The following is a 72089-nucleotide window of genomic DNA, read 5'->3' on the forward strand; positions in this document are numbered from 1 at the left end:
TAAACCTACTTTGTACTATAAAGAAATATTCATTGTGCACCTGAACCAACCAACAATGTTTCATATTCCAGTGTAGCCATTCCAGGGTCGTAGGAGTGGTGTGACACATTCCAGTGTCATAGGTGTGACGTGACACATTCCAGTGCCGTAGTAATAGTGTGATGCATTTCACACAGTTTTACTGTTCTTCCATTTTATTAGAATACCCAGTGCCTTCCCAAGACACCACTTGTGCCATCCATCAGTAATTTAATATTTTACCCTGTATTAAATATTTTAATACAGTTTTAACTTGTACACTGATACACATTCAAGGATATGAACACGGTGTATAAATAATATGTATTTATACCAAAACTAACTTACATTATGTAGGTGAATCTTGTCTAATGTAGGTAAGGTTGGCCAAAATTTTACTGTATTACTTAGTATCATTTAAATAAGTCAGTCTTGTGACACTTATGTAGTTCATAGTGAAATTAAGTTTGCACATACCTACCTCTGCATGTGTGCTAGCATGCATGAGTTTTCTATCATAATTTTGTAGCAAGGTGCCAACATTATTCGTTGCTGATTGCTACAGAGGTGAAGTAGACATCATGTCTTATCAAATATTATTTGTTATTAACATATTTACAATTTGGAGTTTAGCCTCCATTATTATTCTCAGCATCATATGTTTGTGCTGTATACAATATTACTGTGGTTTAGAATGGGTCTGTCTCGCAAGTTTGTGACAACCCTTTTCATGTGATGTAAGTGGTTTAGAAAAACCGACACGTTGAAGAATGAGACGCTTGTGCAACATATGGGAATCTTCATTGAGGAAACATTTCACCAGCCAGTGGTTTCTTCAGTCCAGTGCAGAAAAGAATGATGAAGATGAGAATTATGAGGTAATCAGTCCCTCAGCCTGGACTCGATGTGTTCAGTTCATCATCTCAAGATTGATAGACTCTAGACTGAGAAACTGATTACTTCAAGCTCTTTCTCATCTTTCACCATTCTACATTCTTCTGTGTACTGGACTCAAGAGGCCACTGGCTGGTGAAATGTTCCCTCAATGAAGATTGCCAAATGTTGCACAAGTGTCTCATTCCTCAACCCTCGTGATGCTCATCTGTGATTTTATAAATAATATTACATTTTATTTGTTGCTGCTTAATACATGAGAGCTATACTGTATAAAATATTGAACTGGTGTAACTTAGGGTCATTAGCTCAATGTTTGATGATGTTAATAGCATTGCCAATTGTAGTTTATTCAATATATGTTTTGTTATCTTGTAGTCTCTCAAAAGTCTCCATACATCCCAGTATTTACTTTATTACACAGTCATCCTCACAGAAAAAATGAGATTCAAACCCATAGCAAGCCAGTGTTAAAACTATTAGGTTAGTTCTCTATCCACTGTACAATGCTAGACTAATAAGATTCAACCAACTAGGTATATTGTATATTCTAGGAAGGTTAAAATTGGCCCCAGTGTGACCATGGGGTGTATACTAACCTTCCTTTTGTAAAGAAATATACTGAGCTAGAAAGTTAGCACACTGGCCTGGTAGATTTGGAACTAGCTCACCATGAGTTTGAATGCCATAGGTTCTGAGAGTTCTCTACAAATGCATTATTACCATTTTGTGAGTCCTCAGTCCACTTCCCTCCCTTCGATGATATATACACTGTCATATGACTAAGTGTTTATGCTCTTCTAATTTCATCATTATGTTTTTATTTGTATCCAGGAGTCGGCTAGATTCTTCATGCAGTTGCTTTCGTGCATGTTAAACGCTTGTAGTATTGTGCAGTGGCCTGCACATTTGTAGTCCTGTCTCATTACCTTACCTTCTTATGATGACTATTAGACATCTTTTTCAGCTGTCCTGTTTATCTTCCCTATCTGTAGTTTCTCCAGACTAGTTTATGCCATTTTGTTTTTAACTACAGTATTCCTTAATCTGTTTCAAATTTTAATCTTAATACAGTATTCTAACTATAAACCATACTTTCTTCTTCTTTCAACAAACTGGCTGTATCCCACCAAGTCAGGGTGGCCCAAAAAGAAACACCAAAGTTTCTCTTTTTAAACTTAGTAATAAATACAGGAGAAGGGGTTACTAGCCCCTTGCTCTCGGCATTTTAGTCACCTCTTACGACACGCATGGCTTACAGAGGAAGCATTCTGTTCCACTTCCCCATGGAGATAAGCGAAATAAACAAGAACAAGAACTAGGAAGAAAATAGAAGAAAACCTAGAGGGGTGTGTATATATATGCTTGTACATGCATGTGTAGTGTGACCTAAGTGTAAGTAGAAGTAGCAAGATGTACCTGAAATCTTGTGTGATGAATGGTTTAGAAAACCGACAAGTTGAAGAATTGAGACACTATTGCAACACATGGGAAGCTTTATTGAAGAAACGTTTCGCCACACAGTGGCTTCATCAGTCCAGTACAAAGTAGAAATGGGTAAGGAGAGGAGAAGTTTGAGGTAATCAGTCCCTCAACCTGGAATCGATGTGTTCACTCTTACAAGAGTGATGGACTGAACACATAGATTCCAGGTTGAGGGACTGATTACCTCAAACTTCTCTCCTTACCCATTTCTACTTTGTATTGGACTGATGAAGCCACTGTGTGGCAAAATGTTTCTTCAATTAAGATTCCTATGTGTTGCAATAGTGTCTCAATTCTTCCACCTGAAATCTTCCATGTTTATGAGGCAGAAAAAAGACACCAGCAATCCTACCATCATGTAAAACAAATACAGGCTTCCATTTTACGCTCACTTGACAGGACGGTAGTACCTCCCTGGGGAGTTGCTGTCTACCAACCTAAGACCTAGGAAACTATACTTTTTTTTTTTTTTTTTCAACAAGTCGGCCGTCTCCCACCGAGGCAGGGTGACCCAAAAAAGAAAGAAAATCCCCAAAAAGAAAATACTTTCATCATCATTCAACACTTTCACCACACTCGCACATTATCACTGTTTTTGCAGAGGTGCTCAGAATACAACAGTTTAGAAGCATACTCATATAAAGATACACAACATATCCCTCCAAACTGCCATTATCCCAAACCCCTCCTTTAAAGTGCAGGCATTGTACTTTGTCCCCATTAATTACTGTTTATGTATAACACAATGTCCATCTCCATATCTTCATGGATGTTTTTGCTGTTCTGTTATTGTAATGCCATGTTTCACTTCCATACACCTGAGTACCAGAGCAGTGCTGTCCTTAAAGAGCTGCATTAGGAGCTTTTACGATTCCATAACATATGTTTGTCACTCTGGCCGTATTTATTCTGTTAATTTCCTTAGTTGTTATTACAGTACATTACCTGTATTTTGCTTTATTAAAAATGCTCATACACAATTTTTATCTTGTATGGACAAATCTAGTTATGTCCACTCTTTTTGGAACAGTATAATATACAGTATCATAGTTTAAATTTAGACAATTTTTATTCTAAACCAACAACATAGATTACTTTATAGGCTCTTTCCAAGTTGAAAACAAGTTGCATTCCTGAAATTAGCTTGTAATTCAGTTCTTCATAACTTGGAATCTGTTTTCTCATAGAAAATCCTATAAAGGATGGTTATATTCCATCAAGACACAAGTGTATATACCCAATAATTTGCTTTGGATAGCCATTTTAATGGTAAATGATATCAAGAACGAGCTATTATCCAACAGCTTCATACTCGTAAATAGACTAGTTTTGCTCAGACCCCAGCAGTCATACAGGGATAAGTACATTCATAAATATTTTTAGAAAAAAAAATACAATTAAACTGATAAAACATTCACAAAAAATACGATAGAAAGTAAAACAACATAGGTGACTCAGCGCTACATCTCGAATACTTCGTCCAGCTCCCCAGCGGTGGGCCGCGTGCCCAGAATGCTGCAGGCATTTCCTCTCTGAATTGCAACACTGAGTCTCTGAAAGAGGAAGCTGGTCGCCCTGTGGTCCTTGGTTTCTATGATGAGCTTTTCACCCAGCTCTATTAGGAACTTTAGAGCACACTTGCCCCATGCTCCAAGGGTCTCCGACCCTATTGGGATGAAGTTATAGCAAGGGGGAAGGTCTTCATATTTGCGGATCTTCTGGGTCTCCCTGTGGCTGGCAGCTCCACCCCCTTCCACTACGGAGTGTATTTTGTACATATATAAGGTGAAATTTAGCAGCTTGAATAGCAAGCTTTTACATTTTCTCAGTTTAGACACAGGAATCAGACACTAGAATAGTGTTCCTCAAACAGTGGGCCACAGCCCCCATGGTGGCTTTGAGGAGTGTAATCCTAAAATGACTGGTAGGTTCTCTGGTAAACTGGCTGAGAAACACTACAATAGAACCATGAATTATTCACTCTCAGTATTCTACTTCTATATTATTTAAATATGTAGTTATCTTTCACCTCAGTAGGGTCACCCAAAAAAAAAAAAAAAATTATCAGAATTCATTCAGTAGCTGTCTTGCTGTAAGTGCCCAGATATCATAATTCAAATGACCCTTCAAACTGCAACACCCCTATTATTATTATTATAATCAAAACTAAGCACTAAGCCCACAAGGGTCATACAGTACTGCAGCAACATCCCAGCTCTCCTTCAGGATGCAGGTACTTTGCTACTTATCTCCAGGATTCTAGGCCTGCTAAGCAGTTTCCTGATTCTTTTTTTTTTAACAGCCACTTCCCACCGAGGCAGGGTGACCCAATAAAGAAAAAACTTCAAGTATCATTCAACACTTTTACCATCACTCATACATAATCATTGTCTTTGCAGAGGCGCTCAGATACGACAGCTTAGATGTCCCTCCAAATTGCCAGTATCCCAAACTCCTCCTTTAAAGTGCAGACATTGTACTTCCCATTTCCAGGACTCGAGTCTGGCTAACCGGTTTCCCTGAATCCCTTCAGAAAATATTACCCTGCTCACACTCCAACAGCTTATCAGGCCCCAAAAAACATTTGTCTCCATTCACTCCTATCTAACACGCTCACACACGCTTGATAGAAGTCCAAGCCCCTCACCCACGAAACCACCTTCACCCGCTCCCTCCAACCTTTTTGGGGCCAACCCCTTCCCCGCCTTCCTTCCCCTACAGATTTATATGCTCTCCAAGTCATTCTGCTTTGCTCCATCCTCTCTAAATGACCAAACCACCTCAACATCCCCTCTTCAGCCCTCTGACTAATACTTTTAGTAACTCCACACTTCCTAATTTCCACACTACGAATTCTCTGCATAATATTTACACCACACATTGCCCTTAGACAGAACACCTCCACTGTCTCCAGCTGCCTCCTCGCTGCAGCATTTACAGCCCATGCTTCACACCCATATAAGTGTTGGTACCACTATACTCTCATACATTCCCTTCTTTGCCTCCATGGATGACTTTTTTTGTCTGCACAGATACCTCAACACACCACTCGCCTTTTTTTCCTTCATCAGTTCTGTGGTTAACTTCATCTTTCATAAACCCATCCACTGTCAACATACGCTTCTTCTATACTCCCTCCCTCTAATGTGATATCCAATTTTTCTTTATCTAAATTGTTTGATACCCTCATTACCTTACTCTTCTCAGTGTTCACCTTCAACTTTCTACTTTTATGTGCATATATCCCTTATAATTTTCCTTTTACAATATTTTTATATTTTTAGACATCTTGCTGTCTTTTTAAATACTGTATAATTATTCATTATGTTACTTGTATCAGCATGTTTATTTTTTGAAAGATAATAGCCCTCCTTATATACGTAAATATAGCAATTGTACAGTAGAACCCCCTTGTCCACTGATTCAGCATCCTTGGTTTCAGTTATCTACAATTTACTGTACCCCAAAAATACCTCTTGATTTTGCATAATAATGGCCCCAAAGCACTAAAGTAGAGAAGCCGTGAAGTGCTTCCCATCAGTGAAAGTGATGATTCTCCACTTATTGTGCATAATTTATAAATTAAACATTATAATAGGCATGTATAGGACTTATATATAGGGTTTGCTATTATCCATGGTTTCGGTATCCACGGCAGGTTCTCGGAACACATCCCCTGTAGATACGGGGGTCCTACTGTATGTTGGCACTCTTAAACATCAGGGTAATGGGTCATTGTGGAAAATTACACAAAACATTTTTAGGTATTTGAGATTTATAGATATGTAGCTACCATCAGTGATAGAAGTTACAAAGCTGCCAGCTTTTACAGCAGCTCTGTGGGTCAAAAACTGCGAATCCAAATTCTGCCCAGTGGTCTGAATGTGTAAATGATGAAATTCAACCAAGCATGTATAGATTAACATGCATGAATGGATTAAAGAATTTCCCAGTCCTTATCTACTATCTAGTAAACCCACAGACTGCAGGCTAGTCACAGCCCTCTTAAACCTACTTAAGATGGCAAGTACACAAGTTATTTGCTTATTCATGCTTTTGTGTATTGTTTTAATGATATTCATGAAGTTGGTTTGTTTTGTAATATCTATGTAAACTTCTTAGAATTGGGAACTTCATTCCATATCCACATATTTATGTAACCATTATGGGTATATTCCATTGCCATTCTTGATTGGTGTTACTTTTCCTGTGCACAAGTAATCAGCATTCACAAGTATGAAATGTAAGTGCTGTACAAGTTTAATTTTATGAGTACAGTGGACCCCCGGTTAACGAACTTTTTTCATTCCAGTAGTATGTTCAGGTGCCAGTACTGACCGAATTTTTTCCCATAAGGAATATTGTGAAGTAGATTAGTCCATTTCAGACCCCCAAACATACACGTACAAACGCACTTACATAAATACACTTACATAATTGGTCGCATTTGGAGGTGATCGTTAAGCGGGGGTCCACTGTATTTTGAAAAAACGATAAAATATAACTGGAGTTTACAGTATCTCATATCACATCTATGTCTGATTTAAAGCTAGTGTCAGCTTACCAAGAAAATGGGTGCTCATGAAACAAAATGTTTGAAAATATGTAGTTGAATACCATGTGCATGAGTAATTTCCAGGTTGCTTTTGACCATAATACTTCCACTTAAGAGTGGAAGTATTATTACATAGTGAGCTATTTTGATCATTGTCAAAATATCTCACTATGTAATAATAATTTTTATTGAATTTGCACTATGAATCAGGAATCTTTTTAGTTGCATGTAATGTACATTGATAGGATATAAGATGTTAAATCCTGATTGCTGAAGGAGGTAAGTAACCAGTGTGCCTTCATATTGGAATTAGTATGACAAAATAATTTTCACCAGTTTTATGTACAATACTCTCTATGGCTCCCGTATCCCCGAACGTGATACAGTCAGGTTTCTAGGCCTTCTCTTTGACCGTCGGTTATCCTGGAAACCTCACATTACCTCTCTGAAGGCAACTTGTCACAGCCAGCTAAACCTTCTTAAAACCCTTGCTCATCTTTCCTGGGGAGCTGATCGTCGAACTCTGCTTCGCCTACATTCAGCCCTCGTTTTATCAAAACTCGATTATGGTGACCAGATTTATTCCGCGGCCTCTCCTGCTACTCTCTCTAGCCTTAACTCTATCCATCACCAAGGATTACGTTTGTGCCTTGGTGCTTTTCGCTCTTCCCCTGTTGAGAGCCTCTATACAGAAGCGAATGTTCCATCCTTATCTGATCGCCGTGATGCCCATTGCCTTCGCTACTATGTATGCTCTCACGATCTACACAGTCCTTCCATTTATAGAATGGTCACCGATATTAGTAGACATTCTTTATTCGTTCGCCGCCCCTGTTTGCTCCGTCCCTTTTCTCTTCGCCTACATTCACTCTTGTCTTCCCTTCAGTTACCACCTTTATATGTTCATGTAGCATCTCACTTTTCCCTACCCCCCTGGGAAGTTCCAGCTGTTCGGGTCTGTTCTTTCTCACTCCCTTGCTCGAAAGCTCAACTGCCTACGGTGGCTTCCTGCTCTCTTTTTCTTGATCACTTCCACTCCCATTCTCATGCCACAGCTGTGTACACAGATGGCTCTAAGTCTTCAGACGGCGTCGGATTCGCAGCAGTGTTTCCGGACAGCGTCGTGCGGGGGCATTTACAATCTTCAGCTAGCATTTTTACTGCTGAACTGTATGCCATTCTTGCAGCACTTATTCGTATCGCATCTATGCCTGTGTCATCATTTGTAGTAGTCTCAGACTCCCTTAGTGCTCTACAGGCTATACGAAAATTTGATACATCTCATCCCCTCGTTCTCCGTATCCAACTTTGGCTACGCCGTATCTCTACCAAACAAAGATATTGTTTTTTGTTGGGTCCCTGGTCATGTTGACGTACAGGGCAATGAACAGGCAGACACTGCTGCGCGGTCAGCAGTACTTGACCTACCAATTTCCTATCGAGGTGTTCCATTTCTGGACTATTTTGCTGCAATAGCTACCCACCTTCGCACCCGTTGGCAACAACGTTGGTCAACTCTGCTCGGTAACAAACTTCATTCTATTAAACTGAGCATAGGTTACTGGCCGTCTTCTTGTCATCAGTGCCGAGGTTGGGAGACCACTCTCTCCCGCCTTCGCATTGGCCACACTCGTCTTACTCATGGGTATCTCATGGAGAGGCACCCTGTTCCTCTCTGTGAGCAGTGTCAAGTTCCAGTATCGATTAGCCACATTCTGTTAGACTGCCCTCTCTATCAACGAGCACGCATTTACCTCCAACGTCGTCTTAGTTCTACTACTCTCTCTTTACCTTCCCTTCTTGCTGATGGACCCTCCTTTAATCCTGACTCTCTCATTGACTTCTTGACAACGACTGATTTACTCCACAAACTCTGATGATACTTTTCGCACTCCCCTCAGCCCTTTCTAGTTCAGTCTCTTGCTGCCCTTTACCCTTTCACCATCCACTACCCCGCTGTTATCCGTAACCTATTACTCATCCATCTCCCTTTTGCCACCTGATGCCCTCGCTTCCTTCCTGCCCTGCAGCGCTGTATAGTCCTTGTGGCTTAGCGCTTCTTTTTAATTATAATAATAATATGTACAATACTGAGAAGGTTCAGTTGAGTAGATCTTAAGAAGTTTGGTGTTCCTTACCAGTTAAACTGGCTCTTTTTCACCAATGCTTTTGCTCTGATTTGTTCTGTGCAGTTCACTGTTACATGATCTAACTTTATTAAGAAATATCATTCATATTTGTGCATTGAATTGTGCTCAGTATAACTATAACTGAATAGCTAATAAAATTATCTTAGGGGATGTGAGATAGCAATTCTATAATGTTAAAAATTTGGATATTATTATATAAACCTGTGAGGGTAGAATATTGTTAATAAATTCTTTATCCAATGAAAATGACAATTAACCTTTATAGTTTTTGTTACTTGGTTTAGTGCTTCATTTGATTATTATTTTTATTTTATTGTTGACTACTTATTAATCTGATAAAGTATTATTATTATAATTATTATTATCAAAAAGAAGCGCTGAACCACAAGGGCTATACCACGCTGTCTGGTAAAGTAGATACATGTATAATCAACTTACAGTATTCATTGAAAATTATCTGGAACACCAGTACAGATATTCCTATAATGAAAACTTTTGAACCCGAAAGTATTTCAGTACTAATTTGCAAGGCACTTTTACAGGAAAATCCTTGATTCACCAATGAATAAAATGGGGATACCTGGAGGGCATTTCAGGGATCAATGCCCCCACAACATTGTCCAGGTTCAACATAAAACTCAACCCAATGCCTAGATCCAGGCCCTGTCTTCTCTATTTTATCACCTGACTTTCATCTATCTCCACTGACTTCACCACCTGAACTGAGATTGGTATGTATGTAATGTGAACAAGAAGGTATAAGACGTACAGTATGAAAGATGACTTCGAGTCAATCTATCCTTTGATGTCTGTATGACCTTTCTTCTAGGTTGTAGGTTGGTAGGCAGCAACCGCCCAGGGAGGTACTACCGTCCTGCCAAGCGAGTGTAAAACGAAAGCCTGTAATTGTTTTAAATGATGGTAGGATTGCTGGTGTCCTTTTTTCTGTCTCATAAACATGCAAGATTGCAGGTACATCTTGCTACTTCTACTTACACTTAGGTCACACTACACATACATGTACAAGCATATATATACACACCCCTCTGGGTTTTCTTCTATTCTCTTTCTAGTTGTTGTTCTTATTTCCTCTTATCTCCATGGGGAAGTGGAACAGAATTCTTCCTCCATAAGCCATGCGTGTTGTAAGAGGCGACTAAAATGCCGGGAGCAAGGGGCTAGTAACCCCTTCTCCTGTATAAATTACTAAATTTAAAAAGAGAAACTTTCGTTTTTCTTTTTGGGCCACCCTGCCTTGGTGGGATACGGCCAGTTTGTTGAAAAAAAAAAATGACCTTTCTAGGTTTAGTGCTTCTTTTTGATTATAATAATAATCCTTTGATGTGGAAATGATAAGGTTCATACAGCACATTAGATATTGAGGTAATCCAAGGAAAGGTACTAGGGAAGGCATGCTCCTCTGATAAGGTGTGACATTAAGAAGTGTCCGGTATGGTCGGCAAGGTTCAATTCAAATCTGGATTAAAATCTTAAGGTTTTAGTGGGAATCTGATATAAAAATGAAATGTCTAAACCAAAGTAAGTAATTTATTAATACCTTAAAAACCTCTATAAATGTCTGCATTTTTTAGTGAATCACAGAGCAGCTGATAATTAGTAACAACATAAAAATATAACACCATTATTTTGCACCATGTATTCAAGACTGTCAACAGTTGCCAACAGTCTAAATACAGTCAACAACCCTGTAAACTAGTGTACTCAGAAGTCCATTTTCTAACTACTTTAACAGCATATTAAAAGTGGATTGAGTGGTTGTATTAGTGTCTGATGTAACATCTTGGTGTATATTTCTAGTATGATGCCATACTCGAATCAATATTGGTTCATGGACACAATATACCCATGCACTGTAATATTTAAAACTGTACAATATTTAGTTTATAGGTGGTTTATCAAAAATTGGTAAAGTTGACTTATTGATGCCAGGCTGAGTAAACCAGTAAAAATCACATCAGTACTATCTACACTTAAGGCCACAATGTTCTTCCAACTAGCCCCTGAAGGCGTGAAATTGTTGCTGCCATGTTATAAAATTCATTCACAAGCCAATACTGTATGTCTAAAATACTGAAAAATTAAAAACATGTTCCTTTATGTAACATTTTTTTATATTAGTAAAAATGCCTTTCTATTAGAAGACAGCTATAACCACCTAAGTACAAACATTACATAAGACTTGTAAATGCAAGGCTGATAAATTCTTCATAACTGATGGTAATGACTCCTTTCATTTCACGGTCACGGCTCTTGAAAGCTTCAGTCAAATTGCGAAGTTGAATATTACTGACAATAAAATTATCCAGTGTAACTTTTCTCGATCTTGGTGAAAATTTGGACACCAGGAAGCTTACAAACTGTGGAGAGAGGCGGTACCCCATCTGCTGCAGTGCTGATCGTGAAAGAGGGTTTATATTAATTTAAGTGCTTTAACTACATTACCCTTTACCTTCCCCATCCCTCCCTCCATGACTGCACTAATTCCTCCCTTCATCTCACATGGCTACACTACCCTCCAACCTACAGACAACCATATTTTTATGGTGAGGTGTTGTATGGCCCATATGGATTTAGTATGTAATTTGATATTATGGTAAGGTAGAAAACATGTTCCAGCAATGCTATGGGTTTTACTAGTTAAGGTTTTCATTGTCATGGAGGTCCTACCTAAAACTTGTTTTTAATATATATAGGCTTTTCTTTTTGGGCCACCCTGCATTGGTGGGATACGGCCGGTTTGTTGAAAGAAGCTGAGAAAACAGCAATTCGTCACATCTTTTGATTAGGATCTTTTTTCAAAGATCCCAATCAATCTGGTACTGGTAAACTTCAGTAGTTCAACTCCTTAGCACACCCATGTAGCATCCCTCCCTCTTTATGAATATAATTTTTACCTATTCCTTCAGTTCTCTTTCCACGAAACTTTGATCATCCTTCCCTCGTGGTCCCACTAGCCTCCCCCCCCCCCATCTCCCTATCATTACATACTATACACAGTATCATTTCTCACTACTCATTCCTACTCTTACTCTATTCTGCTCAGTTTATCTCATCTCTCTTGATTTTCCTGTAAATTATATCTATAGGAGCAGTTATGCTCATGGTGGTATCAATTTGTTATATAATTTTACAAAATTTCCAATGGTTGTACATCATTTAGTGTATTAAAATTTCCAATAGTTGTTGATCTTACTGCATTCTTTTTCATTACACTCATCTACCACTCTGTGAAGAAAAATTTTCTAGCATATCTTCAGTTCCACACTTTACAGCTGTGGCCTATAGTTATCCTTGTTGCAGGTACTTTACAATCCTCTCTCAAATTTTTCATATCCATTTATGACCTTGTCAGCATGGGCATCTTTAGTGTTTTCAGCCTTTCATCACAACTTTTTTTTTAAACCCATAGCTATTTTGTAAACTATTCTCTAGATCTTTAACCCTTTGACTGTCGCGGCCATATATATACGTCTTACGAGGTACCGTGTTTGACATATATATACTCATAAATTCTAGCGGCTTCAAATCAAGCAGGAGAAAGCTGGTAGGCCTACATGTGAGAGAATGGGTCTGTGTGGTCAGTGTGCACCATATAAAAAAAATCCTGGAGCACGCAGTGCATAATGAGAAAAAAAAACTCCGACCGTTTTTTTTTAATTAAAATGCCGACTTTGTGGTCTATTTTCGTATAGTATTTATGGTTGTATTCTCGTTTTCTTGGTCTCATTTGATAGAATGGAAGACATATTATAGAAATAGAGATGATTTTGATTGATTTTACTATAAAAAGAACCTAGAAATGGAGCTCAAAGTAGGGGAAATGTTTGATTTTTGCCAATGTTCAAAAGTAAGCAAATGATGCCATTTTCCAGTAAATGTCCAACTAGCCATTCTAATATGCAGTCATGAATGGGTTGATGTTATTTATACAATTATTACAGTATTGCAGTAGTCTGCATAATAGTAAGTTTTCAATTTTTTGTTTGAATAAAAATTCAAAATAGAAAGCAAGAGTAATATCAGAGGGGCCTGGAAACACGACTGATGAGCAAAGAAAATGTTATTTTAGAGCCAGGAATGTCTGCATTGTTCATTCTGGACCTTATTTTGAAATTGTCATATTTTTTAGTTTTCGTGAAATTGGCCAAATTGCAAATTTCTGACCACATTATTAGGTAGTTGAAATCGGTAAATGGGCAGTTTCTTGTACTCAATCGATAGAAAAAATGGAGTTCTAAAGAAATAGCTATGAGTTTGGGCGACTGGAACAATGGAATTAGCCAAAAATAGGGCTCAAAGCGGGCGAAATCGCCGATTTGTAAACGGCGCCGAGGTCGCTAACTTCGCGAGAGCATAATTCCGTCAGTTTTCCATCAAATTTCGTTTTTTTTGGTGTCATTACAATCGGGAAAAGATTCTCTATCATTTCATAAGAAAAAATATATTTTTTTTTTTTTAAATTTTGCGACACCAGGACGTAAGACGTATACATACGGCCGCAACAGTCAAAGGGTTAATAATTTATCTACAATATTTTTAGGAGAGGGCATCACTGCAGATTCCAATAATGGCCTATGTTGTAAGCAGCTTTTTTTTTTTTTTTTTTAGCATGCCTCCATCCATATATTTCACCAAAGTAGTATACAAATTTCTCACAATTTCATTTACATGATCTTCCAGTGAGATTTAAAAAATAAGTCCTTGACACTTTCAATATTTTATTAGTCTATATACTTCATGTGGTATGATTTCACACACTCCCATTTCCTGTAAATAAAAAGCCACAATACACAAATAACCCCATACACAGAAGACAAACTTATGATTATGTTTCAGTCCAACTTGAACCATTATCTAGTCATGAGTTTCAGTCTCCTATGTGCAAGTTATTTGTGCACCATTTCCTGTACATTGCTACTCTTCCTACCTCATTTATCATGTCTCTCCTCCCTGCTCTTCCCATTCCCCAAGCATACCTCCCTTCCCTCTAACACTCCTTCTGTTGTACATAACCTTGCTAGACTTACCTGCACTCATTTCATTCTCATCAATATGTCCAGAGTTATCTCTGTCATAGCGACGATAGACCTCCGTCCACTGGTTGACAAACAGAAATAACTGTCCAAATTCTTGCATGTTGATGGTTCCACTATGGTCAGTGTCAAACATGGCTATAAAAATAAAATTATGCACTTATAAGTTATTTAAATTTATTGTAATTTAAATATTAAACACACATTTTGCTCTTGGTTATAAAATAACTACAGTACAATAGTCCCCCTGTATCCACAGGGGAAGCGTTCCAAGACCTACCATGGATACCCAAAACCGCAGATATTAGCAAACCCTACACATGTCGTTTTTCATTTACATACGAACCTATGATAAAATTTAACTGATAAATTACACACAATAATTCAAGAATTATCATTTGTTCACTGATGGGAAGTACTTCACAGCTTCTCTTAGGCTTTGAAGAACTACCACCATCACTACTTTTGTGCTCTGTGGCGATTAAGCAAAATTAAGGCTTACTTTCGGGCTATGCTAAACCATGGCTAACTGGAACCACGGAAACCGAATCTGCGGATACTGCAATTCTACCATACATTGCAAAAACTGAACATTCATTTATTCACTGCAGCACCACTTGGGATTCCGACAAAACATATTTTAATGAACTATTTTTTCAGTTAATATTTTCTTTCTTTGCCTCCTAACTTGCATGCATTTTATTTTCCCACTTACTCTTTGTCAGTCTGTGAATTCCTGCAAAAAAACAGAGAAAGCAGATGAAAGAAGCAACAAGCCAGAAGGCAGAGAGCAAACGGATGTAAAAAGGGCTGTTGATGATTGAAAGTGCCTTCATCACTAACTGTGGTGATAACTCTAAAGATCACAATTATTATTATTATTATAATAAAAAAGAAGTGCTAACCCACAAGGGCTGTACAGCACTGCAGGGCAGGGAAGGAAGCAGGGGTATAAGATGGCAAAAGGGGAGAAGGATGATTAGTAGGTTACGGAGAACAGCGAGGCAGTGGATAGTGCAGGGGTAGAGGGTAGCAAGAGATTGAGATAGAAAGGGCTGAGGGGAGTGCTAAAGGTATCAGAGTTTGTGGAGTAAATCAGTTGTCAAAAAGTCAATGAGAAAGTCCAGATTAAAGGATGGTCCATCAGCAAGAAGGGAAGGTAAAGAAAGAGCAGCAGAGCAGAGGCAAAGTTTGAGGTAAATTCTGCGTGCTCATTGATAGAGTGGGCAGTCTAACAGAATGTGGCTAACTGATACTGGAACCTGACATGTCTCACAGAGAGGAACAGGGTGCCTCTCCATGAAATACCCATGAGTAAGACGAGTGTGGCCAATGCGAAGACGGGAGGGAGTAGTCTCCCAGCCTCGACACTGATGACAAGAAGATGGCCAGTAACCTATACTCGGTTTAACAGAATGAAGTTTGTTATTGAGCAGATCAGACCAACGTTGTTGCCAACAGGTGTGAAGGTGAGTAGCTATTACAGCAAAATAGTCCATGAATGGAACACCTCCATATGAAACTGGAAGGTCATGTACTGCTGACTGCGCAGCAGTGTCTGCCTGTTCATCGCCCTGTACGTCAACATGACCAAGGACCCAACAAAAAAACAATATTTTTATGCTTGGTAGAGATACGGTGTAACCAAAGTTGGATACGGAGAACTAGGGGGTGAGGTGTATCAAATTTTTGTATAGCCTGTAAAGCACTAAGGGAGTCTGAAACAACCACAAATGGTGACACAGGCATAGATGCAATACGGATAAGTGCTGCAAGAATGGCATACAATTCAGCAGTAAAAATGCTAGCCGAGGATAGTAAACGCCCACACACGACACTGTCCAGAAACACTGCTGCGAATCCGACGCTGTCAGAAGACTTAGAGCCATCTGCGTACACTGCAATGGCACGAGAGAGAGAGAGCGGAAGTGGTCAAAAAAAAAAAGAGCGGGAAGCTACTGTAGGCAGTTGGGCTTTCGTGCAAGGGAGTGAGAAAGAACAGACTCAAACAGCTGGAACTTCCCAGAGGGGGGTAGGGAAAAGTGAGCTGCTACATGAACATAGAAAGGTGGTAACTGAAGGGAAGATGAGCGAATGTAGGTGAAGAGAAAAGGGACTGAGCAAACAGGAGCGACGAACAAATAAAGAATGTCTACTAACATCAGTGACTATTCTATATATGGAAGGATTGCGGAGATCATGAGAGTGAACATAGTAGCAAAGGCAATGGGCATCACGGAGATCGGACAAGAATGGAATATTCGTTTCTGCATACTCTCAACATGTGAAGAGCGAAAAGCACCAAGGCATAAACGTAATCCCTGGTGATGGGTGGGATTAAGGCTAGAAAGAGTAGCAGGAGAGGCCGCCAAATAGATCTGGTCACCATAATCGAGTTGATAAAATGAGGGCTGAATGTAGGTGAAGGAGAGTTCGACGATCAGCTCCCCATGAAAGATGAGCAAGGGTTTTAAGAAGGTTCAGCCGGTTTAAAGATCACAAAAGTGAACAAGATTACTGAGACTGAGTATCTTGGCAATCTTGCAATGAAGGAATATTAGATTGTATGTAGGCTTCTTACTGAAGCAAAGGGTTACCAAACACAACCTTACCATACCACGGGTGGGGGTTTGAACCTGCAGTCAGTCTCAAAACCCCAGACCGTTGGGTTAGCCACTTGGCCAGCTAGCTTCAATAAGATTCATCCAACTAGGTATATTTCTACACCACAGGAAGGTTAGCATAGGGCCCACTGTGTCCACAAATGCAAGTTTTTACAGACGAATCTCCCGCTAGCATGGCCGTGACGAACTCTAGCTTTGTTTGCAATCATGTCATTACGATTTCGTGAGACAAACAACCTTTGATGATGGGCAATATCAATTTAAGAAAAAGTATGTAGATGCCAAAGCAATTACTCAGATATGGTAAACACAAGGAATTAAATCTTCATCAGAGTACAAAACAAACTCTGGCCACAAAATAGAGCGAAACACCGTCAAAGACCTGGGAGTGATCATGTCGGAGGATCTCGCCTTCAAGGACCATAACATTGTATCAATAGCATCTGCCAGAAAAATGACAGGATGGATAATGAGAACCTTCAAAACTAGGGAGGCCAAGCCCATGATGACACTCTTCAGGTCACTTGTTCTATCTAGGCTGGAATATTGCTGCACACTAACAGCACCTTTCAAGGCAGGTGAAATTGCTGACCTAGAAAATGTAGAGAACCTTCACGGCGCGCATAACGGAGATAAAACACCTCAATTACTGGGAGCGCTTGAGGTTCCTAAACCTATATTCCCTGGAACGCAGGCGGGAGAGATACATGATTATATACACCTGGAAAATCCTAGAGGGACTAGTACCGAACTTGCACACGAAAATCACTCACTACGAAAGCAAAAGACTTGGCAGATGATGCAACATCCCCCCAATGAAAAGCAGGGGTGTCACTAGCACGTTAAGAGACCATACAATAAGTGTCAGGGGCCCGAGACTATTCAACTGTCTCCCAGCATACATAAGGGGGATTACCAACAGACCCCTGGCAGTCTTCAAGCTGGCACTGGACAAGCACCTAAAGTCGGTTCCTGACCAGCCGGGCTGTGGCGCGTACGTTGGTTTGCGTGCAGACAGCAGTAACAGCCTGGTTGATCAGGCTCTGATCCACCAGGCCTGGTCACAGACCGGGCCGCGGGGGCGTTGACCCCCCGAACTCTCTCCAGGTAAAACTCCAGGAGCACATACAGGTACCTGGTTGCCATAATTTAGTAAATTCAATGTGTTAACTTATACAACTCTCATAACAATCTATGAAAGCTGTATATACAGGATTTTTTCATGTTTGTGAGGATAAATTGATCCAATTTTCCATTCTGAGAGAAAAAGTTTTTTGGCCCCAAAAAATCACTGAACTAGTTTAGCATTTCTCACTATTTTTGGCTGGATTTTCAAAATTCATTAAAATCACACCAGGCATACTATTTTCTATGCTGATTCAGAATATACACTTGAAAAATGTAAAATGAGATAATTTTAGCAACATACGAGACTTTAATTTCCAGGTAATTGCTGATGGAGGAAGCTAATACAGTCTCTCCTCACTTAGCGACATACTCATTTACCGACGACTTGGACTTATGACCAGTATGCATACCTAAATAATATATATTAGAGCTGATTTCCTCTATTCTGTTTATTATAATATACAGTGCACTAGTGCATAAACATTTAAAAAAAAAATATACTAAAAATATTATAAATGGTGGAAAGGTGACATTAACCCTTTGACTGTTTCAGGGCCCTCTCTGAAACTGTCATTCTATGTCGCCAAATATTCGAAAAAAAAAAAATTATTTTTTCTTATGAAAATGTTAGGAATATTTTTACTAGTGTTTTAAGCCTAAAAAAAAATTTTTTGCCATCAGTACTTACCGAGATATAGAGCCGCAAAGTTTGCAGAAATCGACGTGCGTATGGCAACAGCGGCGACTGCCGCCCACCCGGTATTCTTTTATTTACTCTAATTCAAAGGTTTCTTGCATTTTTCAATATTTTTCTTTTCCAGGTAACTTATGTGGCCTGTGAGACCAATGTAAGGTGCATTGTTCAAATATACACTCATTATTTACAACACAATAACAGAACAAACTTTATCACTATTAGTTTGTGTATACACTTTGTTTACACAAACAAACAATACAAAACAATGTTTATTACTATTGTTCCATAATATATATACATATGTACAGTCACTAAGCACGTTCCTAGAACTGCTGCAGCTTGTGGAACTCTTTGAAACATGGGTATATGCAGAGGGGCACTTCACACTCCTCACACATAAAACGAGTGTCTCTGCGTGTTTGTGGGCGTTTTGTGGTATGCATACATACATAACACCTCTTCTGAGCATTTTTCTTGGCAGTAGTAGGAGGCAGTTGTATGGGGTAGTGATCACCAGGCCTCAAACGAGATGACGTCTGTGGGCGCTGGTCTATTGCAGGAGTTGATCCTTTGTACTTTGCAATTATTTGTCTAATTACTGACAGGCAAAATTCACCATATTTTGGTGTTTTGTTGGTCTTCAACTTGTATATGTTATAAGCATTTAGCATAGAGATATCAACAAGATGGAAAAAAAGTTTGATATACCACTTATAACTCTTGCGTACACAGTCTGCAAACCCAATCTGCATGTCACATTTGTCCACTAAGCGCATATTGAGGTTGTAGTCCATGACAGCTGCAGGCTTTAGAATGGGTTCATTGGTCTCTCTGTTGTCCCTGCCACTGGGTACCATTTCGTTTGTGTGAACTGATGTCAACAATGTGACATCACGTTTGTCATGCCACCGAAATGCCATGATGTCATTGGCAGCAAAGGCTTGCACCTCACCTCTGCGAGTGCCAGCGTCGAACCTTGGCATATGTTTGCGATTACCACGCACTGTGCCACACACGTCTGTCAAGTTCACTCGCAAGAAATCACTGAGTAAGGGGCTTGTGTACCAGTTATCAGTAAATAACATATGCCCCTTACCAAGATATGGTTCCATCATTGTTCGAACCACATCACCAGAGATACCCAATAACTTCATGGTATCTCTCAAAGTATTACTGCCAGTGTACACAATAATATCTAAAACAAGACCACTTCTGCAATCACACAGTACAAATAGCTTTATACCAAAGCGTTTCCTCTTGCTTGGTATATATTGCTTGAATGAGAGTCTTCCTTTGAATAAAATCAAGGACTCATCAATAACAAGCTTCCTGAAGGGATAAAAATACATGCAGCACTTTTGTTTCAGGTACATAAACACATTTCTTATCTTATATAACCTGTCGCTTCTGTCAGGCCTGGTTTTGTCTGAAAAGTGTAACATACGCAACAGTATCAGGAAACGATTGACACCTATAATGTCACTAAAACCTGGAGTTGAAATCAGGCGATCTGTTGTCCAGTATGTGGTGACAGTGTGCTTATACACATGTGGCATAAGCATTATTGTGGCAAAAAACAGGTACATCTCTGCCACAGTTGTCTCCTTCCACTTGTGTAGCCGTGATTTTGGTGAGAGAATTGTATTTGCCATGGTGTATTCACAGTATGTGTTGGTTTCCCTGACAATGATGTCCATCAGGGGTTCATCGAAGAATAACTCAAAGCAGTCCAGTTCACTGGCTTTGTTCCCAAGTGGACAAGATGGCTTTATTCCACTTTGTGTTTCATCAAAGTCATGGGGACTGGGAACAAACTCGTCACCGTCCTGCCAATCCCAGATGCGGTCTGCTGGTGGGGTCTGGATATTGTACCGTGGTTGTGGCTGTGCAGGTTGTGGTGGTGCAGGTTGTGGCAGTGTGGGGTAGGGTGAGGCTGGTTGTTCTGCTGAGTCAGCCGCGTGGCTAGTAGCGTGGCCCGGTGATGGTGCCACATGGGCCGTGCCACCCTCACTATCACCACCACTGCCTCCTCCCTCACTGTCACCATTCATACCCATCGTTACAATATCGTCATCTTCACTATCAGGTCGTGGTGTTGGGCCACGGGATGTGCTCCCAGAGTTTCTCCTTCCCCTTGGAACAACATATGAAACACTACCAGACCGCATGCTACGTCGTACATACTGGCGCTTCACTGGGGAATATTCACTCTCACTGTCACTAGAACTGCTTTCAATGACCTTGAAATCACTATCACTATCACTGCTATCATCAGGGTGTTGTACACGACCAAATAGTTTCCTCTTTCGTCCTGGTACAGGCGAAGGTGAATGTGAACAAGCCGGCACAGCACCAGAGGTCGAAGGTTGTGGGTCATCTGGGTTTTCGTCACTATTTACGTTATCCTGGGCACTTTTTTCGGTAACACTCACTTGAAAACCCTTGAATTCACTGTCACTGACATTTTCATCGCTGTTAGAGCTATCACTTGGGAACAAAAGACCTACAATCCGCCGAGGAGTGAGGAACTTCTTACCGAGAGGCATGGTGAAAATGGACTGACAACATGGCGTTCCCACAATGCACCGCTAGGTCCCAGATTTTTTTCACAGGGTGCACACCGACCACTGAGACCCATTCTCTCCCGTGTAGGCCTACCAGGCCTTTGGCGCGCGATTTGAAACCGCTAGAATTTGTGCGTATAAATACGTCAGAAACATTGGCTCGTAAGACGTATTTATACGTCGGAAACAGTCAAAGGGTTAAAGCAGTATCAAAGATGGCTGACAAACTCACTACCATCATAGCATGCTCCTAGTTCAACAATGAATTCATTTACCAACATGGCATTATTAACGAAACTGTTGTTAAGTGAGGAGACGCTGTATTTTTGTTGAGACTATTCGTTATGGAAAATAACTAGAAATCATGACAAATACCTAAAAATACGAAAAATAACAGAAAAGAGACCGTTTTAGGATGTTTTTTTTTCTCGTCTGTTTGTTCCCTATCCGAGGCACCTTTTACGGCATATTTAACGTATACAACTCTCATGACAATCTGTGAAGGTTGTATATAAAGAATTTTTCATGTTTGTGGGGATAAATTGATCCAACAGTGTCAGCATGACCATTTTCCATTCTGAGAGAAAGTTGTTTTTTTTTTTTTTTTTTTGGCCCCGAAAAATCCTGAACTATAGTTCAGCATTTTTCACCATTTTCAGCTAGATTTTCAAAATTCATTAAAATCACACCAGGCATACTATTTTCTATGCTGATTCAGAATATACAATTGAAAATGTAAAATGAGATAATTTTAGTATCATACGAGGCCTTAATTTCCAGGTAATTCCTAATAGAGGCAGCTAATATTTTCATTCAGACTGTTCATTATGGAAAATAACTAGAAATCATGAATATACCTAAAAATACAAAAAATAACTGAAAAAAAGAAAGTTTTAGCATGATACAAGGCTGTTTTTTCTCATCTGTTTGTTCCCTTTCTGAGGTGCCTTTTACAGCACATTTAAAGATGCGAAGCTTTCAGAGATGAAAAGAGGGGGAAGAGACAAATTCTCCTAAGTGGATAAAAGTTGCTGCAGAAATGTGGCCTTGACTATTGCCAAACTACAGGACAATACATTTAGTATGAACTCATCGATTATAAAAAATACTATGGAGCTATAGTACCCAATGCATTATATCAGATATGATGCACTGTACACTATATTTCCACTGTGTTCAGATAATCATCTGGAGTTTACACTGTTTTTTCTGCTCTGCTCTGGAGTTTGACAACAATATTTGTTTCTAGCCAACAATCACCTACTATCCTTAGTCAAGTTTAATATCTTTTTTTATTCAAACTTTTAGGTGTACACTCATAAATTTGGTTCAATAATGTATCCCAGCCATCACTCCACAACAGCTAGTATGCTGCAGACTATGACCATGCTAAACTTCACACTCTCTATGGAAAATGCATTTTGATTCTGGTGAAGAGCTTTTTTTTTTTTTTTTTTTTTACCCTGCCCCTCAAGGAAGGTTCCTTGATGTTGGTGAGGGGCTCTTGATTTAGGAAATTGGATCTGTGCTCCAGTTCCCCGAATTAAGCCTGAATGCCTTCCACATCCCCCCCCCAGGCGCTGTATAATCCTCCGGGTTTAGCGCTTCCCCTTGATTATAATAATTTTTTTACCCTGAAGGCATTTACCAGATGAGTCAACAATTTCATAGCAGAGTAGTTGTATGCAATTCTCACTGCTATCATACACACTGCGACCATGTCTGTTGCAACTTATCCAGAAATTTAACCATTGACCTTCATATACAATTTTGGCTATATCGCATTTTTAGTAAATACAAAGATGTCACTTTCTGCTGGGTCCCTGGACATGCTGATGTTCAGGACAATGAACGAGCAGACTCAGCCACTAGGTCAACTGTTTATGACCTCAATTTCCTATGCAGGTATTACTTTCCCCGGACTAATTTTCAGTGATTTCCCAACAACTCTGCAGGCTCTGGTAACAATGCTGGTCCAAGTTGGACCACAACAAATTATTTTCTACCAAACCATGTTCAGGATTCTGACAATTTTCTTCCCACCACTGTCGAGTTTGCAAGACTGCACTCTCGTGCATCAAGCATGCCCCTCACTCACAGATACCACATGTAGAAATAAATGACCAGCACAACCCTATCCCTCACTTGCTCCTAACCTCTGCACATTCCTACTTCTGTATGTTCTTCCTGCAGTGCTGTGTGACCCTTATGGGTTTAACACCTACCTTTATAATAATAATCTAGCTACCCTCCTCATCCTTAGATAAAAACCCCTCTTACATCCCATTCCCCAGGCGATGTATGACCCCCCCCCCATCCTTCAAGTGGGGGAGCTGTACCTTCATGATGGTGAGGGGCTTTCAATCAAAGGAATTGCAACTATTCTCTTCTTCCACTGACAGGAAATTTCCCATTCCTCAGCATTATTATTCCCCTATGGGTTTAGTGCTGCAACCTAAGTATTATAATAACATTGTATAATCCCTACAGGTTTAAACTTTCCCCATGAATATAATGCACATACTGAAACCTGGCCAAAAATATCCTTAGTAACAACAGGAATATACCAAGTGTTCCATTATCATAATAGAATCACTAAAGCAGCGATGACATCAGTAATTAACTAGCATCAATAAACACTAAACTTTTCATTCATGATTCATTGCAGACCAGACTAAAATGTACATGAATGTATAAAACAATTGTGGCTATACAGTCATGCACAAATGTATGCCCAAAACAAGAGGTGATTCCATAATCTACACAAAAGATATTTAAACCTTAAAAAACACTTGATATGCATTTGTTAAATGGCTACATAGAGCATTTTACAACAAATAACTAAACCTAATTCCAGTCAGAACAATATACATAAATTCTATCAACCAATAGACTTTAGAACCTCAGAAACCTAATCTAAGCAAAAATTATCTAATGGCTAAAAATGCTAATACACAAAAATAGTATTTAACCCTTTCAGGGTTTCCGACGTACTAGTACGGCTTATGCACCAGGGTTATTGACGTACTAGTAGGCGCAAATTCTAGCGCCTTCAAATCTAGCAAGAGGAAGCTGGTAGGCCTACATATGAAAGAATGGGTCTATGTAGTCAGTGTGCACAGTATAAAAAAAAATCTTGCAGCACACAGTGCATAATGAAAAAAAAAAAACTGACCCTGTTTTTGGTTTAAAACAGCAACTTTGCATTGTATTTTCCTATGGTATTTATGGTTGTATTCTAGTTTTCCTGGTCTCATTTTACAGAATGGAAGACATATTACAGAAATTGAGATGATTTTGATTGGTTTCACAAGGAAAAGTACCTTGAAATTGAGCTCTAAGTAACAGAAATGTTCGATTTTTGCCAAAGTTCAAAAGCAAACAAATCATGCCACACGTCCAATACACGTCAACTGGTGAGTCTTATATTCTTTCACAAGTGCGCTGATATTATTTATACCATTTCTACACTAATGCATAACAGTAAATCTTCCATTTTTTGTGAGAATAAAAATTCAAAGTGGAAAGCAAAAGAAATGTAAGAGGGGCATGGGGACGTGACTAATGAACAGAGGAAATGTTATTTTAGTGCCAGGAATGTCTGTCTTGTTTATTCTGGACCCTATTTGGAAATTGGCATCTTTTGAAATTTGTGTGAAATTGGCAAAATTGCTAATTTCTGACCCCTTTATTGGATAGATGAAATCGGTAAATGGGTGGTTTCTTGTGCTCATTCTATACAAAAAATGAAGTTCTAGCAAAATAGTTATGATTTTTGTCGACTAGTACACTGGAATTGGCCGAAAATAGGGCTCAAAGTGGGCAAAATCACCGATGCGTAAACATCGTCGAGACTGCTAACTTTGCAAGAGCATAATTTCTTAAGTTTTCCATCAAATTTCATACTGTTGGTGTCATTATGATCGGGAAAAGATTCTCTTATCTTTTCATAAGAAAAAATAATTTTTTTTTTTCAGAAAAATTTTTGACCCTGAGAATAAGTTTAGGAGAGGGCCTCTCAACCCTGAAAGGGTTAAGTAGATGACTTTTAATTTGCAACAAGTACTTTTGCTTTTCAATAACGTCAGTTATCTAACTTACTAGAACTGCTGACACATATGCTCACTTCTTAAACTAAACATTGACTATTACATAAAAATAATCAAACATGACTCACGAAATTGTAATGACACGATTGCAAACAAACCATACCACGGACAGGGATAGAACCCGCGATCAGAGAGTCTTAAAACTCCAGACCGTCGCGTTAGCCACTGGACCAGCTAGCCAAAATAAGATTCGTCCAACTAGGTATATTTCTACACCACGCTAGCTGGAGATTCGTCTATAAAAACTTGCATTTGTGGTCACAGTGGTGCCTATGCTAACCTTCCTATGGTGTAGAAATATACCTAGTTGGACGAATCTTATTGTGGCTAGCTGGTCCAGTGGCTAACGCGACGGTCTGGAGTTTTGAGACTCTCTGATTGCGGGTTCTATCCCCGTCCGTGGTATGGTTTGTTTGCAATCGTGTCATTACGATTTCGTGAGTCATGTTGACGGCTTTGAGGGAACTGGAGCTAGAGTTCATCATGGCCACGCTAGCTGGAGATTCATCTGTAAAAACTTGCATTTGTGGTCACAGTGGTGCCTATGCTAACCTTCCTATGGTGTAGAAATATACCTAGTTGGACGAATCTTATTGTGGCTAGCTGGTCCAGTGGGTAACACGACGGTCTGGAATTTTGAGACTCTCTGATCGTGGGTTCTATCCCCGTCCGTGGTATGGTTTAATCAAACATTATAAACATTAACAAATGGCCACTTAAAACTTAAAATATCATTCAGACTCCACAATGAAACAACAATAAAAAAAAAGTTTATCTGCAGCACTGAGACCAACCATTCTTCTGAACATTAACCAGTAAAAACATCTGCCTAAATAAAACTTAGATTCTGTAATGCATAGTAATTTAAATACCCAGTAATTAAAACAAAAAGATTCAACAATCAATGACTGAATGATTATTCGTATCCATTGATAAAACATTATACAAAGTGCCGGCAATGCCTAATCTCCAAAGAAACGTGATGATATTCCTCAACACTTATTAACCTAGTTAAGAAATCTAAACAACTATACTACTCGGTTATATTTAATGAAAGAAAAGTGGATTAAGAACTGAAAAATACTCAAAATCCAGAAACCAAACAAAAAACTATAGGAGAACCTCCTGTCTCAGTTACAGAAACTAAATAAATGCAACAATAAGTTCTCAACACTGGTTAAACCTAGACAAAATAAACCCTAACATCAAACCCATGTTCAAAAATTCTCATATTAATGTTAATCCTCCATAGAGAGGTGGAGAAGAATCCTCTATAAGCCATGAGTGTTGTAAGAGGCAACTAAAATACCAGGAGCAAGGGGCTAGTAACCCATTCTCCTGTATAAATTACTCTATGTAAAAAGAAGAAAAACTTCATGAAAGTGTTTCTTCTCTTTTGGGTCACCTGCCTTGGTAGAGATGGGTGCTGCTAAAAAAAATGCCCATTTTCATTGGGGAAAACTTATAATTTTTTTGTTTTTAACAAGTCGGCCGTCTTCCACCGAAGCAGGGTGACCCAAAAAGAAAGAAAATCCCCAAAAAGAAAATACTTTCATCATCATTCAACACTTTCACCTCACTCACACATAATCACTGTTTTTGCAGAGGTGCTCAGAAACACAACAGTTTAGAAACATATACGTATAAAGATACACAACATATTCCTCCAAACTGCTAATATCACGAACCCCTCCTTTAGAGTGCAGGCATTGTACTTCCCGTTTCCAGGACTCAAGTCCGGCTATATAAAAATAACCGGTTTCCCTGAATCCCTTCACTAAATATTACCCTGCTCACACTCCAACAGATCGTCAGGTCCCAAATACCATTCGTCTCCATTCACTCCTATCGAACACGCTCATGCATGCCTGCTGGAAGTCCAAGCCCCTCGCCCACAAAACCTCCCTTACCCCTTCCTTCCAACCTTTTTGAGGATGACCCCTACCCCACCTTCCTTCTCCTACAGATTTAAATGCTCTCCATGTCATTCTACTTTGATCCATTCTCTCTAAATGACCAAACCACCTCAACAACCCCTCTTCAGCCCTCTGACTAATACTTTTATTAACTCCACACCTTCTCCTAGTTTCCTTTACAAATTAGTTCCATAACTCAAATGCAGTTTACTTATGATATTTTTTTTTATTACCACACAGGCTGTTTCCCACCAAGGCAGGGTGGCCCGAAAAAGAAAAACACTCATCATTCATTCATTCCATCACTGTCTTGCCAGAGGCGTGCTTATACTACAGTTATAAAACATTAACATCCCTCTTTCAGAGTGCAGACACTGTACTTCCCATCTCCAGGACTCAAGTCTGGCCTGCTGGTTTCCCTGAATCCCTTCATAAGTGTTACCTTGCTCACATTCCAACAGCACGTCAAGCCCTAAAAGCCATTTGTCTCCATTCATTATCTAACATGCTCACGCATGCTTGCTGGAAGTCCATGCCCCTCACACACAAAACCTCCTTTACTCCCTTCCTACATGACCCTACTCTACATGACCAAAATGCTATAGCTATATACTTGTCCAAACTTCCCATCACTACAGATATCAGTACTAAAACTCAACACAACTCAGGATATAAATAACCATAATTTAAACCTAGAAGATGATTGATCACATTGACCCTGATCTAAACCTCCATAATCTGACACACAATCAAAACCTATTGGAAAGTAACTGCCTTTACTACACAGCATCACAAGCCAGCACTATCCTAAACAATGATAAAAGTCTATCAGTACTTAACTACAACATCAGGTCCTTAAGCAAACACTATGATGACCTCCTGGCACTCCTTGAATCACTAAAGACACCCTTCTCCTGCATTATTCTTACTGAGACCTGGCTTAAGCAGGACACAATAAATATCTACCCTCTACCAGGATACACAGCAATCCACAACTGCAGACCATACCAAGTTGGGGGTGGTATTGCAATCTATTACTCTAACCAATTATCTTGTATTAGCACCACTTGCTTTAGTGATGAATATGGAGAATACATTTTTGCTAATTTTACTGTAAAAAACCTTAAGACGCCTATAACAATCGGTGCCATTTACCGGATACCCCACACAAACATCCCAAATTTCAGTGAGAAATTAAAGGCATTAATAACAAACAGACAAATGAATAAGCACCACCTTCTCTTAGCTGGAGACTTCAACATCAACCTTGGCCTACTAGATGATCAGCCTGTAACTGATTTCAACAACAATATGAACAACACACTTCTCATACCAACAATAACTAAACCAACCAGGCTCACTGAAACAAGTGCAACCATAATAGACCACATATGGACCAATATACTAGCCCCCCTTAAATCAGGGATAATCACAGATAGCACTACAAACCACTACCCTACCTTCCTCTTGACAAACATTAGTAAACCACCACTTGAATACAACAAAGTTTCATTTAGACTCCATGATGAGGCCTCAATAAGGAAGTTCACAGCTGACCTAGAGACTGTTGACTGGCCTACAGAATTCTCCAAGGCCAATGGTATTGATGACTGGACAGACATTTTTCTTAACAAATTACTTAGACTATACAACAAACATTGTCCTATAAAAACGAAACAGATCACAAACAAACGGCTTGGTTGCCCATGGCTAACCAGCACCATTCTGAAATCCATTGATAAGAAACACCAATATGAAAAGCAATATAGACAGGGCTTAATACACAAAGATATTCTTAAACACTATTCATCAGTCCTCACCAAAGTAATAAAGAAAGCCAAACAACTATACTACTCCAGTAGATTCACTGACACAAGAGGAGATAATAAAGAGACCTGGAAAACACTCTCTCAGATTCTAGGGACCCACAAACTGAAAAAAACCAAGAATATTGTCCTAACTAAACATAATGAAACACCACTGCATCCCACTAACACAGCTAACAAGATAAACGACTTCTTCTCAACCATAGGCTCTAATCTCGCCAATAAAATCCCACGTACCAATGCCCATGCCGGGGACTACCTAGATGGGAATTTCCCAAATTCCTTCTATCTTGCTCCAACTGAGCCCACGGAAGTCACCGAGATTATAAAGTCACTTAAAAATAACTCAGGGAATCTGTCTCATGTCCCACCATTATTGTACAAGAGAGCGGCCCATGTCCTCTCGCATGCTATCTCATTACTTTTTAACAAGTCACTAGAAACTAGCACCTTCCCGAAACTACTCAAGACGGCAAGGGTTACACCAATACATAAAGGTGGTGACCCTACAGATTTAAACAACTATAGGCCAATATCAAACTTACCATTGCTATCCAAAATCTTTGAGAAACTCATGCACAGGAGACTATATTCATTTATAACGGCACAAAACATACTCAACCCCTGCCAATTTGGATTCAGGAAAAATAAAAGCACTAACGATGCAATCATAAAAATGCTAGATCTGCTTTACACAGCATTGGAAAATAAGGAATATCCACTAGGAATTTTTATTGACCTAAGAAAAGCTTTTGACACAGTAGACCACGGCATCCTACTCCACAAACTTGACCATTATGGTATAAGAGGCCATGCGCTTACATATTTCAAATCTTCCTTACTAATAGGTATCAGTATGTCACAATTAAAGACACAGCATCAACAACACAGCCACTTGATACTGGAGTTCCGCAGGGAAGTGTCCTTGGTCCCCTGCTCTTCCTCATATACATCAATGATCTTCCAAACGTATCTCAACACCTGAACCCCATTCTCTTTGCTGACGACACGACTTATGTCATCTCTCACCCAAATCTTGCCACCCTCAACACCATTGTTAATGAGGAGCTGATCAAAATATCGACTTGGATGACAGCCAATAAACTTACGCTTAACACTGACAAAACCTACTACATTATGTTTGGTAGCAGAGCAGGAGATGCGCAAATTAACATTAAGATAGACAACACTCTAATTGCCAGGCATAATGAGGGCAAATTCCTAGCCCTATACCTCGACAACAACCTGAACTTCAGCACCCATATCCAACACATAACCAAAAAAGTATCCAAAACGGTTGGGATCCTCTCCAAGATACGATACTACGTGCCGCAAAATGCCCTTCTCACACTATACCATTCACTTATATATCCATACCTCACCTATGCTATCTGTGCTTGGGGTTCAACTGCAGCAACACACCTAAAGCCAATAATGACCCAACAAAAAGCCGCAGTAAGAATAATCACTAAATCCCATCCCTGGCAACACACACCCCCACTCTTCATAGATCTAAACTTACTCCCTGTTCAGTACATCCACACTTATTACTGTGCAGTCTACATCTACAGGACCTTAAATTCCAATATTAACCTTGACCTAAAATGCTTTCTTGATAGTTGTGACAGAACCCACAGGCATAACACCAGACACAAACATCTCTATGACATTCCCCATGTCTAACTAAACCTTTACAAAAATTCAATGTATGTCAAAGGCCCTAAAATCTGGAACACCCTACCTGAAAATTCTAAAACTGCAGACACATTCATCACCTTCAAAACTACCATTAGAAAACATCTTATCTCCCTGATACACCCTGTCAACTAATTACGCGAATACCACCTGGTGGTTAACACTTACACTCACTCACCCATTTGACCATAAACAGAAATATCAATCTCAATCTTAAAATAATGAATCTTAACTAGTCATAAGTTGGCCTGTGATACTCCAATACTAAAACTATGTATAGTGCCAAAACAAAAGTATTCACATTGCTAAACTCACTAACTAGTATTTAGTCACTTAGCCATAATACCAACTTACCTCATAATTTTGTAATATTTTAAACTTAAGATTTAATCTAAGTCTGCCCGAAATGCCTAGCCATGCTAGGTGTTCTAGTGGTACACTCTGTAATTATTATTTTACTACATGTAAACCACACAATAACCAAATTCTGTAAACTCAGCATTGTAATCCTTATAGAGAATAAACTTGGAATTTGAATTTGAATTTGAATTTGAATTCCTCCAACCTTTCCTAGGCCGTCCCCTACCCTGCCTTCCATCCACTACAGATTTTCACGCTCTCAAAGTCATTCTATTTTGTTCCATCCTCTCTACATATTCGAACCACCTCAACAACCCCTCCTCAGCCCTCTGGATAATAGTTTTGGTAATCCCACACCTCCTAATCTCCAAACTATGGATTCTCTACATTATATTCACACCACACATTACCCTCAGACATGACATCTCCACTGCCTCCAGCCTTCTCCTTGTTGCAACGTTCACCATCCATGTTTCACACCCATATAAGAGTGTTGGTATAACTATACTCTCATACATTCCTCTCTTTTCTTCCACAGACTCCTCAGTGCACAACTCGCTTTTTTTCCCTTGTCAATTCTACGATTCCCCTCATCTTTCATAGACCCACCTGCTGACACGTCCACTCCCAAATATCTGAATGCATTCATCTCCTCCATACTCTCTCCAATCTGATATCCAATCTTTCATTACATAATTTTTTTATCCTCATCACCTTACCCTTTCCTATACGTATTCACTTTTAATTTCCTTCTTTTACATACTTACATATCATAAGTTTACAAGCCTCTTCAGAAAACGGTGACCAACTGCCATTCTGCAGAGCTTGTTGCAATTCTCGGGAGTTGATGTGACCCGAGTTATCTTGATCCACAGAACGGAACCACAATACAATGTTGGGGTCTATGCCCGCAGAAGCACCAGGGTAACCTAAGAAAGGAAAAGCATACCCTTCTTTAGAATACTAAATACATTAACCCCTTCAGGGTCCAAGGCCCAAATCTGAAGTGCTGCCCCATTGTCCAAGAATTTAAAAAAAAAAAATTTGTTATTTTTTCTTATGAAATGGTAGAGAATCTTTTTGTGAAGGTAATAAAACAAAGTACGAAATTTGATGGAAAATTGACAAAATTGTGCTCTCGTGAATTTTGATGGGTCAGCGATATTTACGAATCGGCGATTTTGCCGACTTTGACTCCCATTTTAGGCCAATTACATTATTCCAGTCAATCAAATTCTTAGCTATTTCACTAGTATTACTTCTATTCTATTGATTGAGCACAAGAAATCGCCAAGTCAACTGTTTCAACTACAAATTAAAGTGATCGGAAATTGTTAATTTGGCCAATTTAACACAAAGTTCAAAATATTCCAATTTCAAAATAGGGTCCAGAATAAACAATGTAGGTATTCCTGGAACTAAACTAACATTTCCTCTGTTCATTAGTTATGTTTTGAGGCTTTACAAATAAATTCCATTTTGATTTTTTATTCACATAATGAATTTTTATTCACACCAAAAAATAGAAGATTTACTGTTATGAAATACTGTAATAATTGTATAAATATCATCACCATATTTGTGAATGCATATTAGACCCACCAGCTGGCGTGTATCAGACGTGTGAGGTCGTTTGTTTACTCTTGAATATCGGCAAAAATTTAACATTTCTGCTACTTTGAGCTCAGTTTCAAGCCATTTCCAGTGCGAAAACCAATCAAAATCATCTCTATTTCTGTAATATGTCTTCCATTCTATCAAATGAGACCAAGAAATCGCAAATAGAACTATAAAAACATACAAAAAAACACTGCAAAGTCGCTGTTTTAATCGAAAAATCATGATCTCAGTTTTTTTCTCTCATTATACACAGTGTGCTGCAGGATTTGTTTTATGTGGTGCACACATACCACATAGATGTATTCTCTCATATTTAGGCCCAAATGTACCACTCACAGTTTATCAGAGTGAGCTGAGCTCATGACGTAGATCTACGGTTTGGACCCTGAACGTAAAGCCGTAGATCTACGGAACGGACCCTCAAAGGGTTAATGGGTATTTTTCTTAATTGAGTACCATATAGAATAAAAGACCTTGAGCTGTGAAAAAGCATGAAGTTATGGGTTAAACTCACTAAAAGTACATCTCTATTTATAATCAGGTGAAACATTTCACAATTCTATATCTTTCTTTCTTTCAACACACCGGCCGTATCCCACCGAGGCGGGGTGGCCCAAAAGGAAAAATGAAAGTTTCTCCTTTTACATTTATTAATATATACAGGAGAAGAGGTTACTAGCCCCTTGCTCCCGGCATTTTAGTCGCCTCTTACAACACGCATGGCTTGCAGAGGAAGAATTCTGTTCCACTTCCCCATGGAGGTAAGAGGAAATAAACAAGAACAAGAACTAGTAAGAAAAATAGAAGAAAACCCAGAGGGGTGTGTATATACATATATGCTTGTACATGTATGTGTAGTGTGACCTAAGTGTAAGTAGAAGTAGCAAGACATACCTGAAACCTTGCATGTTTATGAGACAGAAAAATGGACACCAGCAATCCTACCATCAGGTAAAACAATTACAGGTTTCCGTTTTACACTCACTTGACAGGACAGGACGGTAGAACCTCCCTGGGTGGTTGCTGTCTACCAACCTACTACCTAGGACAATTCTATATACTGTAGTAAATTACAAATTACAGAAAGTATGTAAAATGAACCATGAGCATAGAACATCCCCAGAATGGGTAGAAACACTGGGCATGTTTCCTTAAAACACCTGCTGTCCCTGTTCCCCTGTTCACCTAACAGCAAGTAGGTTCCTGAGTGTTAGCTGATTGGTGTGGGTCACATTCCGGGGACAAAATTAACCTAAGTTGCCTGAAATGCTCTGCATAACCAAGGGCTTTCTATATAGTACGTCACTGACATCAGCTATGGTCTGCATAAGTAGTATCATGTACATGTATAAAGATTATTATTAATGTCCATACCTGCCTGAGTCTGCTGTCCTGCATATCCTTGTTGAGGTTGTTGTCCAGGGTAACCACCTTGAGGCTGCTGTCCCTGGTATCCAGCTTGAGATTGCTGGTATGCAGCATACTGTTGCTGCTGCTGCTGTTGCTGCTGCTGCTGCTGCTGCTGCTGGCTGGGATATCCTGATGGAGGTGCCTGCTAAAAATGGAAAAAATGAAGATAAAAACATGCACTTTAAAATTCATGACTACATATTTTTTATATAACATTTATACTGTATAGAGCATGGTTGCCAAATAAACTACGGTAATTCCAAAACTGGCAATAATGTTTTTATTTGACATATATAAACAAAAATCTAGGTAGTAGGTTGGTAGACAGCAACTGCCCAGGGAGGTACTACCGTCCTGCCGAGTGTGAAACGAAAGCCTGTAATTGTTTTATATGATGGTAGGATTGCTGGTGTCCATTTTTCTGTCTCGTAAACATTCAAAATTTCAGGTATGTCTTGCTACTTCTTCTTACACTTAGGTCACACTACACATACATGTACAAGCATATACTATATATGTACACACCCTTCTGGGTTTTCTTCTATTTTCTTACTAGTTCTTGCTCTTGTTTATTTCCTCTTACCTCCATGGGGAAGTGGAACAGAATTTTTCCTCTGTAAGCCATGCGTGTTGTAAGAGGCGACTAAAATTCCGGAAGCAAGGGGCTAGTAGCCCCCTTCTCCTGTATATATTACTAAATGTAAAAGGAGAAGCTTTCGTTTTTCCTTTTGGGCCACCCCGCCTCGGTGGGATACGGCCGGTGTGTTGAAAGAAGAATATAAACAAAAATCTAGGTAGTAGGTTGGTAGACAGCAACCGCCCAGGGAGGTACTACCGTCCTGCCAAGCGAGTGTAAAAAGAAAGCCTGTAATTGTTTTACATGATGGTAGGATTGCTGGTGTCCTTTTTTCTGTCTCATAAACATGCAAGATTTCAGGTACGTCTTGCTACTTCTACTTACACTTAGGTCACACTACACATACATGTACATACAAGCACATATATACACACCCCTCTGGGTTTTCTTCTATTTTCTTTCTAGTTCTTGTTCTTGTTTATTTCCTCTTACCTCCATGGGGAGGTGGAACAGAATTCTTCCTCCGTAAGCTATGCGTGTTGTAAGAGGCAACTAAAATGCCAGGAGCAAGAGACTAGTAACCCCTTCTCCCGTATAAATTACTAAATTTAAAAAGAGAAACTTCGTTTTTCTCTTTGGGCCACCCTGCCTTGGTGGGATACAGCCGGTTTGTTGAAAAAAAAAATATAAAAACAATGTCCATTACTGAATTTAAAATTATACTGAGGACCAGAATCACAAAAAAGTTATCATTTTACAGTAGCCATTAAAGAACTTATAATGAAAACTATATGTAAAGGAGTACTTTGAGTCAAAAATATTAAAAGTAATTAAGCAGTTTACACACACAGCTATTAAATGTTAAAAGACATGCATTCATTATAAACTTTGTCTCCCACATAAAAAAAACTTAGCTAAAAGTTCACTTGTTTACAGGAAAGGGAAGGAGTGTGCAGGATCCCCCAGTAAGAAGGTAGTGTTGGGAAAGGAGAGTATGCCTAGTCCTCAATCATTAAAGTATTATTTCATTGGCTATTTCCATGGAGAGATCCAGCCCCCAATGTTGTGATAAAGACTATACAGCTTGTTGCTCATCTGCATGACCCCATTACAGTTGTTACCTCCTCTGATATACTGGACAATTAGCCCTCCATTTCTGTGGGTAGGTAAGGCACCTTGAAGCCCCATAAATCTAAATTTCATGAGCAAGACAAAAATATGGAATAATTTTTGTTTTAGAGAGTACATCTCTTTAACCCCCAACCCTTTTCAATGTACAGACCCCCAAAAATTAATATTGCTCCCAGTGTCCACAAAAACATTCTTATGAAATTGCAGAGAATCTTCTTCTGAAGATAATGACGCCAGAGGTATGAAATTTGATGGAAAACTTACAGAATTACGCAGGTGCAAAGTTAGTGGTCTGAGAGCAATTTATGAATTGGCAATTTTGAAGACTGAGTCTTATTTCAAGTCAATTTCATTGCTCTATTTGTCCAAATTCTTAGCTATTTTGCTAGTATGTGTTCGGTTCTATCAACTGAACACAAGAAACAGCCCATTCAACTATAACAAGTACGTACCCTATAAACCATACCCCCGGCCGGGATTGAACCCGCGGTCATAGAGTCTCAAAACTCCAGCCCGTCGCGCTAACCACTAGACCAGCTAGCCACAATAAGATTCATCCAACTAGGTATATTTCTACACCATAGGAAGGTTAGCACAGGCACCTCTGTGACCACAAATGCAAGTTTTTACAGACGAATCTCCAGCTAGCGTGGCCGTGACGAACTCTAGTTCAAGTCCCTTCACTGCCGTCAACATGACTTAAGACTCTATGACCGCGGGTTCAATCCCGGCCGGGGGTATGGTTTATTTGCAATCGTGTCATTACGATTTCTTAAGTCACGTACCCTATAAAAGTGCACACAAGTAGGTAATTTGGCAAATTTTATGCAAAATTAAAAATAAAATAAAAATAAAAGTGTAAAATAAACAATGCAGATATTCCAAGCACTAAAACAACATTCCCTCTGTTTGTTAATCATATTCCCAGGCCTCTCCTCTATTACACTTGCCTTCCATTTTGAATTCACAATCACACAAAAATAGAAGATTCACCCTTATTTCCCAGATAATAATATATAACAAGGAATGACTGATCATGGTTTACAGCACCCCAATAATTTAATCAGATCTATTAAAGAACTCATAAAACAGACTGGAGGTATAGGATAGCCTTATCCATCCTCAGAAAAATTGGAAAAATTAGAATATTTCCACAATTTTGAGCCCAATGTAAGCCACTGTACTTCCAGTCCTGAAACTAAAATCATCTTGGTATTAAACAATACCAAAGAACAGCCCAAAAAACTATAAAAACCATCCCAGAAAACACATCAGACACTATTTTAACCCAAACACATAGTTTTGCTTTTCCCATCATGCACTGCATGGGGGCAAGATTTTTTTTATACTGTGAACAGTCACTGTGCAGACCCATTCTCTCATATCTAGGCTAAAATTTACTGCTCACAGTTAATCTGAATGAGCTGACCTCATGACAGAACCATGCAAGGGACCCCTAGCCTCAGTGACACAGTTCTACACGATAGCCACTGAAAGGGTTAAACTATTAGTCACGTATTGAACCGTCCAAGAGTTGCAGGTCAGTGATGTACCTGCAGGCATAATTCATTGTGCCTCCAAATTTCCTGTGAGTGGCAAATTTAGGCATAGACAGAAAAGAATGGGTCTGCACACTGGATGTGTGCAGTAAACATAAAAATCCTGCCCCCACACAGAGCGTGATGGGAACAGCTACCCTCTCAGCCTGTTAACATGGCATGCAGATGTGAACCCCCCCCCCTCACTCCCACAATTAACCAATCATTGTTAACACCTAAGAGCACTAGAAGTAAGGATAGTGATTCTGATGTGGAGTTCCAAGGGTTTGAGAAGAAAATGAGTGAAGGTGACACCAGGAATGCCCATAATGCCACTTCAACTCTTCTATAGGTTGAGGGACTGACCACCTCAAACAATTTCTTCACGGTTGAGTGACTGATTACATCATCTTACCTCACCACTAGTCCTGCTGCCTACAATACATGATCCTCTGTATTTCTCTGATAAAACCTCCCACTTAGGCAAAAAGTTTCAAGAATGAACCTACCCAACTGTTGTACTTGTCTTATTCATCAACTTGTCGGTATTTAATACAATTTTCAACATGTCCAACACAATGCTGACTCACAGTGCTGATCTGCCATAGGATGTTGTCTTTTAATATATCTTTTATATAATTATTGAAGCTTCATTTATTCATATATATTCATATATTTAAAAGTCAACCAATGCCTAAAAAGGCCAAAATAGCCTTTTTAGGGCCAAACTGGCAACCTGGTTACATAAATTCTCAATACACATATTAGAAAACTTAAGTCAAATTGTTATATAAAATGTCAGCGACTGCAAACCAAAACATTCTAGATTATTCCAGAGTTATAAATTACTCTTATGGCTACCTGAAATACTCTGTATATCCTGGGGCGAGCCATAAAAATACATACTGTATATCCTGGGGCGAGCCATAAAAATACATACTGTATATCCTGGGGCGAGCCATAAAAATACATACTGTATATCCTGGGGCGAGCCATAAAAATACATACTGTATATCCTGAGGCTTGCCATAAAAATACATACTGTATATCCTGGGGCGAGCCATAAAAATACATACTGTATATCCTGGGGCTTGCCATAAAAATACATACATGTCAATTAATCCACTGTCAATTATGTACTATTCTTTGTAAAATTAAAGTTTGTCATTCGTCATGGTTAACTTGCAGGAATGCAGGGAAGGATGTAGATAAGCAAGGAAAATCCACAGAAAATATTTAACTCTCACCATATTTCTTGTAAACATGTCAGCATTCTTAGCTTGGTTTTGTTTTCAATTCCTACCGCTAAAACTATGATAGCCATACCGCTCAAGGGCTCGTGATCCAGGGAAATTGGATCTGTGCTCCAGTTCCCTGAATTAAGCCTGAATACCTTCCATCCCCCTCCACAGGCACTGTATAATCCTATGGGTTTAGCGCTCCCCCATGATTATAATAATATGATAATCATTTTAAATGTTAGTTTCTATGGCTATTAGTGTTTCTTATAGAAATGTTGCTAATCTTCTTCCTCTTCTGTTCTGTGTTCTCCACCACTAAGTAGTTTCCCCTTGAATGCTTATTTAATTTCCTCTCATTCATAATGTACCTTAGCTCTAGCCTTTTTAAAATAATCATGTATTAATATATTAAACCTTTTTGGCAGTTTCTCTCTCTATCTCTCTTGTTTTGTCCTTTGTCCAATAGTTTTTGTCTACCTGATGGTTTCTTGTAGTCTTCCTGTTTATTTCCTCGACACTAGCAATTCTTCCTTATGCTTGACCTGAGTTTGTACTACTCCTGTATTTGTAGCTATGGCAGCTATGCTTGTGTTGTCCCATCATCAGTATTTAATCTATCATGCACTGTAATTTTCATCGTTTCCACTGTAGCACTTGCTCTCTCTCTTGTACTTCATTCCCATGTTCAACTGAAAGAAAATTTCTACTACTGTTTTGACACTGTCATTTCCTCAGTTTACATTCAAGATTCTTTGTTTCAGTATGATACAATGTTTGGACATGGGTGACTGACAAGTAGGTGTGAGCGCAGAAAGTCCCTTAATATGCAGAGCATTTCAGGCAAACTTAAGCCCAGCTTAAGATTAACAAGGCTTCATGTTCCTCCTCATGGTGGATGATGTTAAGAATTCTTTAACTATTTTTTATTTATTTTTTGATTTTACACATGCTAATATCCTTTTTTTATCCTCGTAACAAGTACACATTTTAGAAAGAACACAAAGGCACAATACTGTGACTGGAACAATACACAATTAACCCACAAATAGGAGAAAGAAACTTTATGACGAAGCTTCGGTCTGACATGAACCATTAACTAGTCGCATTTTTTTAGCACTGTCAACCTTTCATCGTAACTCTTGTCTCCAAGAGTTTTATTTTTTGTAACATGGCTATAAGCTTATATATTTCATCCACATTTTTTTAAATGTGGACACCACACCACCACAATATGTTTCTATTTTGGCTTTAGCTTGCATTTCCCCTTTTATACAATTTTCAAAGGCCACTTTAAAGTAACTTATTGAGGTATACGAATTTCCTCAGTTTCATTTGCCTACACAATCATTCCATGACACACTTGTATGTCTACGATAAAGGATCTTATGGTGTTTATCTTCACAATACTCTGAACAGATGAAACTTTGGACCACTGAGTTACAAAGGTCACTAAAGAGCAAAACTCAAGAAACAGATCCCACACATGCTGAGTTTTTGACTAGTTATTCTTGCACTACAGAAGGCTTCAACACTCCACTATGCAACCACTAAGTCATGCTGTGACATCTACAATCAGAGAAGCATCTATACCTTATGCACGTTAAACTACTAGGATGTTTGTGCCTCACCCCTTGAGCCTGACCAGGGTAGCCTGACGGCGGAGCCTGGCCCGTGTAGCCTCCCTGGGGCTGACTGTAGCCTTGATAACCCTGCAAAAAACATTACCATTAATGCTTATGTTAAAAGCAGGTCACCATAGTACTCTTGTCTGCATCACATCTGTATAGAATTAAATCAGTGTGTGAGGCTGGTCTTACTCATAGACAAAGAAAACAAATGCAAAAAAATGTTCATGCCATAAGTGATAAAATGACAGAAATTTACCTGGCTTTAACCCCCTTTGACTGTTTCAGGCCTCTTTCTGAAACTGTCATTCTATGTCGCTCAATTTTTGAAAAAAAAAAAATTATTTTTTCTTATGAAATGATAGAGAATCTTTTCCCGATGGTAATGACACCAAAAGTTCGAAATTTGGTCGAAAACTCATGGCATTATGCTCCCGCGAAGTTAGCGGTCTCGGCGACATATGCGTATCGGCGATTTCACCGACTTGGAGTCCTATTTTCAGCCAATTCCATTGTTCCAGGTGACCAAACTCATAGCTATTTCTTTAGAACTCCATTTTATCTATCAGCTGAGTACAAGAAAACTTCCATTTACTAATTTGGACTACCCAATATGGTGGTCAGAAATTGGCAATTTGGCCAATTTCACGCAAACTAAAAAAGATGCCAATTTCAAAATAGGGTCCAGAATAAACAAGGTAGACATTCGTGGCACTAAAATAACATACGCTCTGTTCATTAGTCACATCTCTAGGCCCCTCTTATATTATTATTGCTATCTATTTTGATTTTTTATTCATACAAAAAAATACAAAATTTACTGTTATGCAGACTACTGCATTATTGTAAAAATGGTATAAATAATATCAGTGCACTAGTGAAAGAATATTAGACTCCCCAGTTGACGTGTATTGGACGTGTGGTGTGATTTATTTACTCCTGAACATTGGTAAAAATCGAACATTTCCGCTACTTTGAGCTTAGTTTCAAGGTCGTTTTCATCGTCAAAGTAATGAAATCATCTCTATTTCTGTAATATGTTTTCCATTTTATCACCTAAGACCATGAAAACGCGAATACAACAATAAATACTATACGAAAATACACCTCAAAGTCGGCGTTTTATTCCAAAAAAACGATCAGTTTTTTTTTTCTCATTACGCAATGTGTGCTGCAGGATTTTTTTTATGTGGTGCACACTGACCACACAGACACATTCTCTCACACGTGGGCCTACCAGCTTTCTCCCGCTTGACTTGAAGCCGCTAGAATTATTGAGTATATATGTCAGAAACATTGGCTCGTAAGACGTATTTATACGTCGAAAACAGTCAAAGGGTTAAAAGATGGTAAACAAAAACACACTACACTTGATATCACTAGAGTAGCAGATAGTATATTTAATATATATCTATGCCTTATGTGGACTAGTGACCCCTTGTTCCCCAAGTACACTGCCTTCCGCTCTGAACCTTACAGTGCTAAAAATCCTTTTTTTTTAATAACCAAGGTTTACTGCCTGAGTCACTCCCTCATTGACATAGTAATTCCCTGTAGGTGGCAAGCAATTCTTGTCAGCTAAGAAGCTGCTTATTTACACAAGGTCTGACTCCTCATTCTCTCTTGTCTAATGCTCCTATAATCACATTTGCACATCCTGCTCTGTGTTAGCCAGAATACTGTAATACACATTCTTTAATTGAGCATTTGTGGTTGTGTGGGGTTCAATTTATTTTTCACCCATTAACTTCCCAGGATGAGGTCATGGCTAGACAATAAGAGCCCCTACAGCCCTATTGTTATGATTCATGTCATGGTCTGTTAGATATTAGTGATAAATGCCTTCTTTACACTACACTTAACCTAAGTTGCCAAAAATGCTCTGGATAGCCAGGGGCTCTCTATATGTCAATGCCAATGATGTCAGTTAGGTCTGTACAAGTTGTATCATGTAGGTGTAGAAATAAAGATTATTATATATTATTATACACTTGCAGCATATTAGCCAGTGACAACATTCACCAGCCAAATGACATCATGCCCAAAATTGGCAGCAGGGCCTTTAGGCTGGCCTGCCCTTAACCCAACAACACTGCAATGTAATGTCTGGTTTCCAAATATGAACACACAGCTGAGGTAATTTACAATTCTTGTTTTCAACCTCAATCCCAAACTGAGGTAGTTGTTTGTGCTTCAGCTGTAACAGAGATGATTACAAGACCATGACAAAGGTTGCCAGGAAAGATGAAAGAACAGGCCTAGACCTGCAGTGCATAACATCAATTCATACTTAAGGGAAATGTCTGCAGAACTCTACTGATCAGTCTGATTCTTAGTTTCCAGGATCTCTCACTACATCTCACACCTCACACCCACCCGTAGATAACACCTTCCACGCTTTCTCTCATACTATGGCCAACCTTATATTTATGCATTCCTTTATTTTTCAGATATTATGTTACCTAGCTGTCAACCATTTCAAAGCTACAAATCATGGTACAGGTGAGGTGTTAACTCATGGTGAGTGAGTCGTAAAACTCCAGGCGAGCGCATCAGCTACTTGGCTAGCTGGCTACTGTTTCAAGGCTACTGTTAAAAAACATCTCCTTACCTTAATTGATTCATGACAGCAATATAATATGTACTGGGAATTTTACATAAAATAATCCATGTACTTAACCTCATACATCCAAGTGGTACAAGAATTATTAATGCTCACTGTCAGTGTATTCCTGTCTGTTCATTTTGACAATACTGTTTAATAGAAGTTTTCTGCTTAGAATGACCAAGGTCCTTGATAATCTTCAGATAACTTGTATTGTAATTTCATAAACTAGTACCTCTCCTTTTACAATTAGACAACTGATTTTTTTTTATTTTATGAATTATAACATGTGACTTATTAATTATTGTTTTAACTTCCTGTTAATACCTACACTGTAACCCAAGGGACTTCCCTCAATATCAGTCATGATAAGTAGGGTTTTCTGTTTGACACACTATTAATGCTTTCATGTGTCATTTTTATTATTATTATTATTATTATTATTATTATTATTATTATTATTTTTTTTTTTTTTTCTTTTTTCAACAAGTCGGTTGTCTCCCATCAAGGCAGGGTGACCCAAAAAAGAAAGAAAATCCCCAAAAAGAAAATACTTTCATCATTCAACACTTTCACCACACTCACACATTATCACTGTTTTTGCAGAGGTGCTCAGAATACAACAGTTTAGAAGCATATATGTATAAAGATACACAACATATCCCTCCAAACTGCCAATATCCCAAACCCCTCCTTTAAAGTGCAGGCATTGTACTTCCCATTTCCAGGACTCAAGTCTGACTATATAAAAATAACCGGTTTCCCTGAATCCCTTCACTAAATATTACCCTGCTCACACTCCAACAGATCGTCAGGTCCCAAGTATCATTCGTCTCCATTCACTCCTATCTAACACGCTCATGCACGCTTGCTGGAAGTCCAAGCCCCTCGCCCACAAAACCTCCTTTACCCCCTCTTTCCAACCCTTTCGAGGACGACCCCTACCCCTCTTTCCTTCCCCTATAGATTTATATGCTTTCCATGTCATTCTACTTTGATCCATTCTCTCTAAATGACCAAACCACCTCAACAACCCCTCTTCTGCCCTCTGACTAATGCTTTTATTAACTCCACACCTTCTCCTAATTTCCACACTCCGAATTTTCTGCATAATATTTACACCACACATTGCCCTCAGACAGGACATCTCCACTGCCTCCAACCGTCTCCTCGCTGCTGCATTTACCACCCAAGCTTCACATCCATATAAGAGTGTTGGTACTACTATACTTTCATACATTCCCTTCTTTGCCTCCATAGATAACGTTTTTTGACTCCACATATACCTCAACGCACCACTCACCTTTTTTCCCTCATCAATTCTATGATTAACCTCATCCTTCAAAAATCCATCTGCCGACATGTCAACTCCCAAGTAACTGAAAACATTCACTTCTTCCATACTCCTCCTCCCCAATTTGATATCCAATTTTTCTTTATCTAAATCATTTGATACCCTCATCACCTTACTCTTTTCTATGTTCACTTCCAACTTTCTACCTTTACACACATTCTCAAACTCATCCACTAACCTTAGCAATTTTTCTTTAGAATCTCCCATAAGCACAGTATCATCTGCAAAAAGTAACTGTGTCAATTCCCATTTTGAATTTGATTCCCCATAATTTAATCCCACCCCTCTCCCGAACACCCTAGCATTTACTTCTTTTACAACCCCATCTATAAATATATTAAACAACCATGGTGACATTACACATCCCTGTCTAAGACCTACTTTTACCGGGAAGTATTCTCCCTCTCTTCTACACACCCTAACCTGAGCCTCACTATCCTCATAAAAGCTCTTTACAGCATTTAATAACTTACCACCTATTCCATAAACTTGCAACATCTGCCACACTGCTCCTCTATCCACTCTATCATATGCCTTTTCTAAATCCATAAATGCAATAAAAACTTCCCTACCTTTATCTAAATACTGTTCACATATATGCTTCAATGTAAACACTTGATCTACACATCCCCTACCCACTCTGAAGCCTCCTTGCTCATCCGCAATTCTACATTCCGTCTTACCTCTAATTCTTTCAATTATAACTCTACTGTATACTTTTCTTGGTATACTCAGTAAACTTATTCCTCTATAATTTTTACAATCTCTTTTGTCCCCTTTCCCTTTATATAAAGGGACTATACATGCTCTCCGCCAATCCCTAGGTACCTTCCCCTCTTTCATACATTTATTAAACAAAAGTACCAACCACTCCAACACTATATCCCCCCCAGCTTTTAACATTTCTGTCATGATCCCATCAGTTCCAGCTGCTTTACCCCCTTTCATTCTACGTAATGCCTCACGTACCTCCACCACACTTACATTCTGCTCTTCTTCACTCCTAAAAGATGGTACACCTCCCTGGCCAGTGCATGAAATTACCGCCTCCCTTTCTTCCTCAACATTTAAAAGTTCCTCAAAATATTCTCGCCATCTACCTAATACCTCCCTCTCCCCATCTACTAACTCCCCTACTCTGTTTTTAATGGACAAATCCATACTTTCCCTAGGCTTTCTTAACTTGTTTAACTCACTCCAAATTTTTTTCTTATTTTCATTAAAATTTCTTGACAGTGCCTCTCCCACTCTTTCATCTGCTCTCCTTTTGCACTCTCTCACCACTCTCTTCACCTTTCTTTTACTCTCCATATACTCTGCTCTTTTTATAACACTTCTGCTTTGTAAAAACCTCTCGTAAGCTACCTTTTTCTCTTTTATCACACCCTTATTATTATTATTATTATTATTATATTATTATTATCATTATTACAGGTATTGTTACTAACAAAAATGTACTAAACACAGATGGGTCAATCAGCATTGTTGTTGTGGGGAAGACGAGGAGAAATGCCTTCATTAGGGGCAAAGATGTAGAGGGATGTGTCAGTGTAAAATGTACAAGATGTAGTTGGTGCAAAAAGGATAGTTTCAGCTAGTCACTGTGTCTGTATTAATGGTAAAAACTATAGAGATAAGGGTAGCTTGAGTAAGAATAATCAAACATTGAAACAGTTGCCAAAAGTGAAGTCTATGTGCTCTTTCAATTAAAATAAGTTCGACAGTTCAGCCTGAGAGAACTCATATGAAGGTGTTGGGCATCTCTCCACAAGATGTCCATGAGAGAGTTCAATATGCAATGAATTTTGTGCCATAAATATGATTTTCAAAAAATTGATACTACAAGAGAAAAGCCTGGCATAGTTTATTTAATTTTGCATAAATCTGGCAAACAAACTGCCTCAACAATTGCTGTCATACCTGAATTACTTGACCCTCCTCACTCCACCTCCACCTGAAGTTCTAACAGCATTAATTCAAGAGCTGCTCAAGCAACAAGATATTGTCCCCCTCCTCAAGAATCAGTTATTTCATTAATCTCTAAACTTTCCAGTAAATAAACCAGACCATTCTCATCCTCTCATTTTAAACAACAAATAAATAATATCTTTATTTACTACAAGTACATGTACATGGTATACAGGCCTAGCTGACATCACTGACAAATGTACTACTATATAGAAAGCCCCTTGTTATGCTGAGCATTTCGGGCACATTAGGTCAGTTTTGTCCCAGGATGTGATCCACACGAGGCGACTTACACCCAGGTACCCATTTTAAACTGATGGGTGAACAGGGACAGGGACAGCAGGTGTCTTATGGAAACGACATCCCTAATGTTTTTCAGCTGTACCAGAGGAGATTCAAATAGGTGACCAAAAATGGCAATTGTGTTGAATAGAATCTTGCTTTGTCCTGACAGTAACAATAATGGGCAATTCTGTAACCAATGGACTTCCTCCATTGTTTCAGAGTTGACTGACTCTGAATTTTGTTTCTTATTTGCAAAGATTGTTATACGGAGGTCCAATATATCTAAAGCTGACTGTGACCAGTTTCAAGAGATTTTGCTTTGCTATGGACCAGGCTTGTCTGGTGCCTGCTTGGTCAGTCAAGCTGTAGCTATTGGCAACCCACTGACCCACATATCCATCACAGCCTGGTTGATCTGAAGCCTGATTAATGGAGTTGCCTCAAGAAGACTTCTATGCTTTTCCAAAAAAATGTTTCTACCTTCTGGAAGAATACTAGAGTCTGGGCCCACGGAAGTTGATAAAATGTTCTTTTATTGTGCCCACAATGCTCCTCCTTTTCACTGGATTTACTTTATAAGTCCTCCCATCTCTCCAGTAAATTATTATGATAATGTGATTACACCGCTGACTTGTAGCTAGGTTCATGATATATCTTCTTCAGAACTTGTTCATATAATTTTTATTTAATTACTAGCAATTGGTGGCACTTACTACCTCCTCTTCTACCACATTCCATTTTAGTAAACAAATTTCCTTTCAGTAATAATGTTTTCTCAAGTATGATCTCTCCTTTGTTTATGGTAGTGGTGCAACCTCATCTGTTCTTTCATAATCTGTTTATTATGACTCCCTTAGGATAAGATTTGTTTGGATTTTTAACCTAGAGTTTTAACCAACCAGGATAACCCAATAAGTCAGTACGTCATCGAAGACTGTCTGTCTTTATTCCATTGGGGTCCTTTAATCTTGTCCCCCAGGATGCAGCTCATACTAGTCAACTAACACCCAGGTACAGTGGTGCCCCGAGTTCCAGCCATACTTCGTTCCAGAAGGCTGTTTGAGTGACGTTACCAAATGAATTTGTTCCCATAAGGAATAATGTAAATTAGATTAGTCAGTTTCACACCCCCAAAAATACACTTACAAAAGCACTTACAATATTACGCTTACATAATTGTTCGAGTTGATAACTGTATGAAACTCAGGGTACCACTGTACCTACTTACTGTTAGATGAACAGCAACAGCACATGTAAGGAGACATGCCCAATGTTTCTACCCATGCCAGGGATTGAACCACAGACACTCAGTGTGAGAGGTGAGTGCATTGCCAACTGAGCCATTGAATGCCAATGTATTTCAGGCACCTTCTCCAATAATTTCCAGCAACACAAAATGTTGCCAGTGTTCACTTTCTGATGAAGAGTAAATGCAAGCAAAGATTTCAGTCACGGTGTTGGTCACAATAGTGTTACATTTAAAGGGCACATGACAAGACTCACAAATATCAGAATAAACAATTATGACTATTCATATGAACACACTACACATTACAAAAATTCCCAAGTTCTACACTTTATTAATGATTAAGGACAATGTACTGTTAAGTTGTACATTAGTTTACATATTATACAGTAAATTATATAAAAGAATTTGGAAAGGGAAGTTACCAATACATTTTTCAATCTTAACCCTATAAAAACTTGGTTAGTAATACATGTACATGTCTTTATGTATGATTCTGTTCAGTAGAACAGAAGCATACATAATGTGCTACAAGTGCAGATGTATCGTTTTCGTTCAACCAAATTCTCCGGAATCAGAGATCCTCGGAACACCCTCGAGGTATACTCCAGGTAGCTGTGTGTTGGAAGGAAGAATGACACTAGTCTGCTCAGTTTTGACCTAAAGATGCTCCATTAGGACAAATTAAAACTTTTAAACTTTAATCTCCATATGTGACTGACCTTGGTCACAGTTGGAGTGACCAAAGTCCTAGGATTAAAACAATTCCAATAAAATGTCCTGTTGTTTGTACGTAGTCTCTTTTTTTCCATACTCGTCAGTATCACATACCATTTTTAAAGTCTCTTTCCTCTACTATCCATTATGAATCTCTCCTCTTTCCATGTGTCATGAGGACCTGGTTCCATTGCAGAAAAAATGGCTGAACCGCTACAGTGACAGATCAGAGAAGTTTTGCGAGTGAGGTGCAAGGATTCGACAACACCAGCTGTTAGTCTACAATGTGAGGGGTCTATGGAGCAATTTGGAGAAATTGTCACACATCCTCAATATACAGCAGCTGCAGTAAAAGTAAACAAAGGGCTGTACTTGTGGTACCATATTCACCCTGAATGGGAGCGACTTTACTGATGATACCAGGTCATCAACTGATCCAGAGAAATCAACATTTTGTCTACTGTTAGTTAGTTAGTTCTTCCATACATAAATTTAGTAAAATTACTGGCAAGCACTAACTTAATGCAAGTCTAAATTATGTTATTGAGTAACTGAAGGTTATATTTTATCAAGTCGCCGAACCTGCCACCTGATGTGAAGACCAACTTCGCTGGATAACCTTACCCCACGTGTGACCCTACTCTGAGTCCCAACATGGTCCAGCGATGGACTGGTGAGCTACAGAGACCACTACTGTACTGGAATACACCTACTGTGACCGAGAATCTCCAATATCTATGGTACATATTACTGTAACTTGAACTGTGCGCAAAGTTCATAACCACCGTATTATACACACTGTTCCACTGAGTGTATACCAAATGTAACTAGATATGATTGTGCATAAGTACTGCATTATGTTTGTGAATGAATCCATTGTGCAGAAAACCTTCACTTGAGGTACCAAATGCAGACAATCCACTGGCCATGAATTTGTACCCATACTTGTGCCTTTGAAGAGCAGATATACCATATCAAACACATCTCTGCTGTTTGTCTCCACTGGGAAGACAGGAAAAAGGCATCATATCTCCAAATTAGCAATCTATAATATGTTCCCAATCAAGTGTATACCAGTCTACCAATCCTGTGTTAATAATTTGTTGTTATTTGCATATTTCATGGTCATGTCAAATGCCTTTAAATTTCAGGTTCTCATCCCTATAAAATTTACTTGTGATATTTTGCTCCCAATGTAGGACTATGGTTGTAAATAATTAATTACCAATGTAACTCATTTAGTTATCAAAACTTTAGGGCCAGTCACTCAACAATTATGTACCTCCGAAATCTTTTGATTACTACCCACAGGATGGATATAGGATATATAATAAATATTTTAAACTAAACTGTGGGATGCATAAGGAATCGAACAAGCATCAGTTAAAAATTAATGTGATTTTGTCTTACGTACCCTTGAATTTATTTATGGTAGAGAGACTCATAATTCGTGCAACATTAACTCATGTTTTCCATAACCTGCAAATTATTTTTCTCTTCTAGTTTTAATAGAAGCACACATTATCATTATTACACTGCAGTGGAATACTTCTCATCACACCTCGGTGGGGCTATTGTTTTGATGACGCAGGAGGCTTAGCATCACTTCCTGATGTGAATACATTACACAGTCTCTCTAGACATTTACCATACAGTTGTTCCTCTCTTGTTTAGCAGTCTGTTTTCGATCTTTTTATCATTCAATCTCGTAACTGGATATAATTTTGGCATCTGAAAGGAATACCTATGTTGCTAGTGATGCCAAGTACAAAATTAAGCCAGAAACTGCCTATTTCAAAAGCCTTGAAGTTATTGACATGCTAAAGGGTGGTGGACGAGTCATGCAGACAACACATTTGATGTTAGGGAGCCAACAATGTTTAATTCAAGACAATGAGGAGAGAATATGTGAGACTACAGCCACCCCTCTCATCTCCCTTCAGGATATTATGCACAAACAGATTAAGGTAAGAAACAAAAATTTATGTAACCTCTGTCCAGCTACACTTAGGCTTCATTTTCACTGCTTAAATTTCACTACATTTTGGGTATCACAGAGAGGAACATTATCCACAATGTTAGATAAGAAAACTATTATTTTTTTAAAGCAATAAGAAATTAAAAAAAAATATTTTGTCTGGTTATTTTGGAAATGGGAAGAATGCAACTTTATTTTTCTCTTAAGTTATTCACTCCATACATCACGATATTCATTGGAGCTGATTTCGGGAACATAACCTGTATGAATTATGGTATTTTTACTGTAATTAAATTCTTGTGTTAGCTGGAGTCTTACCTAAAATACAGTGGTACCTCGGGATACAAACTTTTTTCATTCCAGAAGGCTGTTCGAGTGCTGGTACCGAGTGAATCTGTTAAGATAATATAAGATTTCGTTTGAATTTTTAACCCCGGAGGGTTAGCCACCCAGGATAACCCAAGAGAGTCAGTGCATCATCGAGGACTGTCTAACTTATTTCCATTGGGGTCCTTAATCTTGTCCCCCAGGATGCGACCCACACCAGTCGACTAACACCCAGGTACCTATTTGCTACTAGGTGAACAGGACAACAGGTGTAAGGAAACGTGTCGAATGTTTCCACCTGCCGGGAATCGAACCCGGGCCCTCCGTGTGTGAAGCGGGAGCTTTAGCCACCAGGCCACTTACAAAAACACTTACATAAATACACTTACATAACTGTTCGAGTTTTGAGCTGTTTGTAAGCCGAGGTACCACTGTACTCAACATAATATGGACCATGTAAAAATATACTATATAAATTATCCCCATACTGCCCCATACATATGCCTACAGCTAATGTGTCATAAACACTAAATGAGTGGAAACTCTGAATATCATAAACACTTTAACAACATTAAAATAAACCCATAGAATATAGACTTTTATAATTCATTGCTCACACAAGCACATACTAAGTGCACCTCTCACTTGTCTATATCCATCACAACATTTATCTGCGACTTATTTTTGCTTCACCAGCTACAGACATCTAAGTGTCATTGTAAAATGGAAATTATGCTGATCTTAGACTTGATACAATATGTACAGCATAGTCATTGTAAATTTCCAAAGCTTGTAAGTCATTGTTTATATTCACTTCTCGTCTTTTTTATTGTGTAAATTCTACAGCATTAAGTGGGTTGAATAATAGAAAATCATATTTTTGGCTAATGGGGTAAAAGCTTTTTGTGGTAACCAAAACCCAACCTAACCTAACCTAGCCTAACCTAACCTAGCCTAGCCTAACCTAACCTAGCCTAACATAACCTAGCCTAGCCTAACCTAACCTAACCTAGCCTAACCTAACCTAACCTAGCCTAACCTAACCTAGCCTAGCCTAACCTAGCCTAGCCTAACCTAACCTAGCCTAACATAACCTAGCCTAGCCTAACCTAACCTAGCCTAACATAACCTAGCCTAACATAACCTAGCCTAGCCTAACCTAACCTAGCCTAGCCTAACCTAACCTAGCCTAACCTAGCCTAACCTAACTTAGCCTAGCCTAGCCTAACCTAGCCTAGCCTAACCTAGCCTAACCTAACCTAGCCTAACCTAACCTAGCCTAGCCTAACCTAGCCTAGCCTAAACTAGCCTAGCTTAACCTAGCCTAACCTAGCCTAGCCTAAACTAGCCTAGCTTAACCTAGCCTAACCTAGCCTAGCCTAACCTAGCCTAGCCTAACCTAACCTAGCCTAGCCTAACTTAGCCTAGCCTAGCCTAACTTAGCCTAGCCTAGCCTAGCCTAACCTAACCTAGAATTTAACTCAAAATTTAGATTAGGTCGGGTTCCTCTTCACAAAAACAAATTCCTCATAGGCCTAAAATACAAATTTCTCCAGTGAACAACCACTTAATGTTGAAGACTTTACATATTAACCCAATTTAGGTTGAGTTACATAATAACCAACATTCTGGTTGAAATGCAAGTAACTGGAGTCAATAATAACATAAAATAAGATATTGACAACCTTGGTTGCCATTGACATTTCTGCTTCAAATCACTTTTAGAAAAAATGTACATTGTGAACATTGAAAATAACAATATTTATAACAATTTTCATAAAAATAATAATGCAAAACAGCTATTATTCCTGTTATCACTAAATTTTTATAACACAATAATCCATAATGATTTGGTAACTACTTTTATGTCTGACTCGAAATGTGGAAAAAAAAAAATCTTGACTCAGGATGAAAAAAATCTGCAGGTAAACAAAATGGCACTGCAAAATTTGATATTAATAGACACTGAAACGGGGAAAAAAAATATGTGTCACTACACAGATTAGATAAAATGTATAACAGTGTGAGATGGAAAAGAGAACTAGTGGAGCCTACACTCATGGTGGGAGTGAGGAGGATGACTGGTGACTGGTGGTCTTATCTGACACTTGTTCTTGATGAATATGGCGGCTGTTGCAGCAGCAGTGTGGGCGGTGGTGGCCGCTACAACACTTGATAACGGTAGAGCAGTAGCTGGAACCGGTGCTACGTAGCGGGACACTGCTTACATATACTCTCACTCAGCTGACTGACGTAAACCCTCGCCCCATACTACCTACCCTCTCCCTCAACCCCATACTACCTACCCTCTCCCTCAACCCCATACTACCTACCCTCTCCCTCATCCCCATACTACCTACCCTCTCCCTCAACCCCATACTACCTACCCTCTCCCTCAACCCCATACTACCTACCCTCTCCCTCAACCCCATACTACCTACCCTCTCCCTCAACCCCATACTACCTACCCTCTCCCTCAGCCCCATACTACCTACCCTCTCCCTCAACCCCATACTACCTACCCTCTCCCTCAACCCCATACTACCTACCCTCTCCCTCAGCCCCATACTACCTACCCTCTCCCTCAACCCCATACTACCTACCCTCTCCCTCAACCCCATACTACCTACCCTCTCCCTCAACCCCATACTACCTACCCTCTCCCTCACCCCATACTACCTACCCTCTCCCTCAACCCCATACTACCTACCCTCTCCCTCAACCCCATACTACCTACCCTCTCCCTCAACCCCATACTACCTACCCTCTCCCTCACCCCATACTACCTACCCTCTCCCTCAACCCCATACTACCTACCCTCTCCCTCAACCCCATACTACCTACCCTCTCCCTCAACCCCATACTACCTACCCTCTCCCTCAACCCCATACTACATACCCTCTCCCTCAACCCCATACTACCTACCCTCTCCCTCAACCCCATACTACCTACCCTCTCCCTCAACCCCATACTACCTACCCTCTCCCTCAACCCCATACTACCTACCCTCTCCCTCAACCCCATACTACCTACCCTCTCCCTCAACCCCATACTACCTACCCTCTCCCTCAGCCCCATACTACCTACCCTCTCCCTCAACCCCATACTACCTACCCTCTCCCTCAACACCATACTACCTACCCTCTCCCTCAACCCCATACTACCTACCCTCTTCCTCAACACCATACTACCTACCCTCTCCCTCAACCCCATACTACCTACCCTCTCCCTCAACCCCATACTACATACACTCTCCCTCAACCCCATACTACCTACCCTCTCCCTCAACCTCATACTACCTACCCTCTCCCTCAACCCCATACTACCTACCCTCTCCCTCAACCCCATACTACCTACCCTCTCCCTCAACCCCATACTACCTACCCTCTCCCTCAACCCCATACTACCTACCCTCTCCCTCAACCCCATACTACCTACCCTCTCCCTCAACCCCATACTACCTACCCTCTCCCTCAACCCCATACTACCTACCCTCTCCCTCAACCCCATACTACCTACCCTCTCCCTGAGAGGGGATGGGCAGTTAAGAAATCAATATATTCAATTAAAGAGAGAAATAAAGGAATAAGAAAAGTAAAAAGAGATTATGAGGCTAAGGTCGCAAGGGATTCAAAAACTAACCCAAAAGGGTTCTTTCAGGTATACAGAAGTAAGATTAGGGACAAGACTGGCCCACTTAAGAGTAACACTGGTCAGATCACTGACAGTGATAAGGATATGTGTGAAATTCTAAATACCTACTTCCTCTCAGTTTTCACCCAGGAAAGTACTAGCGATATTCCTGAAATAATAGATTACGTAGAACAGGATGATAATAAACTATGTACGATTGCGGTAACTAGTGACATGGTCCTCAGACAAATAGAAAAACTAAAACCTAACAAATCCCCAGGTCCTGATGAACTGTTTGCAAGGGTGTTAAAAGGAATGTAAAGAGGAACTTAGCATACCTTTGGATAATCTTTTTAACATATCACTACAAACTGGCATAGTGCCTGATAATTGGAAAATGGCAAATGTAATACCTATTTACAAGGCAGGTGACAGGTCCTTGGCTTCGAACTATAGACCAATAAGCCTTACCTCCATTACCTGGAGTTTACCTGGAGAGAGTTCCGGGGGTCAACGCCCCCGCGGCCCGGTCTGTGACCAGGCCTCCTGGTGGATCAGAGCCTGATCAACCAGGCTGTTACTGCTGGCTGCACGCAAACCAACGTACGAGCCACAGCCCGGCTGATCAGGAACCGACTTTATGTGCTTGTCCAGTGCCAGCTTGAAGACTGCCAGGGGTCTGTTGGTAATCCCCCTTATGTATGCTGGGAGACAGTTGAACAGTCTCGGGCCCCTGACACTTATTGTATGGTCTCTTAACGTGCTAGTGACACCCCTGATTTTCATTGGGGGATGTTGCATCGTCTGCCAAGTCTTTTGCTTTCGTAGTGAGTGATTTTCGTGTGCAAGTTCGGTACTAGTCCCTCTAGGATTTTCCAGGTGTATATAATCATGTATCTCTCCCGCCTGCATTCCAGGGAATACAGGTTCAGGAACCTCAAGCGCTCCCAGTAATTGAGGTGTTTTATCTCCGTTATGCGCGCCGTGAAGGTTCTCTGTACATTTTCTAGGTCAGCAATTTCACCTGCCTTGAAAGGTGCTGTTAGTGTGCAGCAATATTCCAGCCTAGATAGAACAAGTGACCTGAAGAGTGTCATCATGGGCTTGGCCTCCCTAGTTTTGAAGGTTCTCATTATCCATCCTGTCATTTTTCTAGCAGATGCGATCGATACAATGTTATGGTCCTTGAAGGTGAGATCCTCCGACTTATTATTATTATTAAAGATTCGCCGGTATTCTCCCGGCCCGGGCCTTTTCCAAGTGGTGGCCCGGCCTTGGCTCCCTCTTTAGGGAGTGTCTGAGACCTAAGTCTCCCATGGGAGGAGGCACAAGTACCTCCTCATCTTTGGGACCAACTGTCCCCAGGCCTAGTCACAAGCTAGGCCTCTCTGGTCTGCCATCCCCGCCCCAAGGGGGCTAATGGGAATGACAGTCTTGTGAGCTGTAAGCTCGGGCTCAGGCACCTACCCTACCCTAGAAGGGTTAGGCATGGTGTCGATCGATCCTCCGACATGATCACTCCCAGGTCTTTGAGTGATCATGTCGGAGGATCTCCATAGTGGGAAAATTTATGAAATCAATAATTGCCGAAGCAATTCGTAGCCATCTTGACAGGCACAGATTGATTAATGATTCTTAACACGGTTTTACAAAGGGGCGTTCCTGTCTTACGAATTTACTAACTTTTTTCACTAAGGTGTTTGAGGAGGTAGATCATGGTAATGAATATGATATTGTGTATATGAACTTCAGTAAGGCTTTCGATAGAGTTCCACACCAGAGGCTATTGAGGAAACTTAGGGCACACGGAATAGGAGGAGAAATTTTTTCCTGGGTAGAGGCATGGCTGACAAATAGACAGCAGAGAGTTTGCATAAATGGAGAGAAATCAGAATGGGGGTACGTCACAAGCGGTGTTCCTCAGGGGTCAGTGTTGGGCCAGTTGTTGTTCACAATTTACATAAACGACATAGATGAGGGAATAAATAGCGACATAAGCAAATTTGCTGATGACACCAAAATAGGCCGTCCAATTCATTTTAATGAGGACATTAGAGCACTCCAGGATGATTTGAATAGACTGATGCAATGGTCGGAGAAGTGGCAGATGCAGTTTAATATTGACAAATGCAAAGTTCTAAATGTTGTACAGTTAAATAACCATGCCACATATAAACTAAACAATGTAGATCTTAATACTACCGATTGCGAAAAGGATTTAGGAGTTCTGGTTAGCAGTAACCTAAAACCAAGACAACATTGCATTAGTGTTCGCAATAAAGCTAACAGAATTCTTGGCTTCATATCTAGAAGTATAAATAATAGAAGTCCTCAGGTTGTTCTTCAACTCAATATATCCTTGGTTAGGCCTCATTTAGACTATGCTGCTCAGTTCTGGTCACCGTATTACAGAATGGATATAAATGCACTGGAAAACATACAAAGGAGGATGACAAAGATGATCCCATGTATCAGAAATCTTCCCTATGAGGATAGACTGAGGCCCTGAATCTGCACTCTCTCGAAAGGCGTAGAATTAGGGGATATGATCGAGGTGTATACCTGGAGTTTACCTGGAGAGAGTTTCGGGGGCCAACGCCCCCGCGGCCCGGTCTGTGACCAGGCCTCCTGGTGGATCAGCGCCTGATCAACCAGGCTGTTGCTGCTGGCTGCACGCAAACCAACGTACGAGCCGCAGCCCTGCTGATCAGGAACTGACTTTAGGTGCTTGTCCAGTGCCAGCTTGAAGACTGCCAGGGGTCTGTTGGTAATCCCCCTTATGTGTGCTGGGAGGCAGTTGAACAGTCTCGGGCCCCTGACACTTATTGTATGGTCTCTTAACGTGCTAGTGACACCACTGCTTTTCATTGGGGGGATGGTGCATCGTCTGCCAAGTCTTCTGCTTTCGTAGTGAGTGATTTTCGTGTGCAAGTTCGGTACTAGTCCCTCTAGGATTTTCCAGGTGTATATAATCATGTATCTCTCCCTCCTGCGTTCCAGGGAATACAGGTTTAGAAACCTCAAGCGCTCCCAGTAATTGAGGTGTTTTATCTCCGTTATGCGCGCCGTGAAAACAGGAATAAATAAAGGGGATGTAAATAGTGTGCTGAAAATTTCCAGCCAAGGCAGGACTCGCAGCAATGGTTTCAAGTTGGAAAAAATCAGATTCAGGAAGGATATAGGAAAGTACTGGTTTGGTAATAGAGTTGTAGATGAGTGGAACAAGCTCCCGAGTACAGTTATTAAGGCTAAAAACGTTGTGAAGTTTTAAAAATAGGTTAGATAAATACATGAGTGGGTGTGGGTGGGTGTGACTTGGACCTGACTAGCTTGTGCTGCTGGGTCTGATACAATGCTCCATCCTTGAGTGGGGATGACCAGACTGGGTGGGTCATTTTGATAATCCGGGGGGTGGGTCATTGGTCTAATCCGGGGGGGTGACATGGACCTGCTCCGCATGGTTCAGTAGGCCTGTTGCAGTGTTCCTTCTTTCTTATGTTCTTATGTTCTTACCTACCCTCTCCCTGCACCCCATACTACCTATCTTTTTTTCAAAGTTTATTCTCTATAAGGATTACAATGCTGAGTTTACAGAATTTGGTTATTGTGTGGTTTACATGTAGTAAAATAATAATTACAGAGTGTACCACTTGAACACCAAGCATGGCTAGGCATTTCGGGCAGACTTAGATTAATTCTTAAATTTAAAATATTACAAATTATGAGGTAAGTTGGTATTATGGCTAAGTGACTAAATACTAGTTTGTGAGTTTAGCAATGTGAATGATTTTGTTTTGGCCCAATACATAGTTTCAGTATTGGAGTATCACAGGCCAACTTATGACTAGTTAAGATTCATTATTTTAAGACTGAGATTGATATTTCTGTTTATGGTCAAATGGGTGAGTGTAGTGTGAACCACCAGGTGGTATTCGTGTAATTAGTTGATGGGGTGTATCAGGGAGATAAGATGTTTTCTAATGGTAGTTTTGAAGGTGATGAATGTGTCTGCAGTTATAGAATTTTCAAGTAGGGTGTTCCAGATTTTAGGGCCTTTGACATAGGGAGGCCAGGCCCATGATGACACTCTTCAGGTCACTTGTTCTATCTAGGCTGGAATATTGCTGCACACTAACAGCACCTTTCAAGGCAGGTGAAATTGCTGACCTAGAAAATGTACAGAGAACCTTCACGGCGCGCATAACGGAGATAAAACACCTCAATTACTGGGAGCGCTTGAGGTTCCTGAACCTGTATTCCCTGGAATGCAGGCGGGAGAGATACATGATTATATACACCTGGAAAATCCTAGAGGGACTAGTACCGAACTTGCACACGAAAATCACTCACTACGAAAGCAAAAGACTTGGCAGACGATGCACCATCCCCCCAATGAAAAGCAGGGGTCTCACTAGCACGTTAAGAGATCATACAATAAGTGTCAGGGGCCCGGGACTGTTCAACTGCCTCCCAGCATACATAAGGGGGATTACCAACAGACCCCTGGCAGTCTTCAAGCTGGCACTGGACAAGCACCTAAAGTCGGTTCCTGACCAGCCGGGCTGTGGCTCGTACGTTGGTTTGCGTGCAGCCAGCAGCAACAGCCTGGTTGATCAGGCGCTGATCCACCAGGAGGCCTGGTCACAGACCGGGCCGCGGGGGCGTTGACCCCCGGAACTCTCTCCAGGTAAACTCCAGGTAATACGAATTAACAACTGGGCGTCTACACTGCAAACTGAATTGTTTGCAATCCTAATGGCGCTAAAGCTAACCTATGACACTGAGCTTGACTCTATCATCATTACTGATTCTGTGTCATCATTGAAGGCTCTTGACTCATATAATGACTCCAACAACATGCTCATTGGAGAAGCCAGGTATAGATACTCAAAAATTAGGGACAAAGGAATTAATGTACAATTGGTATGGATCCCATCACACATTGGATTACTCCTTCATGATAAAGTTGATATGTTAGCCAAGAAGAGTACCCAGAAGGAGAACGTAGAATATAACTTTGGTATAACTGTGTCTAGCATTAGGAATAATATTAGGAGAGAAGTAAATAATGAAGATGATTGTTATAGGAATGCAGTTAGAAGCCTGAGTAGATCTATAACCCTCTATGATAACATGAACGTAGATAAGTATGTTTATGGAGCAACTTGCAATGTGAACACTGACTGATGTTGTAGTGGCCAGGCTTAGGCTTGGTTACAAGTACTCTGGCAGTGTGATGTTGTAGTGGCCAGGCTTAGGCTTGGTTACAAGTACTTCTGGCAGTGTGATGTTGTAGTGGCCAGGCTTAGGCTTGGTTACAAGTACTTCTGGCAGTGTGATGTTGTAGTGGCCAGGCTTAGGCTTGGTTACAAGTACTCTGGCAGTGTGATGTTGTAGTGACCAGGCTTAGGCTTGGTTACAAGTACTTCTGGCAATGTGATGTTGTAGTGACCAGGCTTAGGCTTGGTTACAAGTACTTCTGGCAGTGTGATGTTGTAGTGACCAGGCTTAGGCTTGGTTACAAGTACTTCTGGCAGTGTGATGTTGTAGTGACCAGGCTTAGGCTTGGTTACAAGTACTTCTGGCAGTATGATGTTGTAGTGGCCAGGCTTAGGCTTGGTTACAAGTACTTCTGGCAGTGTGATGTTGTAGTGGCCAGACTTAGGCTTGGTTACAAGTACTTCTGGCAGTGTGATGTTGTAGTGGCCTGTTTCCCGTGTGAAAAAAATAATAATAATTGAACGTTGTGTCAGAGGAAAGAAAGTCTCCCTGAAAGCATTGAGTATACATAGTGTATAGTGTATACTACAGTGGCTCCCTAGTATATTGATGATAAAGGCTAAAGTGTCATTTGAAAACAGGTGAATTTGTAAATGAAGTGATAAGCCTATAGAGGCAGGTGCCAGAAGTCGCCAGAAACTTACCACAGGTCAGCTGTTTTTAATAATCTTCCTGGCCTGCTAGTGTACTCGCATATAATCTAGTGATACCAGTGAATAGCAGAATACAGTGTTGTAGTAGCAACTAACCAGTATTATAATGGTACTTAGTGGAGTGGAGTGACTTTCATTAGCTTCATTTTCTTGAAATACGAGACGTTACTGTGAATTTCATATAACCTGTAGTTACCAGCGGTCGCAATATACACAACGAGAAGCAATTATTACTACAGAAAAAGCGTCCTTCCTCCAAAATTTGCACCAGTCAACTATAGTGATAATATAGCATTTATTGTGGTGGAGACGGAAAAACAAAAATAGAAAAGCCAGATACAGCGATTGATAAACAAAGAGGTCGACTGTACGTCATTGTAGGAGCTGCCAGATATCACCGGCTCTTCAACACGCAAGTTATACTTTTGTATCAGTCAAATCACATATTACTCGGGTAGATAATTTCCAGTAGATCCTTCATGTGTTAGCTCAAATCACCGACCAGTATGTTTTAAATAAGTGACCCACTGATCAGAGCAGATCGACTGGTCCGAACCCTTGACTGGTCCGAACCCTTGACTGGTCCGAACCCGGGACTGGTTTCAAACAGTTTCGTTGGACAATAAAGCAGACTGTAAACGGATGGGTTTGTAGGCGCCCTTATAAACACAAACATTAAAAATCAGGAACGTGACGGTAAGCTGTCCAATATACAAAAAGAGTTAGAAACAGAAATACAAATAGCTAGAGCTTCATTTAAGGTTATTAATATAATATTCAAGAGGTTGCTAGTAGACTTGCAGTAAATCAACCATTCAAATCATTATGAAGCTGTGTGTAGTCTGTGGTCAGTCAAACAAACGGGCTACCACATGGATAAATTGTCATTTTTGTGGAAATTGGTGTCACGCTCCTTGTGCAGATATCCCAGAACTAGCTACAAGCAGTATTAAAACAGAGAAGTGTTTTTGGGTATGCCCAAATGAGGAAAATCTGTGGACTAAAATCACAAGGGTATTAAAAGAGGATAACATCAAAGCTGCTTTCATAGAAAACCTGGAAGCTTTCTACAACAGATGGGAACATAAAAAGTCCGGGCTGAATGGTACTGCCCTTGATACTGGCCATGTAGTCACAAACTGTAAGGCTGGAGGTGATGTCCTGGTAGTCAGTAAATGTAGGGCTGATAGTGCTGTCCTGGGAGACAGTAATGGTGAAGCTGGAGGTGCTGTCCTGGGAGACAGTAATGGTGAAGCTGGAGATACTGTCCTGGGAGACAGTAATGGTGAAGCTGGAGGTGCTGTCCTGGGAGACAGAAATGGTGAAGCTGGAGATACTGTCCTGGTAGACAGTAATGGTGAAGCTGGAGATTTTGTCCAGGTAGTCGGGAATTATACGCAGGAAGGAATACATATAAATGACCTCATAGAGGACAGGAGCCATAGTAGGGAAACAAGTGTAGTCAAAGATAAGATAAAACCAATATTGCAAACCAGAAATACCGCAGGAAATAGCAAACAAGAGGACTCCAATAGCAATAGTGAGGATAAATTACCAAAAACAACTGGTGGGAGCTCCATTGTTGGTGCTAAGGAGGATAGGAATAAGACAGGGAAACATGCACCAACAGGGAATACAGTCACAGAAACCCAAGGCAAACGGAAACCAAGCCTGTGCACATACTATGCACTTGGTATCTGCTGGCATGGGAAATCTGGAAAAACAGATGGGACATGCAACTATGACCACCCTAGAAAATGTCATGCCCATATGACAACAGGAAAATGCAAACTCCCTTCCTGTAAGCTTTTTCACCCTGAAATGTGTACCTCTTCAGTACAGGAAAGACTGTGCTATAACTTAAATTGCCAGGCATACCATCTAAAGGGGACAAAAAGATACAAAACATCCAGGCCATGGGAAAACCTGGGTAGCCACAGCCACTCAAGAGGGAGAGGTTTTTTAGTGCCAGGAAGGAAAAAAAACTGGCAGGAAATGGCAGAAATCGTACACCAAATCCAGTCATTCCTGGAGTGGAACCACAGTCGATGGCCTCCACTCCAAACCAACAGATACAGATACTAATGCCGGAAAAAAAATCCCCCCCCAGTACCAACAATACCACCAGTCCGATAACATTCTTCTTTGCAAATATACAGGGTCTAAAGCCAGCAATAAACAACAAAATACCTTTCATCCGTGGACTGCTTGCAGAGGCAAAGGCAATGTTCGCGGCTTTCACTGAGACCCACATAAAGGATCACTTGGACAACGAAATATGGATCCCAGGTTACAACCTATACAGATGTGACAGAGTGAACAGGCAAAAGGGGGGGGTTGGCCTGTACATTGCAGAGTCACTTGTTTGCACAGAACTGCTTAATGCCTCAAATGACGTAGTGGAAGTTTTAGCAGTAAAGGTCGAGAACCAAAACCTAGTCATTGTGGTAGTCTACAAGCCTCCGGATGCAACATCCCAGCAATTCCAGGAACAGCTGTTAAAAATTGACCACTGTCTGGAAAATCTTCCAGCTCCTGCACCCAACATCTTGCTCCTGGGGGATTTCAACTTAAGGCACCTAAAATGGAGGAATATAGCAAATAATATTGTTGCAGTAATAACACCAGGAGGCAGCTCTGATGAAAACTCACACTCACACGAGCTTTTAAATCTCTGCACAAAATTCAATTTAAACCAGCAAATAATAGAGCCTACTAGACTGGAGAATACACTAGACCTCATCTTCACTAACAATGATGATCTGATAAGAAATGTCACCATATCAAAAACAATATACTCAGATCACAACATAATTGAGGTTCAGACATGTATGCGTGGAGCCTCAGACCGACAAAATGAGACTAGTCACGAGGGAGCATTCACCAAATTCAACTTCAATAACAAAAACATAAAGTGGGACCAAGTAAACCAAGTCCTAACCGATATAAGCTGGGAAGATATACTAAGCAACACAGACCCAAACTTATGCCTAGAACAGATTAACTCGGTGGCACTCGATGTATGCACAAGGCTTATTCCTCTAAGAAAAAGGAGGAGTAGATGTAAAATAGAAAGAGACAGGCGCTCCCTTTACAGGCGACGGAAAAGAATAACAGAGCGGCTAAAAGAGGTCAATATATCAGAAATGCGCAGGGAGACACTGGTCAGAGAAATAGCAAGCATCGAACTTAAGCTAAAAGAATCCTTTAGGAGTCAGGAATCGCGGGAAGAACTAAAAGCCATAAATGAAATCGAAAGAAACCCAAAGTATTTCTTCTCCTATGCCAAATCAAAATCGAGAACAACGTCCAGTATTGGGCCCCTACTTAAACAAGATGGGTCCTACACAGATGACAGCAAGGAAATGAGTGAGCTACTCAAGTCCCAATATGACTCAGTTTTTAGCAAGCCGCTAACCAGACTGAGAGTCGAAGATCAAAATGAATTTTTTATGAGAGAGCCACAAAATTTGATTAACACAAGCCTATCCGATGTTATCCTGACGCCAAATGACTTCGAACAGGCGATAAATGACATGCCCATGCACTCTGCCCCAGGGCCAGACTCATGGAACTCTGTGTTCATCAAGAACTGCAAGAAGCCCCTATCACGAGCCTTTTCCATCCTATGGAGAGGGAGCATGGACACGGGGGTCGTCCCTCAGTTACTAAAAACAACAGACATAGCCCCACTCCACAAAGGGGGCAGTAAAGCAACAGCAAAGAACTACAGACCAATAGCACTAACATCCCATATCATAAAAATCTTTGAAAGGGTCCTAAGAAGCAAGATCACCACCCATCTAGAAACCCATCAGTTACACAACCCAGGGCAACATGGGTTTAGAACAGGTCGCTCCTGTCTGTCTCAACTACTGGATCACTACGACAAGGTCCTAAATGCACTAGAAGACAAAAAGAATGCAGATGTAATATATACAGACTTTGCAAAAGCCTTCGACAAGTGTGACCATGGCGTAATAGCGCACAAAATGCGCGCTAAAGGAATAACAGGAAAAGTTGGTCGATGGATCTATAATTTCCTCACTAACAGAACACAGAGAGTAGTCGTCAACAGAGTAAAGTCCGAGGCAGCTACGGTGAAAAGCTCTGTTCCACAAGGCACAGTACTAGCTCCCATCTTGTTCCTCATCCTCATATCCGACATAGACAAGGATGTCAGCCACAGCACCGTGTCTTCCTTTGCAGATGACACCCGAATCTGCATGACAGTGTCTTCCATTGCAGACACTGCAAGGCTCCAGGCGGACATCAACCAAATCTTTCAGTGGGCTGCAGAAAACAATATGAAGTTCAACGATGAGAAATTTCAATTACTCAGATATGGTAAACATGAGGAAATTAAATCTTCATCAGAGTACAAAACAAATTCTGGCCACAAAATAGAGCGAAACACCAACGTCAAAGACCTGGGAGTGATTATGTCGGAGGATCTCACCTTCAAGGACCATAACATTGTATCAATCGCATCTGCTAGAAAAATGACAGGATGGATAATGAGAACCTTCAAAACTAGGGAGGCCAAGCCCATGATGACACTCTTCAGGTCACTTGTTCTATCTAGGCTGGAATATTGCTGCACTCTAACAGCACCTTTCAAGGCAGGTGAAATTGCCGACCTAGAAAATGTACAGAGAACTTTCACGGCGCGCATAACGGAGATAAAACACCTCAATTACTGGGAGCGCTTGAGGTTTCTAAACCTGTATTCCCTGGAACGCAGGAGGGAGAGATACATGATTATATACACCTGGAAAATCCTAGAGGGACTAGTACCGAACTTGCACACGAAAATCACTCACTACGAAAGCAAAAGACTTGGCAGACGATGCACCATCCCCCCAATGAAAAGCAGGGGTGTCACTAGCACGTTAAGAGACCATACAATAAGTGTCAGGGGACCGAGACTGTTCAACTGCCTCCCAGCACACATAAGGGGGATTACCAACAGACCCCTGGCAGTCTTCAAGCTGGCACTGGACAAGCACCTAAAGGCAGTTCCTGATCAGCCGGGCTGTGGCTCGTACGTTGGTTTGCGTGCAGCCAGCAGCAACAGCCTGGTTGATCAGGCGCTGATCCACCAGGAGGCCTGGTCACAGACCGGGCCGCGGGGGCGTTGACCCCCGAAACTCTCTCCAGGTAAACTCCAGACTTAGGCTTGGTTACAAGTACTTCTGGCAGTGTGATGTTGTAGTGGCCAGGCTTAGGCTTGGTTACAAGTACTTCTGGCAGTGTGATGTAGTGGCCAGGCTTAGGCTTGGTTACAAGTACTTCTGGCAGTGTGATGTTGTAGTGGCCAGGCTTAGGCTTGGTTACAAGTACTTCTGGCAGTGTGATGTTGTAGTGGCCAGGCTTAGGCTTGGTTACAAGTACTTCTGGCAGTGTGATGTTGTAGTGGCCAGGCTTAGGCTTGGTTACAAGTACTTCTGGCAGTGTGATGTTGTAGTGGCCAGGCTTAGGCTTGGTTACAAGTACTTCTGGCAGTTTGGGAGACACACAGATGATGATCAAACTAAATGTAAATTATGTGATCAGGTATATGGTCACTCTCTTGAACACTATGTGCTTAATTGTCCACTTATTGAGGAATACAGAGACAGTATAATAACCTATGTGACATGTCAAGCTCAGCTATCAAAACTTTGAGGCCCAGTCCCTGGACCCATTATGTACCTCTGTAATCTTTTGACTACCGCCCACAGGATGGGTATGGGGTGCATAATAAACATATTAAACTAAAACTAAAACATGTCAAGATATCTTATTAATGAAAATAAGATACCAGATATACTAAGCAAATTTCCTAAATTTGCTTGTAACAGATAAGTGAACTATAGATATGTAGATATAAATCCATATGTATTCCTGTTAACCCTTTGGGGCCTAGTTCCTAGGCCTTTTGTGTATCCATATGCTCTCGTGCTACCGTCCACAGGATGGATATGGGCGGCACAATAAATTAGCCACTAGTTTAATATTAGTTTAATATGTTTATTATGCACCCCATACCCATCCTGTGGGCGGTAGTCAAAAGATTACAGAGGTACATAATGGGTCCAGGGTGGCAAAATCTAAAAAATCTAATCTACACATGTGCTGCTATGTATAATAATATATGTAACTTTATTTGTGTATACCTGAATAAACTTAAGAACGATTTTGTCTTCTGTAACATTACAATCCGAGTTTCGCGAACGCTGTCCTCTTCTGTGACGTCATAATCCGAGTTTCGCGAACGCTGTCCTCTTCTGTGACGTCATAATCCGAGATACACGAACGCTGTCCTCTTCTGTGACGTCATAATCCGAGTTACACGAACTCTGTCGTCTTCTGTGACGTCACAATCTACACTACAAGATTATTATTATTATAATCAAGGGGAAGCGCTAAACCCGTAGGATTATACAGCGCCTGGGGGGGATATGGAAGGCATTCAGGCTTAATTCGGGGAACTGGAGCACAGATCCAATTCCCTAAATCAAGAGCCCCTCACCAACATCAAGGAACCTTCCCTGAGGGGTGCACTACAAGAACGCTGTCGTGTGCAATGACGTCACAACCTGCTGCATTGTGACGTCACCACCTGTGACCGCTCATGAACGCTGCCGCAGTCTGTTACAATTGCCCATCTACAGTTTGAAGAGTAGGCATGATAACTTGTGAGCGTATAAGTGGTGGCGCTTATGATTTGACGTGCTGTTGGAGTGCGAGTAAATTAACATTTATAAAGGGATTCAGGGAAACTGGTTAGCTGGACTTGAGTCCTGGAAGTGGAAAGTGCAGTGTCTTTACTCTGAAGGAGGGGTGAAAGTGGGAAGTACAGTGTCTGCACTCTGAAGGAGGGGTGGAAGTGGGAAGTGGCCCGGTGGCCTGGTGGCTAAAGCTCTCGCTTCACACACGGAGGGCCCGGGTTCGATTCCCGGCGGGTGGAAACATTCGACACGTTTCCTTACACCTGTTGTCCTGTTCACCTAGCAGCAAATAGGTACCTGGGTGTTAGTCGACTGGTGTGGGTCGCATCCTGGGGGACAAGATTAAGGACCCCAATGGAAATAAGTTAGACAGTCCTCGATGACGCACTGACTTTCTTGGGTTATCCTGGGTGGCTAACCCTCCGGGGTTAAAAATCCGAACGAAATCTTATCTTATCTTACAGCGCCTGCACTCTGAAGGAGGGGTGGAAGTGAGAAGTAAAGTGTCTGCACTCTGAAGGAGGGGTGGAGGCGGGAAGTACAGTACCTACACTCTGAAGGAAGGATGGAAGTGGGAAGTACAGTGCCTGCACTCTGAAGGAGGGGTGGAAGTAGGAAGTACAGTACCTATACTCTGAAGGAGGGGTGGAAGTGGGAAGTACAGTACCTGCACTCTGAAGTAGAGGTGGAAGTGGGAAGTACAGTGCCTGCACTCTGAAGGAGGGGTGGAAGTGGGAAGTACAGTACCTATACTCAGAAGTAGAGGTGGAAGTGGGAAGTACAGTGTCTGCACTCTGAAGGAGGGGTGGAAGTGGGAAGTACAGTACCTATACTCAGAAGTAGAGGTGGAAGTGGGAAGCACAGTGTCTGCACTCTGAAGGAGGGGTGGAAGTAGGAAGTACAGTGTCTGCACTCTGAAGGAGGGGTGGAAGTAGGAAGTACAGTGTCTGCACTCTGAAGGAGGGGTGGAAGTGGGAAGTACAGTACCTATACTCTGAAGTAGAGGTGGAAGTGGGAAGTACAGTGTCTGCACTCTGAAGGAGGGGTGGAAATGGGAAGTACAGTGTCTGCACTCTGAAGGAGGGGTGGAAGTGGGAAGTACAGTACCTGCACTCTGAAGGAGGGGTGGAAGTGGGAAGTAGTGTCTGCACTCTGAAAGTGTGGTGGAAGTGGGAAGTACAGTACCTGCACTCTGAAGGAGTGGTGGAAGTGGGAAGTACAGTGTCTGCACTCTGAATTTAGGGTGAGGATGTTGCTGTTTGGAAGGTCATCTGACAAGACAGTGGTTGAACGAATGACAATTAAAGTGCTTTCTTCTAAGTAGAGTCACCCTATCTTGGCGGGAGACGGCCGGTATGTTAAAAAGTACATAGTGTCCAAGCATACAACAGTAGTATGGCCGTGACGATTGGTAGTGCACTCAGCTCTCACACAGAGGTCCGGGGATCGATCCCTGATAAGTACTCTATTATCGTTACCACTGCAAACATTGATCGCTGAATGGCTTACACTCTTATTAAATAACAGTGCCTCTGTATCTGACTGAACAAGCTTACTGTGTAGGAGAAACCCTTCAACAATAAAGATACCCAACTGCTGCACATGTATCTTACCCATCAACGATGGCTTTGTTGGGTTGTTCTGGGTTAATAACCAGGCCCGTGGCCTGGTGGCAAAAGCTCTCACTTCACACGGTGAGGTTTCCGGGTTCTGTTCCCGGCGAGGGTAGAAACATCGGGCATGTTTCCTTACACCGGTTGTCCATGTTCACCCATCAGTAAAGTTTATTCTCTATAAGGATTACAATGCTGAGTTTACAGAATTTGGTTATTGTGTGGTTTACATGTAGTAAAATAATGATTACAGAGTGTACCACTAGAACACCTAGCATGGCTAGGCATTTCGGGCAGACTTAGTTTAATTCTTAATTTTAAAATATTACAAATTATGAGGTAAGTTGGTATTATGGCTAAGTGACTAAATACTAGTTTGTGAGTTTAGCAATGTGAATGCTTTTGTTTTGGCACAGTACATAGTTTCAGTAATGGAGTATCACAGGATTCATTATTTTAAGATTGAGATTGATATTTCTGTTTATGGTCAAATGGGTGGGTGAGTGTAAGTGTGAACCACCAGGTGGTATTCGTGTAGTTAGTTGACGGGGTGTATCAGGGAGATAAGATGTTTTCTAATGGTAGTTTTGAAGGTGATGAATGTGTCTGCAGTTCTAGAGTTCTCAGGTAGGGTGTTCCAGATTTTAGGGCCTTTGACATACATTGAATTTTTGTAAAGGTTTAGTCGGACACGGGGAATGTCGTAGAGATGTTTGTGTCTGGTGTTATGCCTGTGGGTACCTGGGTGTTAGTGGACTGGTGTGGGTCGCATCCTGAGATAAAATTGGCCTAATTTGCCCGAAATGCTAGGCCTGTACATGTACTTGTAGAAAAAAAAGATATTATTATCATCTTACTTCTCTTCAATTGGTCACTGGCCAGGAGAAAGGTGCTTGTACGTCCCAGTGTTATGTTTGTTGCAGCGGATATCAGAATTGCGACACACTCCGTCCACAAGTGTCATAAGATCAACTTGGGTCAAGAAATCTGCACTTGATTTTGTAGGCAGTAGTAAATATCTGTAGTGGCTCTGAAGGTACATAGATGTCTTAGACTTTGACTTATATAGTGAGAACATTATGTAGATTTAACCTAGGATAATATCAATAAAGTTAGTATGACTTATTTCCACTGGGGTCCTTAGAAAAGTAACACACTCTAAGAGGGCACATGGACACCTATACAAGAAGGCCCCAGGCAGAATGGAACCGTGAACAAAAGAACAAGAAGTGTTCCAGGCTGGGGAAAGGTTGTCCACTGCTTGAAGATGGAACGAGAATGTTCCACATTTAGCCAGGTCAAGGCTAATACCATCGCCAGGTCTGGGTGATGTGCCCACGGACCAGTATGAATCAACAAGAAATGACGGTGGGTCCCGTAGCTTGGTTGGTAGTGTACTCAGTTTACACAGTGAGGTCCGTGATTCGATCTCCAGTACGGGTGGAAACACTGGGGCGTGGAAACACTGGGAAGTAATGTCCTGTTCACCTAGCAGCAAGTACCTGGAAGTTAACCGACTGGTGTGGGACAAAATTAACCTAATTACCCGAAATGCTCTGCATATATAATCTTATGTTCTTATAACAAGGGACTTTCTATACAGTTGTATGTCACTGATGTAAGCTTGGTCTGTATAGGTTGTATCATGTACTCGTAAAAATAAAGATTATTATTATTAAGGTGGAATGTAGATGATGCGACCAGACTCAAAAGGACGAGTAAGAAAACTACCAGAAGGTGAAGAGGTCCGACATGAGTGAAGAGGAATGATTTCACTTAATGCCTAGTAAGGAGGTACTACCTTGTCATAATAGACTGGGAGGGACCCAGTTTCCGGGTCTAACAAAGAGAAAGGTGAATGTTGTATGAGCCCCACTGCAAGAGGGTTAGTGTCTAGAGTCTAGACATTACTTTAGATGTTGCCCAACCTGCTTGTGGAGCAGAGAAAGAAACTCTCAGCACGCAGAATGCTGACGTGATAATCTGGGGTAAAGCCGGCGTTTGAAACGGAAACTTCAAGATGTTGGATACCGTCAAAGTCTCAGATCTATCCGGGCGAAGCCTGGTACGGCCCGAGGAGATTACAGGAGAGTGTTTTCCACTATAACGTCCAGCAGAGAGCACTGATGGCAACCCTTGGCCGTCCACCTGGCAATTACCCATTTCATTTTGTGGAGGGTGAGCTCTAGTTCTTGGTATAGCTGGAAGAGACATGCAGCCAGCCAGGTGGGGTCAACACCCTGAACATAGGAATGGTGTTAAATATCACAAATGACTCCCAGTTGAGTTTTATTATTACAATCACATGGAAACCCCTAATTTGTTGGCGTTCTGCAGCGCCTTGGGAATCGAAGATAATCAAGTTTGATGCAGGAAATGGGGAGAGCAACTCCAGTTTCATGGATCAAAGACACCCCCTTTTGAAGTGCCCAGCTGAGCAGATGTCATAGCTGGTGCAGAGTCTGACATCCTGGAGTATTACCTGGAGTTTACCTGGAGAGAGTTCCGGGGGTCAACGCCCCCGCGGCCCGGTCTGTGACCAGGCCTCCTGGTGGATCAGAGCCTGATCAACCAGGCTGTTGCTGCTGGCTGCACGCAAACCAACGTACGAGCCACAGCCCGGCTGATCCGGAACTGACTTTAGGTGCTTGTCCAGTGCCAGCTTGAAGACTGCCAGGGGTCTGTTGATAATCCCCCTTATGTGTGCTGGGAGGCAGTTGAACAGTCTCGGGCCCCTGACACTTATTGTATGGTCTCTTAACGTGCTAGTGACACCCCTGCTTTTCATTGGGGGGATGGTGCATCGTCTGCCAAGTCTTTTGCTTTCGTAGTGAGTGATTTTCGTGTGCAAGTTCGGTACTAGTCCCTCTAGGATTTTCCAGGTGTATATAATCATGTATCTCTCCCTCCTGCGTTCCAGGGAATACAGGTTTAGGAACCTCAAGCGCTCCCAATAATTGAGGTGTTTTATCTCCGTTATGCGCGCCGTGAAAGTTCTCTGTACATTTTCTAGGTCGGCAATTTCACCTGCCTTGAAAGGTGCTGTTAGTGTGCAGCAATATTCCAGCCTAGATAGAACAAGTGACCTGAAGAGTGTCATCATGGGCTTGGCCTCCCTAGTTTTGAAGGTTCTCATTATCCATCCTGTCATTTTTCTAGCAGATGCGATTGATACAATGTTATGGTCCTTGAAGGTGAGATCCTCCGACATGATCACTCCCAGGTCTTTGACGTTGGTGTTTCGCTCTATTTTGTGGCCAGAATTTGTTTTGTACTCTGAGTTGATGTCTGATACATCCTACCAGGGGGGACTTAAATCAAATAATAAATATTTCGCGAGCCTTTCAAAGTAAATATAAATAATCTGATACAAACGTAGGCATAGAAAAAAAAAACACTGTGTTTACCTGGAGAGAGTTCAGGGGGTCAACGCCCCCACGGCCCGGTCTGTGACCAGGCCTCATGGTGGATCAGGGCCTGATCAACCAGGCTGTTACTGC

The 72089-nt window shown here is 40.6% G+C and overlaps 2 protein-coding genes across 10 annotated transcripts in view; one reads left to right on the forward strand and one right to left on the reverse strand.

Moving 5' to 3' along the window:
* Nucleotides 1-1292, forward strand: part of LOC128684916 (uncharacterized) — a 173807-nt gene extending 172515 nt beyond the window's left edge. For all 6 annotated transcript variants that reach the window (XM_070099309.1, XM_070099290.1, XM_070099310.1 and 3 more), the window contains one exon: nucleotides 1-1292. This exon is cut by the window's left edge and continues 415 nt beyond it. The gene's annotated coding sequence lies outside the window, so the exon portion shown is untranslated.
* Nucleotides 1293-10636: 9344 nt separating this feature from the next.
* On the reverse strand, nucleotides 10637-52988 carry LOC128684696 (sorcin). Of its 4 annotated transcripts, none has more exons than XM_070099336.1 (6): nucleotides 52753-52988; nucleotides 40221-40301; nucleotides 34070-34247; nucleotides 31843-32004; nucleotides 14151-14294; nucleotides 10637-11515 (listed from the first exon to the last, which is right to left on the reverse strand). In XM_070099336.1, exons 1-6 carry the CDS (start codon nucleotides 52756-52758, stop codon nucleotides 11292-11294), a joined length of 795 nt encoding a protein of 264 aa, XP_069955437.1. In that variant the 5' UTR covers nucleotides 52759-52988; the 3' UTR covers nucleotides 10637-11291. The 4 variants fall into 4 exon arrangements, with proteins under 4 accessions (XP_069955437.1, XP_069955436.1, XP_069955442.1 ...); XM_070099335.1 differs by having other exon boundaries at nucleotides 34070-34250; nucleotides 52753-52987; XM_070099341.1 differs by lacking the exon at nucleotides 40221-40301.
* Between the last annotated feature and the right edge of the window lie 19101 nt (nucleotides 52989-72089).

This window comes from Cherax quadricarinatus, chromosome 5, assembly GCF_038502225.1.
Source record: "Cherax quadricarinatus isolate ZL_2023a chromosome 5, ASM3850222v1, whole genome shotgun sequence".
Taxonomy (NCBI): domain Eukaryota; kingdom Metazoa; phylum Arthropoda; class Malacostraca; order Decapoda; family Parastacidae; genus Cherax; species Cherax quadricarinatus.

Bases quoted from the DNA above. Each gene is read 5' to 3' on its own strand.
- LOC128684696 (XM_070099335.1), bottom strand. The intron at 34,251-40,220 runs GTGAGGCACAAA...TTCCATTTTTAG, and splicing joins ACCCTGGTCAGGCTCAAGGG to CAGGCACCTCCATCAGGATA. The intron at 11,516-14,150 runs GTAAGTCTAGCA...TTTCACGATCAG, and splicing joins TGAGAATGAAATGAGTGCAG to CACTGCAGCAGATGGGGTAC.